Genomic DNA, 53,772 nt, shown 5'->3' on the forward strand with positions numbered 1-53,772 from the left:
GCAGAAAAGATATGATATGAAAAGAGTTTTGATCAATCAAAATTCATTCATGAATTTTGATAAATAACACCTTATTTGTTATCACATTTATGATTCTAATTTATTTGTTCGTTGTTTTTTTGGATATCATATCTTTTCAACATCATAGTTGAACATTTTTTTAAACAATGTTTTCTTTTGAAGGGTAATTTTGATATTTTCAATAGACCAGTGATGATCAGTTACCCTTAAGGACCAACTTGACACTTTTGAAAATTTAGGTACTGCAATAATACCTTTGAAAGTTTAGATATTAATTTGACACTACCCTCAAAATTCAGGGTACTAAAGTGAAATTCAAAAGATAATTTTAGAATTTCAAAATGTTATAAATTACATATGACATCGCGTGCATCAGTTAACCAAGGGATTACTAAGGAGAATAACCAATAATAAATTAACAGTTTTCAAAAGTTTGAATACTACAATGAGCCGTTTTTAAATTCGAGTACTAACTTGAAATTGTACCAAAGTTCAGGGTACTAAATTGATATCTTCCCATTGAGCTGGACTGTCTCGGCCCATGATTACCCCTAGTCCCATGGGAGGTTCAAAGTATCGATATGATATGAGTTTTGGCCATATGGTATTGGCACTTAGAAATGGCCGAAACTCTATTTTTTTTAGCTTTTGTTTCAAAGTTTGGTGTTTTTTGAAAAACTTATTACCTGTTTTTTATTATTAAAAAAAATTGGGGGTCCGAAACACCTGAAAATAGGCCTTTCAGACTGTATCATTTTCAAAAGATATGATACATGCCTGATACAAGGCATATCCTATCATACTTTGAACCATGAGCCCTGCAGCGACGCAACAATCAACAGCTCACAAAGGTGCACATTGTGAGAGATCAAATCAACCCCACAAAATTGCCCTTCACAATGTCCCACAGCACATCTTCATCATGTATTGGGAACATCTCCTGACATCATCATTTCTGATATTATCATCGAGCAATACACTGCGGAGATATGCTGTTGGAGATTGTGGGGGGGGCTGATTTTAACTCGCATTGTGATCGGATCTCAAGCCACAATTTGGATTGCTCAAGACTCTAAGTAACGATGGGCCAAAACGTAGCGTAGTAACGCCTTATTACGTTATCCTTTGTTCTTCTTCGTTGGGTTGGGACTTGGGAGAAATCAAAGACTCGATTCAACCCGAACCAAATCGATTGCTGCTGGTTAATCCTTACCCCTCTCCTCCTCAAAACTATAAAAAATTTCCCGCGAAAATACCCACTGAACAGCCATGGCGTTCGCTGCGTTGCTCCCTTATGCATCGCCATCTCTCCAACTTTCTTCTTCCCTTCTCGGGGAGTCCTTATCATCGCCTACTCTTTTCATGGGTGCCCCTTTGAGCTTCTCACCTTCTATTTCATCAGGTCTGACCACTATTCTCGATGTTCCATGTTTGCATGTTTAAGACTTATCATGGTCAGCACCATCAGTTCACTGTGACATAACGAATTCATCGTTACTTTTTGAATTTGTTAGTAGCCAACTTGAATATTTTATTTATCAATGCTTTTCGACCAATTGTTGCAACCAATTTTTTTTTTTCTGTTTGGCTGTTTTTTGGTAAATGCTTCATCGTTATCATGTAATTTAGGAAAACAAAGTCAACTTGTGCAAAAGCATATTGTAATTATTTCGAAGAAGATATCAGGGTTGGAAGAGGCTATGCGAATAAGGAGGTATGTTGTTGGGTTGCTACACAAGAGCCTTGGACATTAGTGTTTGTTAATAATTTATTTATTTTTCATTAAAATACAAGTTCCTTAGTTTCTTCCAAGCATAATGGTCTGTGTTCATTAATGTTTGTAATTTTCTACAAGGAAGTGAACCTGTGGAAGAACAATAGTTTTTTTTTTTTTTGATAAATGAATAATGATTTTATTAATAAGAAATTGACAAAAGTAGCAATTCCAAGATTGTTTGGTTGGATCAGATGGATATTGGCCGGACCTTTTGAGTCTCGATGCTCACTTAACTTACTTAAGACATTACGATCTGTTTGATGTGATGCCTATATCTTTAGACAGATGTTGTGAAAAATATCACATTTTGATACTTGTATGATATATGTCATGTTTAGAAAGGTGGGAGTAGGTTGATAGCCATAAGATCACCGTATAGAGGATAGGCAAGTCCATGTCAGTAATGGGAACCTATTTCTGGTTTTGGCTATTTTTAATTAGCCACAGCACATGGTATGATAATAATAATAATAATAGAGTATATAGAGGGAGCCACGTATTCCAAAAGAAGGGAGATTACATCATATATTACACCCACTAAGATAGCTAGCCGAGGCTAGCTTTCTTACAGTTATACTTTATAAGCCCTTAACTAGGTTTATAATTCCTCAGAATAACGCATTCTGCCTTCCTCTGCCTTGGCATTTCCATCCTCCAAATTGCTTGCTGACCTTGGGCTCCAAATTTATAAGCATCTCAGTTCAGCAGCTAACTTTCTTATTTCCCTTCTCATATGTCTTTGTTGCCATGCTCCCTTTTTGTGCCCATTTGGGAGGGCTTTCACATAGTGGATTTTGGCGTTACATGAGCTGAGAAACCCATAAAGATGTTAAGCCATGTTCCCAACGGGTCCTTCCTCATTCTTCATACATCATGTTACCATTTTTGAATCCTCTTCTATTAGAATATTTTTAAAGTTCACTGATTTGACCAGCCAAAGATATTCCCCTTAGAGTATACTGTCAAGATAATTCCCCAAATGGAATCCCCAGTCTCACCAGACCAGAGTATACTGCCAAGATATTTCCCTTAGAGTTTCTAATAACTCCCCCTACTCCAGACAGGCCTCAGTTCCCCAAAATTCTCCCATCAAAGTCCAATCTAATCCAGCTGTTGAGTGGTGGGGACCACAAAGGTGTAGCATTAGAGGAAGCCAGCTACTACCAATTCCTTAATAAGTCATCATTTGAGAAGTGTTGGAAGGTCTCTAGTATCTTGACCCAATAAATAACCTTTAGCTTTACATTTTCAATGATGTTATCTACTCCATGGGTAGTGTCTTTGGATATTCTTGCATTTCTTTTTTTTTTTTTTTTTGATCAATAACACTTTCATTAACTCATCAATAGAAGATTTACAATAGGAAGACAAACACGCTTATCTTCCAAGAGCAACAAAGAACCTCAAGAAAAGGAAAAAAAGAAAGAAAACACACTATAGTTACAGCTTAGCCCAAAACAGTGAATCCCTTTCTGCCCCTTGTTTAGCTAAACCGTCAGCTAGGGAATTAGCCGATCTTTTAACCCAATGTATCTTAACTTCCATCTCCCGCACTAGTCACTTGAATTTCTTCCTCTCATTATTGTACTTCCATAAGCCACAGTGATCTTTAATCAGCCACCCTATCACCACCTCTGAATCCCCTTCAATTAAGAGTTTCCTGATGTTCAACTCCTTAGCTTTCTGGACTCTTTCCATAACTGCAAAGATCTCAGCTCTAAGGGAGTCACCCATTCCAATTGGGCCTGAGAACATGGCAGAGATGACCCCATTTTCATCCCTAAAAACGCCCCCAATCCCCAATTTTCCCGGATTTCCCCCCTGCTACACCCATCAAAGTTTAGTTTCACGAATCCACCAAGTGGAGGGGTCCAAGCCACACTCATTACTGACTTAGTCTGTGTGCAATTTGCAATTTCACCCCTTTTCCTTAGCATGTCATCCACAGTGTAATCTGTGAAAAGCTCCAAAGATTTCATCCACTATACCGCCCTAATATGAATGATAGCCCTCAGATCTGCTGCTCCTCTCTGAGCTTCTAAGAAAATCCTAGAGTTTCTTTCTTCCCAAAGTGTCCAACATACTGTGGCCCTTAGTCCTCTCCACATTGTCCATCCCCTTTTCATCCGCCACCTGAAAAAAGAAGGGGAAAAAAGGCCTTGCAAGTCTGATGGAGGATTCCAACTACATCCAAAAAGGGACAAAGCCCATTCCCAAATTGACCTCGCAAAATTGTAAGATACCAAGGTGAAAACCAATCTCCCCATCCGCTTTACAAAGAACACACCACTGAGGTGACAAACAAGTATTGGGTCTCTTCTTTTGGAGTAGATCACCTGTGTTGGTTCTTTCCAGATAGGCTTCCCAACAAAAACTACCAACCCTAGGAGGTATTGCTCTGCACCAAACCTCATCAACAGGAAAAGGGGGAAAGGTAGGACTGGTGGGTTGACTTAAGACTTTGAAGAAAGAAGCACAAGAAAAGATGCCGTTGGGTGTAGGTGTCCAAATTCTAGAATCCGCCCTAGTGGGGTCTAAGACAACGTTATCAAGAAGTGCAATAAAGCTCAAAATATTGTCAAAGTTTGAGTCCCTCAAATCCCTTCTTAGATCCAAGTTTCACCCAATCCCAGAAGTGGAAGAGGACAGGGTGGTGAAGGACGAGATTGACTCATTTTTCAAATAAGAAAGAGCATACAAAGAAGGGAACTGATCCTTTAGAGGGGCACTCCCCACCCAGGTTTGTTCCCAAAATTTTATGGAGTTACCGGAATTCAAATCATACCTGATATTAGGGGAGAAAACTGGTAGCAGCTCATGAATGGCTTTCCAAGGAGAATTGCTTGTGGTCCTAGCTCTGATTCCAGCCCCCCATCCATTATGCTCTAGCCCGTGTATACTTGCCACTATTCTAGCCCATGTATTCTTGCATTTCTCTCCTCCCATACACCTTACAATGGCTGTTCTAACACACCTCCAAAGTGTTCAGCTTCTCATCTTCGGTGGAGAGAAGAATGCTACACTGAATAGATTAGGCAGATGGTGGATTCCAATTGCTACCAAACAAAGTGAAAAAGAAGTCCCAAACATGTGACACAAATTGGAAGGAGATTAGCAGGTGCAAATCTGTTTTCCTTTGTTCTTTGCAAAGGAAACATACACTAAGTGAGGCATGAATAAGGCCTTCTCCCTTTGATCATATCACAGGTATTACTTTTTCCATAAGTGATTTCCCAAGCAAAAACCTAATCTTAGGAGGGATCGGCCCAAGCCGCAGATCTTTTATAAAGGTTGCAAAAAAGATGCTTTGAAAGAAGAAGCACAAGAGAATAAGCCATAATGGGTTAAGGTTCAGATTCTTCCATTAGGGACAGGTTCATTAATAACAAACATCCTTGGACCTTGAGGAAAGCTAATAATGATAAAACTTTTGGAGGTTCAAAGTCCCTCAAACTCCTTCTAAACCCAAGTTCAATGAGAAACCAAAAGAGTAAGAGAAGCAATGGGAAATGACTTTGTTTTTGTTAAGAGGAGATAGAGAAGAGAACAAGGAGTCTATCATTAAGAGGGATGTCTCCCCACCAGATGTCTTCCCAAAATTTGATTTTATTCCTTGAGAATCATACCCAAGGAATTGGGGGGAAAGATGGTCAAATGGAAAAAATAGCTTTCCAAGGGGAAGATAAGGAAACTCTAGTATTCAAGCTGGCATCCTAGCCATTTTTTCGAAGAAGGTAAAGTATTGTATTGCAAAAAGAAAACCAAATACATCAGCTCATGTACAATGAGAACCTGTACACTGGGATCCTACCCAGTTGAGGACAGTCCATGAATGCTTTTAACGACTTTATGCCACAGTGTGTTCGTATCCAAAGGGAACCTCCTCCGCTACCTACAAAGGAGAGTGCTATTTTTCTTCACAATTCTCCCCAAACCTAGTCCACCCTCATTCTTTGTTATTTCCACAAATTGCTAATTAATCAAATGGTCTTTCTTTAATTCCCTGGGTTCCCACAAGAAATCCCTCATTATTTCCTCCATTATATTTGCTATCACTGAGGGGTCCCTAAAACCTGAGAGATAATAGATGGGTAAATTGGACAGAGCGGCCCTAATTTGGGTGATCCTATCTCCTAGGGATACATAATTTATCTCCTAAGTTGCTAGTCTTTTCGTGAACTTATCCAATATTGGACTCCAAAAGGTGATACTTTTTGGATTACCCCTTAAAGGAAGGACCAAATGTTTCATTGGCCACTCAGACCATAGAGCACACTATGGTTCTATCCTATCCTTCCACCACCTCTCTTTCTAAGTTAATTCTGGCTAAACTACTTTTGTTCAAATTAGAGATTTTTACAAAGCAATGTATAATGGCCTAAGTTTCCTAATATCCTCCTCTCCCCTATCTTCACAAAAAAAATTTAATGTTGTTAGCAAATTGTAAATTGGCAATTCACACTCTATTCCTCCCCACCCTCCAACCCTTAATGATGCCTAGAGAATCAACTAGGGGTATTAACTAGCTAAATACAACCACTATTAAGGTAAAACGAGAAGAGGGATAGTGTGTCTCCTTACCTGAGTCCTCTCTTTGCTAAAAAATTCCTTTCACTCTTCCATTTACCATCACTGAATGATGGCATGGTTGAATGCAGCCCCTAATCCATCTCCTCCATTTCTCACCAAATCCACAATTTTGCATTGCCCACTCCAAAAAATGTCCAATCTATGTAATCAACAACATATTCATTTACTGTGAAATGTGAAGATCCGATCAGTTATAGTGGGCTGCATCCAGGATTTTAGTGCATCTCTTTATAGTTTCAACCATATTTTTAACTTCTACGTTCAAGATTCTTTTCATTAGAAAACAACATGCACCACAAAAGCTCCTTATATCAATGTTTAATTTACTCATCCATAACCAATACAACCAAATAGTGCTCAAACATCCTTATATTAACGTGGACCTACTGCAATCAGAAACTCTTTTTTGCCTCTTGCTAAAACATTTTCATGTCTTGGAGAGCTAAGCTCTAATATTCTTTTTCTATGTTCAACTTGGTGTATCATCAACATACTACAAAAAGTGTCTGACCAAGTAAAGGCATAGGCTAAACACATGAGCTTTGCGGTGTCTTGGTCAATAGACATTCTCATTAAATCACTTCTTATGCTACTTTTTACTCATTGTCTGGTTCTCATTAGTTTGTTCTGTTTTTTTATGAAGGTCATGTTATCATTAAGTGATTTCTTATGTTTACTTTTGCCGTCATTGTCCAATCATTTACAGAGAACGTGAACTTCGAACAACAAAACCTTTTAGGAGAATACCACCTTTAAGGCGGGGAAAGGTCTCAGCACCTCTTCCAGTTCCAGATCACATTCCAAAGCCACCATATGTAACTACAACTTTGCTACCTGAACTGTCCAGTGAAGCTCAGATTCATGACTCTGGGGCCATTGCCCACATGAGGACTGCATGTGAGCTTGCTGCTCGTGTCCTAGACTATGCAGGCACATTGGTCAGGGTGAGATTTGAGAACTAATTATTTTTTATCAGATTACTGTTCTCTCTGCTTTACCTTTAAGTTTTGTAATCTTCATAAATAAAGTTCTTATTATTAAAATGTGTAATGATACAGTTAAATCATTTTCATTATCAAGATACACATTCAAGTGAATCCATTGCTATGATATTAAATATGGCAATCTCTAATTGATAAAAAATCCCGATCTCTTGATTATCTCTGCACTGTATCATCATACTTGTGTCACCCATAAGTTGTTCCTATGAATTCACAAACATCAGGGTAATGTGCATATTAATTGTAGAGTGGAGCATAGACTCCCACATCACTAGTGCGCTTGGATCTCCAAGTTGGGCATGGATGGGAATGGAATTGTTGACAGATGGAGATTGGGAACATCCACCGTGTATGTTTTTGGTTTGTTCAGCTATTTGCTGTCTTGTGTTCTAACTATTTATCTTCACTTCTATTAGATTCTCTTCATAGCAGGTGCATCTTCTTTCATTATTAAAGACACTTCTGATTGTTAATGATCAAAAACAAAGAAAGACAAAGCAGATGGAGATTGAGATAGTTTTTTGGTAACTTTACCTGGAGATTCTGTATTCTTTAGATTCTTTTTGATGAATTGTGTGGAAGGGCTCACTTGGAGTATATTGGAAGAAAATATTTGTGTTCAAGTTGGAAGAAATTAGAGCAGTATCAATACGACAAAAGGATTGATTCCTGGATATGGATTATTATTCTATGTTTTTTTTTTTTAGTTTCAGCTGTCATGAGACCTGAGAGCGGCCACTTGTGCCAAAGTAGCCAGAGGTTAGGAACTTAGGACTGGTTAAATCCAATAAATGAAGTCATTAAGGAGTTCCTTGATGGAGGTGATCAGCATTCTACATGAATAAAACCTTCATAGTATTCTAACTCATCAGCTAGGTAGGATGTTTCTACAAGATTATCACTAACTGGGTAACTTGGTTTTACAATTGATTGTTAGGATTTCCGTGTTTCATTGTAGGGTTGCAACAAAGTGTTGTCACCATGTTAATTCATCGAAACCAGATAATCCAGCCATGCACACATTAGGTAATTTGATTTTTTTACTTGAACCAATTGCTTAACATGTTTCATTGTAGGATTTCCGTGTTTCTAACTTTTCTTGGTATGATTGTAGACCATGTGAGCTCACACAAAACATATTAGGCTAGCTTAGCAGTTCTTAATTCTCATAGTAAGGTAGGAGACCTTGGAGGTAGCCTCTAGTTTTCCATTTGTTAGAGGGCTGTTTTTGTTAGGTTAGGAGAAAAGGCAATCACTCATTGGGTAATTTGGTATTACCCTGGATCATTAGAATTTCTGTCTTATATTTTGTAGGGTTGCAAGAAAGTGTTGTCACCATGTTAACTCATGGAAACCAAATCAACCAGGCATGCACTCATTGGGTGATTTGATTTTTCACCTGAACCAATCGCTTAACATGCCAGGCTAGCCTGATATTACTAACTTGTCTTGGTAAGATAGTACTAGTAGTCCATGTGAGCACACAGAACACACATTATGCCACCATAGCGGTTTTTGATTGTCATAGTAAGGTAGTAGACCTTGGAGGTAGCCTCTATTTCTCCATATGTTAGTGGGTTGTTTTTATGTCATTAGGGTTAGGAGAAAAGGCAGTCACTCCCTGGGTTGGTTTTACAATTGATTGTTAGAATTTCTGTGTTTTATTGTAGGGTTGCAAGAAAGTGCTGTCACCATATTAATTCATCAAAACCAAATCATCCAGAAATGCACGCATTGGGTGATTTTTTTTGCGAAAAGTAAAGTATAAACTTATTAACTGAGAAAAAATATACAAGTATGGTCCTCTGTACAATAGTGTTTTATACAAAAGTATTATGTTGATATTTCTAGCTTGAACCAATAGTCTTTGAATTTTTCACTTGAACCAATCGCTTAACATGTTAGGCTATGTTGATATTTCTAACTTGTCTTGGTATGATCGTAGACCATGTGAGCACACACAACATATTAGGCTAGCTTAGTAGTTCTTAATTCTCATAGTAAGGTAGGAGACCTTAGAGGTAGCCTTTACTTTTCCTTATGTTAGAGGACTGTTTTTATGTCATTTGGGTTGGGAGAAAAGGCAATCAGTCATTGGGTAATTTGGTTTTACCCTTGATTGTTAGAATTTCCCTATTATATTTTGTAGGATTGCAAGAAAGTGTTGTCACCATGTTAACTCATGGAAACCAAATCAACCAGGTATGCACTCATTGGGATTTGATTTTTCACCTGAACCAAACACTTAACATGTTAGGCTAGCTCGATATTACTAATTTGTCTAGGACTCTTGGTAAGATAATAGTCCATGTGAGCTAACACAACACACATTAGGCCACCTTAGCGATTTTTGATTGTCATAGTAGTAGGCCTTGGAGGTAGCTTCTATTTTTTCCATATGTTAGTGGGTTGTTTTTAACTTTTTATGTCATTTGGGTTTGGATAGAAGGCAATCACTCACTGGGTAATTTATTTTATAATCAATTGTTAGAATTTCTGTGTTTTATTGTAAGGTTGCAAGAAAGTGCTGTCACCATGTTAATTCATCAAAACCAAATCATCCAGGCATGCACACATTGGATGATTTGATTTTACACTTGAACCAATCGGTTAACATGTTAGGCTATGTTGATATTTCTAACTTGTCTTGGTATGATTGTAGACCATGTGAATGCACACAACACATATTAGGCTAGCTTAGCAGTTCTTAGTTCTCATAGTAAGCTAGGAGACCTTTATGGTAGCCTCTATTTTTCCATTTGTTAGAGGTTTTTTCTTTTTTTTTTTAATGTCATTTTGGTTAGGAGAAAAGGCAATCATTCATTGTGTAATTTGGTTTTACTCTTGATTGTTAGAATTTCCGTCTTACATTTTGTAGGGTTGCAAGAAAGTGTTGTCACTATGCTAACTCATGGAAACCAAATCAACCAGGTATGCACTCAGTGGGTGACTGAAAAGCAAATGCCTGTGCTGGCTATTTAGCCAATAGAGCTATATATCAAACTGAGAGAGGTACTTATGCTAATCCTCTAGTGGATATGTGTCAATTGATATGGGAGGATAGATTTGGGAGTAGTAGGATAAGACTATGTGATAGTTTAGTTTCTTAGTTTAATGTATATATCAATTTAGATTAAAAAAGATAAGGTACATTTGCATTATATGCTGTGTACAAGTGAAAATAGGGGTAGATCCCCTACACACAAAAAAAAAGGTATTTGGGGTCACTTTGCTCATCATGGAGATCCAAATCAACTGGGGTTTGATGTAATTCATAGTAAGAACAAGCTGGATGGATCCAGATACAAAATGAGCCGAATCCAGATGGATCCATATCCATTGTCTGCAATTTCTTTTACACACTTAAGAACAAAATAACTTCCAAGGATCTATAGTTCTAAAACTTCCTAAAATTAATAGATTAGGTTGGACCTCTGACCCAACTGCCTATAGTATTGCTGCTGTAATTGTAGTAATGATGAAAAGAATAGAAGGTTTGGATCTGGTAATATCTTGGCAAGCTTTTGGAGGGAATCATTGTTATGGCGTATTCAGGACCAGGAATCTATTGTAAATTTGTAACTACCCATAAACCATAATAAGATTCTATCACTAGGTTGGAGATTGAGGGTGATTCTCAAGTGCTGAATGGTCAAATAAGCAGTGGCCATTTGGACACATGACCACTGAGGGATAACATTATAGAGGCTTCTACTTTGGCTTCAAGGTGGATTGCTTGTTCAGGTGGATCCTGTGGTTGTCTAACTCATTAGCAGAGAACTTAGCCAGGATTAAGGTGGGAAGACCCGAGATGTATTGAAGCTTGTCCATGCCAGAATGATATATATATATATATATATTTTATGTATTTCTTTTGAGTTAAAGAAGGGAATGGATGGTTTAATATACACAATCTGTGATTTCCTTTTAGGTGCATCCTTAATCTGATTATATTCTTTTTATCCCTAGAAATCAGAGTATTTTCCCAACATGGTAGAAGTTTTTTGCATAAGAGACCTTAAATAATTTTCTGGGAACAGATATCTGGTCTAACATCAATGTTGAAAAAGTTTTAAGCATTCTGCACTCGTTTCTTTGTTAATCATTTTATTCTTTGAAGTGATAGGAAGTACAGATACATGTAGACATGCATAAGTATTTGGATCAAGCAGATTCCTTTAACTGAATGTTTTCTCAACTAAATATGATTTTGGTCTTCTTGTTTAAATTGTTTATTTCAATACTTTTTCCCTTACATGTCATTGATTGTCTTACATGACATGACTTTGCTTAAAAAGGATCTGTTACATTGCATCTGTATGTCTTTATCAGCCATCCGTAACAACAAACGAAATTGACAACGCAGTGCACAAGATGATCATTGATGCTGGTGCTTATCCTTCACCTCTTGGCTATGGAGGATTTCCAAAAAGTGTATGCACATCAGTTAATGAGTGCATGTGCCATGGGATACCTGATTCACGCCAGCTACAGGTTTTGTTTACTTAGTGCTGAATCTGCGATGCTTTATACAGCAAACCTTAGAGTTGAAGGTCTTGTTTTTTACACTGATGATAATCTCTTGTGCAGGATGGTGATATAATAAACATTGATGTTACTGTCTTCTTGAATGTATGTTCATAAATAGTTCCTTTGTTTCAGTTTAATCACATATGCTTCTACTGGTTTTTGTCTTTCATCATTCAGTTATTTACCAGTGTTCTATTATTTACTATAAAACACTTAATATGATATACATCATTACATCTATTTTGGCAACATCTATGATAATTTTATGTTTGATTCTCTGAGTTAGTTGAATGGATGCTCGCCTTTTTGTCTCTTCATGGCCTTAAATTTTGATTTTGATGGATGTTTTTATCACTTACAAGTTGGAATGATACTTTTGGAAACATATCAATATGGCACATATTAAGAAACTTAGCAGGGAAACTATATCAATTTATGATTGATATTTCATAAAATTATAAAAACATTGTTGATTGCAGACTGGTAACACTACTATAAATGACTTTTAGTTAAGCAAGTAGGCAGAAGCATATATATATGACATTCTAATGGCCAAAATTATATTTTTCTGTTTTCATTCTAATGTACTAACTCAGCTCAACTAAGACTTGTCCCAACCATATGGTGTTGGCTACACGAATCCTGTTCCACCATTCCTCTCTGTTCACTGCTATATCCAGTTTTAAGTTATGGGCCCTTAAATCATTTCTCACTACTTCAATCCGTGTCCTTTTTGGCCTGCCCCTATCTCTTCTAGACCCTTCAACTTGTAATAGATCATTTCTCACTTATGTTGTGAATGGTCTTCTCTGCATGTGACCAAACCAATTTAGACATGAAGAGGCCATCTTAATCTACTTTTCCTCATTTTATTTCCTATTGGAGCCACTCCTGGTTTCCTTTAAATAAATCATTTCTGATCTTATCCTTTCTAGTTTTCCACTAATCCATCTTAACATTTGCATTTCTTTCACACTGATCCTGCCCAACAATCAGCTCATACAACATTGAACATTTCTGACTTCCTAATTGCTTTACAAAATTTTCCTTTTAGCCTATGTGCATTAACTGTAATATACAATACATTTGCACCAACAAAAATGATATCTTTATTATCTTTTATAGGTAACAGAGATAAAATTGATTATATACAACATTTAAGAACACAGGGATGTGAGGCAAGGTGCTAGGACCTTTAAATCTTTCAGGCATAACCCTTGATCTACCACATTTTAAATAAAAATATCAAATTAAAATGATAAGTTCAGAAATATGCATAAGTATGTTTTTACATAGGAAAAACACCTAATAAATGATCACAGAAACAACAATTTAAGAATTTTAGGTGCTTTCTGAACCATTTAATAATTTTTAAGAAATCCTAAATGTTAAATAATACCTCAAAATGGCTTAAAATATGTTAAAAACATAGGTATAAGCACATACAGTGTCACATGTAGGTAGTATGCACATTTACATATACAAACACATAAAGAAGACATCTAAATGTGTGATGTAAGCCTCAGAGTTGGGTCTTGAGGTGTTTTCCTTGAGCCTTGCCTTGAGGCATAAGCTTCATATACTTTTTAAAACATTAATTCATCATCATGTAAGTTTTTAAAGTATTAATTATATAATAAATGCCAATTTTCCCAGCAATGGCCTCTACATAGTAAATAACAATAGACAAGAAATAACCTGACTCAAAAGAGTGCTTAATCTTTAGTACAAAAAATTCAACTTCCTAAACACCCTAGACCTATCCAGCCTGGGAGGATGGCATATACAATGCAGTGTTTTGGGGCCTGCATTATTATTATTTTTTTGATAAAATTCGGGGCCTGGATTATTCACAACCCCAGTAAGGCAACTGGGTTATGAGTCAAATGTTCGACCAATAGGTTGATCCAATGACATCTGTGCATGTCAGGGCTGGATGGCTACTCTCGTTTTCATGCATTAGTTGAGGTTTGAGTCTTGCAAATTGACTTTTTCTAATAAAGAATATGCATATCAATACAGATATTAGTTAAAACTTATAATATTACAGATATTAGATAAACAACACAAATAGTGTTGTAGATCAGTGATTATGTATATCATTTCTTTCAAGAAATATGATGCAAGTTCAAGTCTCTTCACTGTTATTTCTGGAACTACATTAAAGCAATGACCTGGATGGGTTACTGATAACTGCCTGTGTTGCTAAAACCCAGATTTTCAATGGTTCATCTGGGTTGATGGTGGTTTACTGAACCCACAAAGTCTAATGGATTCTGATTCAAATGGTTTGACTGGTTGAGCCAATTTAGGTCTGAAAAGATTATTAGCCTACAGAAATGCCAGAAAAATGCTTCTTAATCTTTTTGAGAAAGAACAAAGTATAATTGTATTTCTATGGAAAAATGAGGGAAAATTCCCTATACACTTATACGGTAAGTGACTATACATATCTCTATGCTTGCAAAAAGAAAAGATAAAGTATAGCAGTTACAAGAATTACATGTCTGAGTTATGTTATTTGAGCTGACCCAAGAAATGATCTTAGCAGACTTCATCAGGCTGGGATTATTTGTTCATGAAAATCCGGGTATTTCTTTCTATCTGCACTGTCAACATTACAGTAGCAGGAATCCACCGGCAGACCATTCTGCCTTTTCTACTTGTGCCCTCAATGTGCCAGCAGGTTGAAGCTTCCAAGATCAAGATGGTTTGAGGGAAGACCCAGTTCACCTGAAAGGTGGTTAAGTAATGGGCCTGGATTTTTTCTGTTAAGAATAGTAGTGCAGAAAGAATTGATCCAGCAGATTGGTGGTTGCAGAAAGAGTAGCTTGTAGAAGGAATAGAAAGACCTCTTCTGATGAGCTTATCCGTGGTTAGACACTTGCCAAGCAAAGCTATCCATACAAGAAATGCTGCCTTAGAAGTTATTTTAATGGCCAGGAAAATATTGTGGAGGAAGTTTGTAGAGTTGGATGATGTAAGTGATGGCCAATGGAATTGACTGAAAAAGGCCCAGATTTCTCCCATTTCCAAATTCTTCTATCTTCAGTGTATGGGTCAATATGGTGATTTTGGAGGCTGAGCATCTCTTTCAGGTGCCCAATCTCCCAATAATAGGGATTTCATCTGAATTTAGGTGACAATCCACCAAAGGAATTCTGCCAGGATGACATATCAACCATTTCCATGTTTTTGTTTTCTGCGTGCTAAATAGGGAGGGGAAAGAGGCACCCAAAGGCCTTTTCCCACACCAGCAGTTGTGCAAGAACCTTAACCTGACACGGTTTCCCGCCTTAAGGGAGATGCCTTCTAGGAAATGTGGCAGAACCTTGTAAGTGCTCTTCCAGATTGACTTGCTAGTGGCAGAGGCTGTTATATCTTGACTTGCAGCCCTACAGACCGCATTTATCAATGATAAGCTGTCTCTGTCTGCATTGAACCTTCAGTGCCCCTAGTTCTTAATCTTTCTCTTAATGAATTGGAGTTTCTTGGCCATGAGGTCCTGTACCCACAACCTCACAGGAATTCCACCAATCCCAGACCTTGTGAACGAAACCATTTTCTCTTAGTCATTAATTCTTGAAATAGGAAGAACCTAGGGGTGTGAAGAATACAACCTTTGACCAGGAGCAGAGGGGAGTGGACAAGTAGTCAGATAGAGGCCTGCACAGGTCTTCTTGATGAGTGGCTGGGGAGTGTTCTTCCCATTCTTTTTTTTTTTTTTTGGAAAAGGTAAAGTAATTTTATTCAGCTCAAAAAAACATACAAACTGGGTTCAGACCCAGAAGGGCAGCCTGAAAACCACAGCAGTTACACTCTCCACCAGAAATTAGAGCAAGAAAAAGAAGACAAATTTAGACTTTGAATTCCTCAGATACAGATATCCAAGAAATCAGCTTGCCACAGCTCTCTGAATGATATCTTCAGGACTTTTAGCTTTATTACAGAAAATTATACTATTCCTCTCAGCCCAAGTGTTCTTCCCATTCTGGCAAGATCAAATTTGACAAGTGTGGGATATGATTGGTTATTTGTCCAGGTGTATGCAGCCCCAGAAAGGGGAGATCATGAAGATCATGAAGATTGATTAACAAAGCAAAACCCCTTGTACCTGCAGTATGGAACCACCCTTCTTGTCATGAGAGAATCTGATGGCATTGAAATCTCCCCCTAATCCTTGTAACAGAGGATCCAAATACTGCACCTAGAATTAAAAAGAGGATATTTGTTCCAAAAGTACAACTTTTGAATTCTAAGAAGCAGCAAAGCACTTTTCTACAGCTTTGGTCATTAACCCATCCCTGTCCTTATGTTGACTCTTTTTTTTTTCTCCTTTTGTTTTTTGCACCTTGAAGTGTATAGATATGTGTGTTGTGTTTTGCGGGGGGGGGGTTGCACCTTGAATTGTATATATATAAAATAGGAAGAAAAGGCATAAGCTATATTGCCAATATCAAAACTAATGAAAGAATTCCATTGAGTCCACAAGCTGGAACAATTTTGACATGATTCAATAATATTGTTTTCATAATCAAAGAAAAACAAGAATCAAGGCAGACTGGTTTAACTAAATACGTATATTTTCTTTTGAATTTTTAGTGGACATAATGTAAATGCCTCACAGGCTGATGAGTTGCAAAATTTTGTAGTTCACTTCTTATCTTCGATGACTGATATTTCTCTTTATTATATGATTGGATTACTTTCAATTTTAGGGTTATCATGGTGATACTTCAAAGACATTTCTTTGTGGGAATGTTAATGATGCTACAAAACGCCTTGTGAAGGTATAATTGCATTGCTAACTTTAGGAACACTGCTGCTGCTGCTACTACTAGTCCTAGACTTGCACATGACACATACTGCTATTATTGTCAATCTATCATCATCATGATCGTTGTTTTCCTACCTGGGTCCCAATTCATTATTTTCTTGTATATTAGGTAACTGAAGAATGCTTGGAGAGGGCTATATCTGTATGCAAAGATGGTGCTAGCTTTAAGAAAATTGGAAAGAGGATCAGGTAAGTTGCTTAATCTTTTCTAATTTTTCTTTTCTAGCTACACTGACATCAAGAAATTTACTAGTATATCAGTTATGTTAATTGTATGTTAGATTTTTTTTTTTGATAAATAAGAAGGATAAATTTCATTAATAAAAAACTAATGCAGTTACAAGCTTCCCGTGGAGAGGCACGAGCTGTGTCCTCTTCTAACAGTAGGAAGAAAGACGAAAGATAGAAAACAGATTCAGTCTACTTTTGAGCCCAATACAAACTTTCCCTATTTACCCCTTGCTTTGCAAGACCATCAGCCATAGAGTTTGCTGATCTCCCCACCCATTGTATTCTCACTGTCAAGCTTCTTGTTATGCAGTTGAACTTTTTAATTTCATTCTTAAAACACCACACTATAGCTTCTAGATTTTGTAGCCAGCCCACTACCACCTTGGATTGGAGAATGCTCCATGTTCTTGTTTTATAAGATGTACATGAAAATATTGCTGGGAAGCATGTAGTATGTGCAAGATTTCCAATTAGAGGGGGAGAGTTTATTTTTTGAAATGTACTATGGATGTCTGTGATGTGGCTTGGCATCGTTCTCAGTCACTGAGTTAATTTATTTCGGGTCTGGCATTTAGACATTAGACTGTCCATGTGGCCATGGTGAGTTACATTTTTTAGTATTCAGTCACTTTAATAGTGTATATGCCTGACCAAAGAATTGTACCTTTATTACTACATGTAACTTTTCCTTTATGCGCAATTAGAAAAAGAAACGTTTCATTTGGTGAAAAAGAATCAGTGATTGGTCTTTAGAGTCTGAAGATGGGATTTGGTTCCAGCTGTAAGTTATGACATATGACCCCCACGAAATGTACCATTTGGCCTGCAATTATTACTTTCTGATATATTAAGTTGACTTCATACTGACATGCCCCTCATTTAATCATTAAATTGACTTCATGCCAACAGTTATTAGCCATTCTTTAGGATATAATGCCATCTATTAGGTAAAACCCTTGGACAGCTTTCAAGTCTTTTCCGTCGCAGACATTCTAAGAACATGGTCCGAAGTGGCACAATCTTTGAGAGTAAGAGATAAAGTAAGGCTGGAGTGGAAACCACTAGAAGGCAATAAAGTAAAACTGAATTTTGATGGCTCCTATGGAAATCCAGGCATCTCAAGAATTGGAAGAGTATTAAGAAACTCTGACAGGAGGATATTGGGTATGTTCTCAGGACGGATTGGCAACGGAAATTCGCTGAAGGCTGAACTATTGGCACTACTACAAGGGTTAAAGCTAGCCAAACAACTAGGATGCAGACATGTTGAAGTGGAAGGGGACTCAAAAGTAGTAATTTCATGGGCAACAAATAGCAGCCATACCCCATGGATGTTTAAACGTATGATTAGGGAGGTGGAGAAGATTGCAAAGAAGGTTGAGGCTGAATTTAAATGGGTCCGAAGAAGTGCAAATGGGCTAGCTGATGGATTAGCAAATCAGGGGGCATTGAGACAGCAACTATTTTGGGCTGCACTGTAATGAGGGGTAGAATAGAGTGATTAAAGGGGATCAACAATCCCATCACCAAGTTGTATAAACTCCTTACAATCTGAATTTTAATAAAATATATATTTAATGATAAAAATATATATAATGCAATCTATTGCTAACTCTTCCTGTTGTTTTGCATATTTAGTTTGGGTTGGAATATTTTTTGAGAATCCTGATTGACTTTGTTAACACCATACTATCTCAGTGAACATGCTGAAAAATTTGGATATAATGTGGTGGAGAGATTCGTTGGGCATGGCATAGGGGCAGTCTTTCACTCTGAACCAATTATATTACATTACCGTAAGTAATAGCTTATTTTCATTTCTTTTACATTATTCTCTTCACTTGGCATAACTTATTATATTTGTAGAAAATACATTTTGATCAATCTTTGAATTCTTCACGGTAGAATGTAACCTAATGAGCCAGTTTATATTATTTTAAATAAGGAAAGGAAAATAAATGGCCCTAAGATAAATGCTAAAGTATGCTATTTATTTTCTGGGCAAGCTAAGAAAAAGGTAATTATCTCACTAAGATTCCTAACAAATTTAATCAGTATTATTGTGAGTTGTGCATCTAAATCTTCTTCTTTGATTATATATTTATCATATAAACCAAATTTCCCATGATAATGTTTTTTTACAGTATGTGCTTATAATTTAACAATGGATATAGCATTTAATAGAATGGAATTGTGAAACATAATTTATGTAGTCGACCCCATATGGTTGGGATAAGGCTTAGATGGTGATTATGATGAATAATGCTTTTTACTGTACTGCACATCCCTGACTAAATTGGAGGGCTGCATCTATGAAGGAAAAAGTATATCAGTGAATTAGATTGCCCAATTTGATCCCCTAAAATGCTAAAATCATACTTGAAATTAAGATTAGTTTCTTTCATGTTTTTTTTTTCTTTTTTTGACAAGTTAGTTTCTTTCATGTTTTAAAGATTGCTAAAATAGAAGGATGTATTTTTCACAAAGATTGTCACAAAAATTGCTTTGGTTCATAAAGAATTGGTTGTTTTCTTCCTTTCTTTCAAGTAAGGGTGTCAATGGACTGGTTTTGGATTGGACCCCGTCTAGTCCAAAATCAATTTGGACGGATTGGACGGACCAACAAGACATTGGATTGGACCAATCCAGTCCAAAATATTTAATAGATTGGATTGGACCTGGTCCTTCCGTAACAAATTTATATTGGATTGGGTTGGATTAAGCCAATATCTGGTCCATTGATATAAGATAAGAATATGTGTCAATGGACCAGGTTTGAGTTGGAACCAATCTAAATCAAAATGAATTTTAACAGATTGGACTATACATTGAATTGGACCGGTCCAAATTGGTCCAGAACATTCATTGGATTGGATTGGACCTGGTTCATTTATAATGGACTCACATTGGACTGGATCGGATTGGACCAAATCCAGTCCAATTGAATGCCATGGCAATTTACATAATGGTGGATACACCAAGGGGTACATATCTATCTCCAAAAATGGGCCATTTGACTGAAAGATGATAACTTTACCAGATTATTTTGGTTTTGGTTGTGTCCAATAGTAGTGATGAAACTCCCAGTGCCCTTAGTGGTTGTAAAATAAATGAATATGTTCTTTACACTTGTCCCTTTTGATTTCCAGATTTAGTAGTTAGAATTCTTATTTGAATGTCCCTATAGGTTACCTACTGGTTTGTCTTGGTTCTAATGCAATTAGGAGTTGTTTTGGGTTAGTTTTTGAGTCTAATTTGGTCATTGTAAAGGGAGGCCTTTATTATTCTAAATGTAGTTAGTTTTTGTCCTGCATCGTATTGGACGTATTGGATAAGTTTCTAATTTTAAAATAACACTCATGAGTAGTAATATAAAGCTACTTTAGAAAGATTCCTTTACAAGACCAATGACTGACTAAATAATTGCCAAGTTAAAAACGAATATTTAGAGACAGGAAGTTTCCTGTTTTAGACAGATGAATTCCCTTGAATAGTTTAATTATAATGTTTCTTCTGTTTTTAATTTGGTCAGTGCCTTTCTTATCTTCTTAATTTGATTGTGAATTGCTTGACAGGCAATGAAAAACCTGGGTTCATGGTTGAAGGCCAAACATTTACTATTGGTGAGTACATTTTCAAGTTTATAATGACTGGAAACTTAATGATATGAGGTGAAGCAGAGCATTTATTTCTCTTCAAGTACAAGCATCTTCCAGCAATGACTGCAAAAGTATGCACACGCCCTTAGCATAATTGAATACTAGTAAATAATTTGTCTTTTATTGTTAAATGGTGTATAGGTACTAGTAAATAAATTGAATTAAGAGAACAGAAATTGCTACAATAATTTTCACCATTGGTTTTGTTGGAGGTGGTAAAGCCAACACCATATCCATGGAAGCCAATTAAAAGGTTGGAAGTGGAGAAAGAAAAGTAAACTCAAATCTCCGTCATGTAGCATGGGTAGGAGATTAGGGATGAAGATTGGCTCCAGCCATTTGGTCAACTTAATATGGAATAATATGCTGCCTGCAACTTCTGTACATATACATGGTAATGATGTTTGTATCTAGACATGTAGTGGGTATAGAAATATTATACCCTTGATAATGCAATTAAGAGGGGTCTACCTTATAAATTTTCCTTTGCAAGAAAATGCATTTTAACCCTAACAAGAAGATGAATGCTCATCGTATCAAGCCTTCCTTTCCTCCCTCGGCTCTATGTCTATGCCTAGGAGTGTTAGTGAGGCTCTCTCTAGACCTAAGTGAAGGGTAGCTATACAGGAGGAAATGAAAGCATTGATCAAAAATCAAACATGAGAGATTGTGGATTTACCTGATGCCTAGGAGACAATTGGGTGCAGATGAGTTTATACAGTGAAGTACAAGGCTGATGGAAGTATAAAAAGGTACAAGGCGAGGCTGGTTGCAAAAGGTTACACTCAGACTTATGGCATACATTAGTTGGAGACTTTTGCACCAATGGCAAAGACGAGCTCAGTCTTGATTCTTCTATCACTAGAAGCTATATACTCTTGGCCACTCTTCCAACTTGATGTGAAGAATACTTTTCTTAATGGCGACTTTGCAAGAGGTGTACATGGACCTTTCAACTGGATTTTACAATGATGTGTATAAAGGAAATGTATGTAGATTGAAGAAGTCTATATGGTTTGAAGCAATCACCCAGAGCTTGGTTTGATCAGTTTAGAAGTGCATTGGTTGTATTTGGCTATACTCAAACTCAACAATATATAGAAAGCTATCTTGGAAACAAGAGGTTTTAAAATAAGTACAACTATAACATAATATATGCTATGTAATTTTAATAATATAATAGGAGTGCAAATTAGGATACAATGTGATCTCTTTCGGTACCTTGGTTCAATAATTCATAATAAGGGAGAGGATGCCACTTGATTAGAGAAAGATTGGCAAAATGTAGGGGCACACTACACACCCAGAGTCTCATGTGATAGTTCAATACCACTTTGGTTAAAAGGAAAATTTTTTAGTTAATAAGGTCAGCAATTCTTTATAGAGCAAAGTGCTGGATAATCAAGAAACATGTCCATAAAAATGAGTGGCAGACATGCGTATGTTGAGAGGATGAGTGGAGAATCTAGAAAGGATAGAGTCAGGATTGAAGTCATTTGAAGGAATTTAAGAGTAACTCTCACAGGTGATAAAATGAGAGGGTAGACTAAGATGGTTTGGTCACATGCATAGAGGACCATCTACATCATCCATAAGAAGCGAACTATTGCAGGTTGAAGGGGTTAGAAGGGCTAGGGGCAGACCAAAAACAGGACATGGGTTGATGTAATAAGAAATTATTTTAAGCACTCATATTTTAACAATGGATATGACACTACACAGAATGGTGAAACAGGATTCATGTAGCTGGCCTCAAATAGTTGGGCAAGACTTGGATGATAATGATAATATAGCACTGTAGGGATGTTTGAATGGTTAAGACACGAGGGACTGGCCAAAATATGTTCCAGGGACTAGCCAAATATTTTCCATGTGTTTATTACTTTTTGAAATCTTAGGTTAACGTTGTAATTGCACCTTACCTAGTCTTATTCCACATTTATTTTCAACTTTTTTTTTCACTGCAGAACCTATTCTTACTGCTGGAAGTATTGAGTGCATAACATGGAGTGACAATTGGACAACTCTTACAGCTGATGGCAGCCTTGCCGCACAGTTTGAGCATACTATATTGATTACTAGGACTGGTGCTGAAATCTTGACAAAGTTCTGATATAAGAAATGGTAACTTTATTAGCAATTTTGGGGCGATGCATGCCTTTTAAGAGCTGTTCTTTTTCAATAGTATATTTCGTTGTCCCTCGAGAAGGCCCTTGTTTCTTGTACAAACTTCGAAAATAAAGGAAAATAAAAAAGTCCTTACCAAAATAGACCATTTGCCTGCCTGAGATAGCAGCACTTGTACCATGAACAGGAAGTCGGTAGAACAACTTTGCAACCTGTACAGACATTTATAGACTATCTGCATTCACAGCTAACTCAAAAGGTTTCCTCAAAATAAACCATTTTCCCTAGCATGGAAAAATAGATTGCTGGTGTGGTTATTGTTATTTACTATTTTGAGGAATTTTTTAGGGATATAGTTATTTTCATTGGGATACTATTCCCGTAAATTTCCTTGCCTGTGTGGATTGGGAAGTCCGTGTTTTCATACGGTACTGATTAACTGTTTTCTTAATCTCATATTGAGTTTTCATTAGCTGAGAAATGCCACAAAATTGTAATATGAATACCATTCAAGGGGGGGGGGGGATCAAAATCGTCACAAGTTATTGCATATTGGATATAAAAATTTCCAAGGATAGCGTTGTGAAAAACTGAAAAGAGAAATTGTAGCTGGAAGCCTTGAACTAAAGAGGTCCAGGTGTGGTGGGTGAGTGCAGTTATTGAAGCCAGTACAAGAGACATGTTGGTCCAAAAAAAAAATGTATGGGCTACAGATTTTGTTACATCTCTCTCTCTCCTGACAAGTATGTCGCTCATTGAAGTTCGAACTATTTTAGAGTCAATTTCCTTTTCGTTTAGCATCAGCAATCAGCATTTGGTATTTTGGTGTATTGTCATCTTCATCAAGGGTATGGTAGGGGGCACTACTAAGATTACTGGTTGGTCCTCCCCCAAATAATTTTTGATTGGACAACCCTAACTGTCCAATCTCCAAGCCATTTTCAATCACAGGATCATCCTTTTCTGGTTGATGTTTACAATGGAAAATTCAAGGCTAGAGAGTGGACAGAGAAGTTAATAAAGGACCCTGATTGAAAGAGGAGAATGAATCCGGTTTCAGGAGATTGAAGGTGGGAGAGCAATGTCGATGCTCAACTGTTTCAATCACTTGAATTTGATTAGCGCCAAACTTATGTCAGAGATGGGATAAAGTTGAAGCCGGGCCGAGACCTTAGTAGCTTTTGCTTATGGGGCTGAACAAGCTGTTCTTGTTGGAGTTTGGACGTTCTTCAGTCCTACGGTTACATTGCTCCTAGCACCCTTATTTACAGGCGAATTACTTTTTGGGTCCCAAAACTGCGAAAGCACTTCTCATAGTCAGGTGCTATCACAAAGAGGCTCCTTGGTGCTAAAGACCTGAAGTAATGTAAGAGTTTTCTAGAAAAGAGAAAACTTTTCGTCGTGTTACCGAGGGTTCTGAAATTTACCGTGACTAGGGGTTTCTGTCACGTAGAGAGCTGACATGGCAGACCCCTTTGTTCTTCTCATGGGGAGCATTCTCCTTTCTTCATTAGCTACTTATTTGATTTCTTTGACCGCATTAGCTACTTTCTTTGTCCACATTAGTCCATACCCGCCGTATATTACACCTTTTTTTCCCCATGAATAACAACACTTCAATTCTTGAATTTAATCAAATTGTAGACCGAGAAGAGTTACTCTTTCACATCTTAGGGGGTAAAACTTGCCACGTGGCACTATGGAAGAGCTCTGGTCTGGACCCAATATGGATTGGTAACTCAAAGTAGGGGTGTGGGTGGGGGTCAATTATTAAACCTCCACTTAGGAAGTAGGCAATCTTCTCTTCTCTACCAGAGTACATGCAACAAATGATCAAATTGGACTTCTGTTTTTTTTTTTATCACCCATTGAGTGATGCTTACCGTTTACCGTTTCATACATCCATTGACTACCAATTTTTTTTCTCGATTATACTTTGCTTAATATTTTTTTTCTCAACCAGTGTAGGATAGTCTTGTCATATGACGTAGAATTTAAAGTGTTTGGTTTCATTAAATGCTTGATATGAAATCAAAAAAAATGGTAGAGCAGAGGCTCTCTTTTATTACTCACATTCGCTTTAAACAAAAATGTTGAAGCAGATTGGACAAAACAAGCAGCAAGCTAAGCCTGGTCTGATACCGAGTTACTGACCACTGGATACTCGACTTACCTTCCCCCCCCCCCCCCCCCCCCCCCTCTCTCTCTCTCTCTCTCTCTCACTCGCTTTGTCTGGAACAGATGTAACAGTTGTTTATAAAACATAGAATTAAAATCAACCCATTTCAATAGTTGAACTCGAGAAAGACGCCCATAATTTCAAATGCAAAGACTAGATTATATTGCTCAAAGGAAAAAAGGAAAAAAAAAAAAAGAAATAGGATCGACCGATCGATCATCAAAAGATCAGAATTCAACCGGAAACAGTGGTGAGTTAATGCAAGTCCTTTGTAAGAGGGAAGCTGTGAATACCCAGTTGTTCTACAAGCTTAGCGAGTTTAACGTGCTTACTAGACCAGAGCTCTACCATCTTGGCTTCCTTCGCATCGGCATCCCTCTGGATAGCGTTCAGTTGCTCCCTACATTCGTTTTCAATCTTATCAAGATAGGCCGTCTCTTCCTCCCTCAGAGACCTAATCTTGGCCTCAACCTCTTCCATCTTTTCCCTCATCTTCCTCGCCTTTTCCGACTCCAACTGCTGCTCCAACCGAGTCAGCCTCCACGTAGCCTCCTTCTTATGCTGCAACCAGCTTTGCCTCCCTTCCTCGAGTTCCTTGCAATACTGAACAAGCGTGCCCATTTGATGAACCGTGAAGAACCGCTGGTGGGTCAGACCCATATCCTGCGACACCGAGTCCAGACCGGTCGGCTCCGAAGGAGAGAGCGAGAGACTCACAGACGGTGAAGGCGTGGCTGAAGAGGAGGAAGACAAGGACGAGGTTGACGAGACCATGTTGGGGTTATTCATCCACGCGGGAAGAACAGCGGTGGTGCTACTGGTGGTGGTAGCCAGTGATAGAATGGGATGAGCTTCGGGGAGTGGGAGATGACTAGGCATCAATAACGAGGAAGGGAGAAGCGATGGTTGTGGTTGCTGCTGGTGGAGCTTGAGGAGCTTGGGCTGAACGTACTTTTCTGCAAAGGTTTCCAGAATGTGGTCGTATTGGCCGTGTAGAGAGCGTTCAGGAGTGGTGGTGGGTGGTGGGGTTGGCGAGGGTGCAGATGGGTCAGGGTGGTCCGAGGGGAGGAGACGTTGCTGCTGTTGGGTTTTCTGTTGTTTCTGCTGTTGCAGCTTGAGCTGTTTCTCCTTGAAGACTTCCCACCACTTGCCGAGGCGCTTGGCGGTGCGACCGGGGACCTCGGAGGCGATTTTCTTCCACTTGTTTCCGTACTTGGCTTGGAGAGAGATGACGAGGTTTTGTTCTTCTGGGGTCAAGGAGCCTTTCTTGATACCAGGCTTGAGATAGTTCTTCCACCGCTCGAGGCAGGATTTGGCGTCTCGGTCCAGGGATTTGCCCATGCGTTGAGAGACGAGGTGCCATTCTTTTGGTCCATATTGTTTAACGTAGGCGCGGAGGAGTGCGTCTTCTTCGGGTTGCCAACGTTGCCTCTCCTTCATCTCCTAACCAACATATCTCCTGCTGCTGCAGCTTCTTCTTTTCTGAAGAAGACGAAGATAACAGTTCATCCATCTAAACCCACATTTTCTTTTTCTTTTTGTTTTTCGTTTCCCTTTAGCTGATGTAGTATTGGAAGTCTGGGCTTTAAACTTTGGAGTTAAATCGAGAGGGTCGGGATATGAGAGAGAAAGAGAGAAGTGGTGAGATAGTAGCCAGGGCAGCAGAGGGAGATGGGGCAGAGGAGGCGTCAGAAGGGATGGAAATGACGGGACGAGAGATGAATGATCAGATAGGAGAGAGAGAGACCAATGGTTTTGGGTTGGGTAAAAAAAAACTTTGGATGGTTTGATGAATAGGATGGCTTTCAGAGGGGAGTGAGAGGGGAGTAAAAACTAAAGAGGAGAGAGAGAGAGAGGGGGGGGGGTTTGTAGTAAGGGAGTAGAGTACAAGACGAAAAAAGGAGGAAGCAGAAGCAAAGGCGTTTCTGGGATCTGTAATGGGAAGTGGGGGGGGGAGCTAATAGGCCTGCTTGCCTATATGTCTCTACGTGGTGCTTTGTCCACTGTCCACTCCTACTGTTACTGGTGTCTATACATCTATTATCTCTGTGCTAACCTAATAAAAGGAGGTCAGTCAAGGAGAGTGAGAGAAGAGCTGCATATCTATTACGGTTTATGGTTCATGGGTTGATGATGAGTGGGAGTGGCCAGTGGCCATAGCCGAGAGTCTACAGCATTCTGGATTCATGGGAGATGATGGCAGTAGAGGGGGAGGGCGATTGCAGTCTGCAGAAATGTTTGTTTGTTTTATGGTGTGGTGGTGATGAGATGCACTGATGAATGATGATGCCCTGCCTATCTTCTTTTTCTTGATTGATTTTGATCTCCCTTGTTTCCCTCGCGCTTCCCAATAACAGGGATTTTTAGGAATTTGAGAGACAATGATGCAAGAGGATTATGAACCCCAAATTTAAAATAAAAATAAAAAAGAGAACATTATCTGATTTTGAGGCATCAAAATATACTCTAGGAGGGGGAGAGGCTAGGGGGATAGCAAACTGTTTCAATCCTTCCATACGTAGTTGTATGGTACAATCCACTACAACCACATCCAGGGAGATCCGACCCATCACTTCATGGGTCTCTTTTGCTCAACCATGATAATTTTGATAAGATGGGTTTTGCCTCGTTTCTTTGAAATTCTTGTTGCTCATATTGATTCTTCGTGGGTGAGAGTGTCGTAGGAAACAATGGTTTAATTACTTTCAGAAAGTGTTATTTATTGAGAAAATTTAGATTTTATTAGATGGGGCCCATCCCATTGAATTGTGATTGAATGGTGAGTTGGACCATCCTTTAGGGTCTATACATGTGATCCGTCTACCCTAGACCCTGCCCTTTGATGGGTACCCTCCCTAGTGGGAGAGAGGGGGAGGTACTCCTTTGGATGATGGAAGGAATGAGAGAGTGTCTTTTTTTACTTTCCTTTTTTTTTTTTTTCAGTCGGATCCCTTCGTACATAGATATCGTTTTTACTCTCTCTCTCTCTCTCTCTCCATCTCTTCCACTGCTCTACCACTGCATTGAATGGTGACTGTTGCTGCTGCTTTACTGCTGTTTTGGTGCTGGCCCTGTCAGAACCAGCGAAAAATCCCCACTACTACTGCTTCTACTACGTCCATTCATCAATCCATCTCGCTCTTTCCCCCTCACACAGAGAAGAGAGAAGTCTATGTGTGAAACTGTGAATGTCAACGTGGCCAATTCCAAATTCATGTAGAATCTAGCTGCAACTTTTGATGGGGATAAGTGAACTATTTATTCCAATCAGATGGTTGGAGGGGCGGCTTACTGTTGGACTATCTCACTCCCACTTTTGCTACTTTTGCTCTCCAAATTAAAAAAAAAGAAAAAGAAAAAACACTTTTTATCTTGTTGATTTTTTTTTAAACTTTTTGCCCTTGAAACTTGAAAGAGAATAGAACGAATGAATTGTCAAATCATAGTAGATTGGCATCTTTGCTATACACGTGGTGTACGGATCACAGTTCATGAAACGACCCGAAAGCCTTCCCAAGTCGGACCTATTATTCGGGCTCTGAACCCGATTGGGCCAACCAAATCCAGCCAGAATTGATCAATTGGTCTTATTCTTTGGATGCTTACATCACTAAATTGAATGGAGCATAAACAAAGGTAAGAGTTGGCAAAGAAGCCGCACAGGGTGCTCCCACCACCCACCACCACCCGTGCTGCCTTCTGACATGTGGAATTTGTGGTGTATTTTGCTGCAGTACTGTTGATGGATCCGACGCCTTTGTACCCTCGAATTGCTAGTGTGTCCAAATCCCAACTCAGCCATGACTCCAATAATTTCTACTAAAAGTCTAAAACAGGAAAAAACACAAACCCAAGTAACAAGAGAATTTCTCCATTGATTTTGTCACTTTCCGTTCCTCCCAAGTAAAAATAAAAAAACTAACTTTAATCCAATGTTTTAAAAATTGATCCGGAACTGAAACCACTTTGACAATTGGTTTTTAGGTTAATGGTTCAATCATTTAGTTTAAAGAAATGGTTCATTTTAATTTAAAAAATAAAAACGGCAAAAACCATTATGCAAATCAATCAGGTTGACAGTTTGACCACCCGGGTTGAGGAATCACTGGCCAAAATCTACAATTTTATTTTTGGCTAAAAAAATGGGTTAAAGGTGAATCAGAATTAATTGTTAACCGTTTCTGGGCTGAATGGTCCAACCATCTAAATTAACGATGGCTCAAAAACCAGGCTTTAATCTAGCAGATGGGTCTTTTGATGGTAGAAATTTGAAGTTTACTCCAAGCTTTGGGTCCCACGAAAGTGTCCTGAAATTCTGTTGATGATTTTTCCGATTTTCTTTTTCAAACCAGATGGGTCCATAGATGGTAGAATATTGAAGCTTATTCCAAGCTTTGGAGCCCAACAAGGTGACCTTGAATTTTAAGAAAATTCTGTTATCTTTTTTCTGAATTTTTTATTCAACTGTGTTGTATCATCTAAGCATGTTTTGGGTGCATTCCAAGGGTCACCCTACGGCAGGAGGAAAGGGACAGCATCGCCAATTCAGGCTTTCCTTCTATTATTGGGAGAGGCATTTTGGGTTGGGCCCATGGGGCATGGACAATTTTCAATTTTCTCATCCACCTGGCCCCAGAAGACCCTAATATGGATTAAAGCATATTCTTTTTTTTTCTTTTGGTTCCTTGAATGAATCAGCTGTCGACTATTATTGTCCTTAAAGATAAAGTAGGCTAGAAATGAAGTGAACAAGTCCAAGGGCTACTTCATACTTGGGCTCCAACTTGGGGCAGATCAGATAAGGTCATGGTAGACCAGTTGCTGCTAGATACCCACTAAAACAAAGTCCAAGCTAGCTTAGTCTAATCAATGTAGCCTATTCTAAGCCAGCCTACCTTGAAATGCCTGGTCAGGCCGTCCATTTGTGAGTGAATATATATATGGGCCTAGGCTCAGCCTGATCTAGGAATTAGACAACTTGGTAGAGAATAGGCTCATAATTGCCGAAGATCACATCGTCCATTGCTGCTCTTTGTGGCCCCCTTTCGCCACATCGATGCTCCACTTCCTACCTCTAACTAATGCATTCGTAACTCCTCTGCAGTCTGCATAGTCCCAGAGGGGAATACGGAATACCCCCACATGCATTATCCATATTTGGGTGGCGCTTATTTCAAGTATATCCTAAGGTCCATCATCCATGGACGGAGGACCCATTTGTTATCAGCAATTTTTTTGGTAAAACTAAGTGTCCGTTGGTACGTGGTCAAAATTGAAATTAGAATTGGAATGGTCTATTTTCATAATCTATTTAGTTCAGACAAAAATGGGAATAAAAAATAGAATCAATGGGAATAAGGTTTCATTCCTAAGAGAGGATAAGGAATGACCATCCTCTCAAATGAGGAAATGTTATTCTATCAAGAATAAGAATGTGATTCCAATTCCACCCAACCAAATAGTTAAAATCAGAATAACCCATTCCGATTTCAATTTCAAACCCCTATTTCCATGAACCAAATGGGGTCTAAATTAATTACTGAAAGCAGATGAAACATCTTTCAGAACTAGCTCCCGGATCCAGTCTGGGATAGCCTCAATATACAAACCAGATTCTTTCAATCCCCCAACAGTAAGGTTATGTGCCATAGAGTTTGCATTGTTATTTATAAAGACAACAGAAATGTTTCTGTCTTTCAAAAAATTCAGAATATCCTGCACCAGGAACCATGGTTTTTAAAACCATCCCAGAGACCGAACTGGTTAGGGGTCCGGTTACCGGGTCAAACGGTCCGACTGTTTGAATGATTAACCTCGAGTCAGCAGTTTGCTGACCAAAATCAAAGGTTTTTATGAAAAAATCGGTTTTGAAAACCATGCCTGAAACGTTGCATCGTTTAGCTAGAAGGATATTTCTTTTATCGATTGCAGAGAACAAGGAATATTGGAAATCACTTTCCAACAAAATCTTTCCTCCTTTATAATTGGCCAGCTTCAGACCTTGACAAAATGCTAGAGCTAGAGCTTCTGCTTGGATTGGGGAGTTCACCTTGCAATTCCCAAAAGATACTGTTAACACGTCCCCTTTATCATCTTACCTCTCTCTCTCTCTCTCCTCGTCTAGTTGGCTCGTAATTGGAAACATGAAGGAATTAGGTAATTGGAAACATAAGGCCAATAGGGAATTGCTTTGCTAGTTGAGACGTCCACATAGAGGTGTCAATTGGACTGGATTTGGTCCAATCTGATCCAGTCCAATGTGAATCTATTATAAATGGATCAGGTCCAATTCAATCCAATGAATGTTTTGGATCAATTTAGACTGATCCAGTTCAATGTCTGGACCGCTCAATCTGTTCAAATTCACTTTTGATTTAGATTGGTTTCAACTCAAATCCGGTCCATTCACTTATACTCTTATCTTATATCAATGGATCAGATATTGGCTTAATCCAACCCAATCCAATATAAATTTGTTACAGACGGATCAGGTCCAATCCAATCTAATAAATATTTTGGATCGGATTGGTTCAATCCAATATGTCTTATTGGTTCGTCCAATTCGTCCAAATTAATTTTGGACTGAATGGGGTCCAATCCAAAACCGGCTCATTGACACCCTTACGTCCAGAGAAGTCATCTAAAGGATATTATTTCATGTAGTAGCATGAGTGGGAAGTTCAAATGTGCTATGTCCGTGGTTGCGACACTCCCTTGCAACCCCAAATAAATCACTGCGATGTATCCGTGTTTGATTGGGGGTCACAAGGGACTGCTGCGACCATGGTTGCAGCGTGGATTGGTTGGCGCATGAAGCTTTATCTCATAGATGGGAATTTCTTCCTCTCAATCCCCTTGTTTTGCCTAGTGATTTAGCTCAAATTTGCTTATGTGATGTTTGGGGCCGAACTATTCCCCATCTTGTGTATCTCCTCATTTTTACAAAAAAAAAAAGTACTCTCCAATGGCCAATCATCTACAATCTACATTGCTGAAGAGATGAGAGATCCATCCCATGAACACCCAAAGATTGCGGAATAAGGGGGCGAATTTCAAAAATTTTTCTCTCCCTTCAACTGGGAATCACATTCCCTATTTAGAAAATCATATTTTCAAGGACCACTCTTGAACCTTAAACTGAAACAGATCTGAACCAAAAGGAATATGAGAGAATTATACATGATACGGAGAAGTAATATCTCCCAACGAAAGTGTTCACGCCCAAGGAAGGATCCAAAGACTGCTCCCACTGAAGATGGGACAGTGCAGGATGGAGCAGAATCAGCAATGTTCTTCCCCAAGAACTCTGTCATTCGCAAGAATCAGTAGAATGGTATGTGAGCACAGATTCCTTTCAATCCTTTCTCAAAGAACTGATGTCAAGATCCAATCTTGACTTCTCCCACAACTGGAGATCGAACTGGCAAACAGGGCGACAAGAACAGGGAGGCGGCAAGAGAGTATTCGCAGGGTGCAGAATTTTCTCTTCTTGATTTCAGCACTAAAGAGGATCTGATGTATCTCTTCTTCTAAAGGCTGCCGCCCCCTCCTTCTTTTTGTTAACTTAAAAGATCAGCTTCTAATCCCATTAGGAGCTGCTTATCCAAATCATATTTGGATCAGCCTTCTCTTCTAGTGATAAGGATAAACCCTTATCTTATTTGTAGATTAGATCAGCTTTCTCCTAATCCCATTAGGAGGTTTCTAGATCTGAATCACATTCAGATCTGGACTCTCTGAGTGGATAGGATTAAGACCCTATCCTATCTGCTAATCCATCTCAGAATTCTCCCCTTTAATTAATTAAATAAATAGCTCAATTCGAAATGGGCTTTAGGCCCATTAAGCTTATGTGCTCACTTAACCTTCCTAACTGCCGCCTAGTTGGGCTTCCTTGTATGGCGTGGGACCCAAGCATTGATCTACACATCAGCCACATGGGTTCGGCCCAGCCTTTGTTACAAGGCCTGGTCGAATACACTGTTAAAGACAGTGCACCCCCTGAAACCCATTGAATGGGCTCTATGGGCCCAACACTTACCCTAAGTGGTCCCTGGGCCAAGCCACCTTGTAACACCCAGGGACTGTGGGCAGACGCAAGATTATCCCATCGGGTATTATCCTCAATGGTCTTACACTTAACCTCTCAGCCCTTAATGATCATACACTGCCCGACAAGAGAGGACCTCTCCCTCGGCTACAAGGAACAGTGTTGCACTCTCTACTTATATGGATCCCGGGAATTAAAACCTTTTTGCAAACATTTTAGAAACCATAATATATATACTTTTATATCTCATATAAAATATACTTTGCAGAACAAATCTCAACGGTTGAAATCGGTTGCCGGCAGTCTTGGTTTCCAACAGTGAGAGTGCATCCCCGATCGTTACCTTTGTCCGACAAAGGGGCTGATCCTGTCACTATGATCACCCACTCAGATGAATTCTCGGATTGTCCCAACATACCCAGGTTTTGACCCCCGCTAAGGATCTCACTGATTGGTACATCAAAGACAGCTCGATCTGACACCTAGTGCAGTATCATAATCGAGTCTAGGGGTCGGGTGTAACTTTTCAGTTTTGCCCATCAATCTCCAAGGTCCAGGGCAATACTAGAAATCTGGTCCAGTTCAAAGATTCAATTAATCCCACACTGTATGTGCCTAGGGTCTCACCCCGGTAGCTGAGACAAACCACCCCAACCGACTTGGTGGCACCACAGTGTCAGCCTTGTCAAGATAGGTCTCCCCAGACCGACCCACTGGCTGTGAACATTCTAAACTAACACGAGTCTCAATAAGTGTCCAGTTTAAGGGTATTACACAGAAACATACCAAGGGAACATGAATCAAATATGCACTTTTATTCATTTACAATAAACTCATAAAGTACATCAATTTTGATTGAAGCTAAGGGCATACAAAACTTTCTAACAGCTCCCACTTGCACTTAGGTCCAATCAAGTACTAGCCGGAGTCCCATGCTTTCCACCTGTTTCTCAAACACTTTCTGTGTCAGTGGCTTAGTCAATGGGTCTGCCACATTCTCCGCTGATGCTACCTCTTACTATCATCCTCCCGTTGGTCCAGTGTTGTCATACAACAATGGAATGGGTGATGTGCTGAATTCCAAATTCATGAATGAACACCTTCATTCATAAGGTAGCCTCACTTACGGCAATGCGCTCGGCTTGGGTTGTGGACTATTAATTTGCAACTTAGGACCCTTGTTTGCTGACACTCAGGAAACAACACACGATTCTATGGTGAAAATATATCTAGATGTAGACTTTCTATCATCTAGGTCTGACTGGAAATCGGCATCTGTATACCCTTGGATCTGTAGTGAGCTACCGTCGAATACTAGACAAAACTCTTTTGTCCTTCGAAGGTACTTGAGTATGTTTTTCACAGCAGTCCAATGCTCCTGCCCTGGGTTGGCCTGAAATCTGCTTACTACACTCATTGCCTGAGCTATGTCAGGACGAGTGCACAGCATGGAAAACATGATGCTCCCTACGACAGAGGCATAGGGAACGTCTTTCATGCCATCAATCTCCTCAGAAGTCTTGGGAGATATCTTCTTGGAGAGAGTGACTCTGTGCTTGAAATGAACATTTCATTTCTTGGAGTTTTCCATGCTGTATCTTTTGACTATTTTGTCAATGTAGGCAGATTGGGATAATCCTATTATCTGCTTCGATCTATCTCTATAGAGTCGAAGACCCAGTATATAGGCTTCTCCAAGATCTTTCATGCAGAATTGTTGTGATAGCCATACTTTCACCGTAGTTAACATACCTACATCATTCCCAATGAGTAGAATGTCATCTACATACAGAACCAAGAAGGTAACCTTATGTCCACTGTACTTCCTGTAGACACAGGGTTCATCCGGATTCTGCTCGAAGTCAAACGATTTGACGGCAGAGTTAAAACGGATGTTCCAACTTCTAGAAGCTTGCTTAAGTCCATAAATGGATCTATTAAGTTTACATACCATGTTTTCCTGACCTGCAACAATGAAGCCTTGCGGCTACTGCATATAGATATCTTCAGTAAGATCTCCATTCAGGAATGCAGTTTTGACATCCATTTGCCAAATCTCATAATCATGGTATGCTGCTACAGCTAGTAGGATCCTAATGGATTTAAGCATGGCCACAGGCGAAAAAGTTTCCTCATAATCGATGCCCTCTTTTTACGTGTACCCTTTTGCCACCAGACGAACCTTAAAGGTCTCAACCTTACCATCGGGGTCCTTCTTCCTCTTGTAAATCCATTTGCAACCGATTGCTTTTACCTCGGAGGGCAGATCTACTAAAGTCCAGACTCCACTGGTCTCCATTGAGTCCATCTCTACTCTCATGGCCTCCACCCACTTCTGGAAATCTATGTCCAACATAGCTTCCGTGTAAGTCACGGGATCCTCCTCACTAGTCAAAGTTTCCACCAGGTAACTATCCTGGTCACAACCATAACGGACTGGTGGCCTGGATACCCGAGTGGATCTTCTAGGTTGGTCACTACCTGGAACTTGTGGGACATCTCCCACTGCTCCTGAGCTCTCCTCATCAAGAACAACTTCCTGACGATGGGTGTCCAGGATATAGTCGGTTTCCAAGAATTGCGCATTACGACTGCAGAACACTTTCTGCTCACTTGGGTCATAGAATAGGTAACCTACAGAGCCTTTTGGGTAGCCTACAAATAGGCAACGACTGGTCTTGGATTCCAACTTGTCTACACTCGTTCTTTTAACGTGTGCTGGACAACCCCAAATCTTCAAGTGTCTGACACTTGGTTTCTTTCCGGTCCAAAGTTCATATGGAGTATTAGGAACCGATTTGGTTGGAACTCAATTCAGCACATAAATCGCAGTATCTAATGCATAACCCCAAAAGGATGTGGGTAACTCTGAGTGTATGAGAAGCGACCGGACCATATCCAATAAGGTCCTATTCCTCCTCTCCGAAACACCGTTAAGTTGTGGTGTAGCAGGAGGAGCTAATTGTGATACTATCCCATTGTCCTTTAAGTAGTCCCTGAATTTGTCAGAGAGATACTCGCCACCTCGATCTGATCGAAGGGCCTTAATTTCTCTCCCTAACTGTTTCTCGACCTCTTGTCTAAAATCTTTGAACTTTTCAAAGGATTCAGACTTGCGTCTCATTAGGTACACGTAACCGTATCGTGAAAAATCATCTGTGAAGGTGATGAAATACACGTGAAAAATCATCTCAGGGGACCACATACATCAGTATGTATTAGGTCAAGTGTGCCTGTACATCTTTCAGGCTTACCGTTAAATAACTGTTTCGTCATCTTGCCTTGTAGGCAAGGCTCACAAATGGGAAGATCTTCTACAGTTAGAAAATCCAAAGGACCATCCTTTACCAACCTTGTGATTCGGTCAACACCGATGTGGCCAAGTCGATAATGCCACAGACACATGGGATTAACTGTATCACAGGCTCTCTTCTTGGGGATTTCAGCCGATGAAGTTTCGGTTATGTTAGTTTCTAGAGAAGGATGTAGAACATAGAGACCGTTCTCTAGTTCCCCGTATGCGATGAATCTGTTGTTTCTTTTAATAGTAATCGTATTACTAAAGAAGACAGAATAACCATCTGCACACAGTTTTGAGACAGAAATCAAATTTCTCCTTAAATTTTTCACATAAAGACAGTCTTTCAGTACAATTGTTCATTCTCTAAAAATTAACTCCATGGTTCTTATGGCCACGGCTGCAACAGTTGCAGAAGTCCCCAAGTAGAGTGTGACTTCTCCTTCACTTAGCCTTCTGCTTACCTTGAACCCCTGCAGTGAGTTACAAGCATGAGTTGAAGCCCCGGAGTCAATACACCAGGACGCAGAAGCTACCAACAAATTGGTTTCTATAACACAAGTTTTGAAGTTACCTTTCTTGGATTCCAGGTAGGCAGGACAGTTCCTTTTCCAGTGGTCGGTCTTCTTGCAGAAGTGATAGGCATCTGATGCTTTGTCTTTCTTCTGCTTCTTGCTCTTAGTGGCTTTCTTCTGAGGCTTCTTTGCCTTCCTCTTTCTCTTGCTTGTCTTGCCAGCTTCAACAAGCATGGCTACAGGCTCATCCTTTCTAATCAGTTCTTCAGCTCTTTGCAACATATTGCTGAGCTCTTGTAAGCTGTCATTCAGCTTGTTCATGTTATAGTTCATGATGAACGGATTAAAGGAAGGAGGCAAAGAGTTAAGGATAGCATCTATCTAGGTTGCAAGGTCCTACCCGGATCCAAGAGCCTCCAGTTCGTTGATGTAACCCATCATCCGAAGACAATGGTCGTGAACTTGTTGACCCTTGGACATTTGTGCGGTCATGAACTGTTTCAAGACCTTTTGTCGAGTAGAATGATTCAGCTCTTCATACATTGTCCTGAGACTGTCCAATATGTCTTTGGAAAGTTCGATCTGATCGAACTGCCTCTGTATCGGGTTGTCCAAGGAGGTAATGATGTAACACCTGGCAAGGGAGTTTTTCTCCTCCCATTCTTGATAGTCTCTCCTTCGGGCCTCAGAAGCCCTATCACCCGGATGCTCCGGGGCAGGATTCTTTGCCACTTTGTCCAGCTTTTCAGAAGCTAGGACCAGCATAAGGTTCATGTACCAGTCAGCATAGTTTGGGCCCTTCAACTTGTTGTCATCAAGCAGTTTTGCAAAAGATCCGTTTGCCATTTTCTGATAAAAGAGCAAACATCTGTCCACAACCTAATTTGATTCATGTTCATTTTATAGATATGGATTTTAATCTACGATCCATTTCCATTTATTCGTCTCTGAGATTTCCCTCCTTTCTCAGTGACGGAGACTACGGGTTGTCTCTGGAAATGTGGGAAATCACATAGGGTGCATGGAGCCAACTGTTTCAGCTGCATAACCCCACCACCTTTCTGTGAAGGATCATATCCACTCATCATATGAGTTCTCCCTATCACATGCACTCATATTAGCTGGAGGGAACAAAATTACGCCCTAGTTTGATTTTGGTCAAACCAAAGTGGCTCCCACTAACTTTCATAAAGCCAGATTTCGGTGGTCCTTGAATCGGCTAGGGTTCCGCACGAAACCTCTTGATGAGGTGTGGGGCCCACCACTGAGGGAAGTCATCCAATGACCAAAAGGGACACCATGGCAATGATGTGCATTCAGCCATGGTGTGCGCAAGAGCCACTGTCGAATGAGCATGGGCCAAGTACTTATGGCCCATGTACGCAACACATCACACATCCATACATCTCATGCAGGGATAAATTGATCCAATCAATTAATTATCTGTAAGGCCCGCTGGAAGCCCGTTAAAATTCCATAATATTAACCATTAATATTATCTAGGTATATGGGCTGAATTAGAGTTACCCAGTTCGGCCCATATAGCTTTATCCTTTAAAATGGGCTTTTGCAGTTTTAACTATTTAAAACTGGGCCTTTACAGGCTGGGCCGAATTAACCATTTAATTAAATATCAATCCTTAGGCCCATTAGTGGGAAAATAGGGCTGATTTTCAGCCTTGATTAAACCCTAGAATTGGTCCAAACAGTTTGAACCAATCTCGGTTCGAATGGGTCTAGGGTTTGATTTTTAATTAAATCTTTAATTCAAGAAAATAATATGAAATTAAATACTGATAAAAGGAAAAACAAAAATCAGTCAATCAGGGCTGTTCGCACAATCCTTCCTGCAAAATAGAGGTTAGATCACAGAATGCAATTTCACAAACTGCAAATCGCAGATAGCGCTTCTCTCATCTACGAAATCTCCTTCTCTGCGAAATCTCCTTTTTTGTGCCGCCATCTTCGATCCAAAATAAAAATAAATAGAAATCCTATTTCTATTAATAATTACATCAGATCGAATACCTATACATCAAGTCTAGAAAATAAAAAAAAATTATTTACAGACCTAAAAATAATTCAAGAACTACAAATCGCAGGTTCCCTGCGCAAACCAAGAATTCGATCTCCTCTTGTACGAACAACCCATAAATCAAGAAAATTATAAAGAACAATTCTAAATAATAATCAAATTTATTTAAAATTAATTTCAGATTATTTGCCCATCTGTTTTGGGAACAAATTTCCCAAAACCCATATCTGCGCAAATTGGGTAGAACGCCTTCTCCCTAATTGCGTAGGTTCAGATTTGAAACAGAATGGTTCAAGATTTGAACCATAGCTCTGATACCACTGAAGGGATGAGAGATCCATCCTATGGACGCCCAAAGATTGCGGAATAAGGGGGCGAATTTCAAAAATTTTTCTCTCCCTTCAACTGGGAATCACATTCCCTATTTAGAAAGTCATATTTTCAAGGATCATTCTTGAACCTTAAACTGAAACAGATCTGAACCAAAAGGAATATGAGAGAATTATACCTGATACGGAGAAGTAATATCTCCCAACGAAGGTGTTCACGCCCAAGGAAGGATCCAAAGACTGCTCCGACTGAAGATGGCGCAATGCAGGATGGAGCAGAATCAGCAGTGTTCTTCCCCAAGAACTCTGTCCTTCGCAAGAATCAGTAGAATGGTACGTGAGCACAACTTCCTTTCAATCCTTTCTTAAAGAACTGATGTCAAGATCCAATCTTGACTTCTCCCACAACTGGAGATCGAACTGGCAAACAGGGCGACAAGAACAGGGAGGCGGCAAGAGAGTATTCACAGGGTGCAGAATTCTCTCTTCTTGATTTCAGCACTAAAGATGATCTGGTGTATCTCTTCTTCTAAAGGCTGCCACCCCCTCCTTCTTTTTGTTAACTTAAAAGATCAGCTTCTAATCCCATTAGGAACTGCTTATCCAAATCATATTTGGATCAGCCTTCTCTTCTAGTGATAAGGATAAACCCTTATCTTATTTGCAGATTAAGTGGCTATCCCAGGAGGTATACCGAACATTACAATTGTAAAGTTTATGCCTATTACAGGGACCATTGTTCAATGGGTGAAAGGGAATTATTAAGCCATACCCCTCTCTCCCTTTCTCCCTCTTCCTAAAGGAAAGAATGCATTCCCCTATCCATGATTCCATGGATGGTTAGAAGAATAAATACAGCAGGCACGTTGAATTTATCAACCTCAAGGGCTTACGAGTTCCCACCTTGGGGTTGTAGTTAGGCTGCTGCACCATGCAGCTCCCCATGGGTTACACCACTCTCATCTCTTACAAAATAAATGTCTAAAAGTTAATCCAGCTTGGTCCAAATGAAATTATAACAAGTAGCCAATATGACAAATAGTTGGGAGTAGGTTCTTGAAAATTGAAGACCCTCATCAAATCTAGCAACATATTAAGTAACCAAAAATAGATAAAATAATATCAAGAATATGGGAAATTTGTGAATAAACATTTTGCAACTTCTTATCTCACCCTTCAAACATATGCAGTACACAAAAAACTGTTGGACTGAAGATGATAAAACAATACCTAAAACATTTACAACTTAGTAAGTAAAAGCACTTTCATATCTCTCCCAAATCTTTCACAATGATTCAAAGTCTTCAATACACCCTTAGATCTGCCACAAGTGAAATATTTCAAGAATGTGTCAGATATGTATTCAAATTTTGTACATCAACTGGGAAGTAATAGCTGCTGATAAAAAAAAAAAAAAAAACTGGGAAGTAATAGAAACTTAACAATAGTAAACTCATTTTTCACCAATCATAAAAATGGTAAAATATATTAACATTTATAAATCCTTGGACTATTTGTTTTTCATGGGTTTATTGATAAATGAGATGTTAAAAAGTTAACTAGTAATATATTAACATTTATCAAGAAAAAAAGAATAACAGTAATATATTAGCAGCTAATTATATTATAACAGTTATTTGGTAGATAACAAAAACTTTGTTGATTATCAGTTTCACTATGCAGTTTTTTATATGCAGTATGAATGCACACACAACCATACACAGGCGGGCATATGATATAAAAGCTTGATGAGGGAGCCACTCACAGTGAAGATTTCCTTGACTAATTGCACTCATTGAGTTTCTCATTTACAACAACTAAACCATCTCTATGATTTGAAACCCCTGCATCTGCAATTAACAGCTTGTCCTTACTAAAGTGATAGAAATTGATTTCACAAGAAGAATCAAACAATATGGTGAGCAGTGTGGTGTTCATTGTTTATTGAAAAGTTTCTGTTATTTATTAAAAAATCACAAAAAGAACCAAACAGTATAAACCTTACAATACATCCAGAGACATGGAAGTTTTTGGGAGAAAACTAAGAATTCAGGCAAAAAATATTCATGAATATGTCTATATACCTCTTCTGTCCTTATATTCTCTTTTCTCTTTCTTGATTATCTACATTACAAATCAAGGTATAACCTTGGCTAACAGTAGAACTCTGGATACTCCATGAGATTATACCAAAGCTTGCAGACTGGCCTCAAATCATAGAGTGTGCGGGCCGGGATGTTCATTAGGATGTTGTAGATGATTTCTGGTGCTGCACAATTTGGGCACTCCTAAATGGTTGTGACTTGGTTTCTAGCTCGGACGGGCGGCACCTGAGAGGAAGAAGAAGGTGAAGGATTCCCAAGGAGCTCTCCCAGTGGGAACACTCAGATGGCTAAGTTAGAACTGGATAAATCTCAAAGGAAGAACAGAGAGTAAGAGTGCTGAAAGTGCTTAAGCTTCAATACATTTGCTTTGTGAGGGTCGGGGTCCTTTTATACCGGAGCTCGATCACATCAGGTGTAACCGTCATTGCCGTAGCCGTTACTGACTAGGCATAGGTGGCAGGTGCAAGCTGCCGCCATAGGTTGCTACTGCAGGGCACGAACGTTAGGCGGGCCATGCCTTTCAGAGATGGTAGGGAGAACGCCGCCTGGCAAGGGATCCGAGCACTGCCACCGGATCTGGCAAGTACAGATGTCAGGCAGATCTCCCTGCAGTCTGCTGAGCTACCGTGCACCGAACCACTTGGGGCAGATTTGCCTTGCACCGAGGCACAGAGTACACCGAGCTGCCCGTACTGGAGGTGAGCCTTAAGCAAGTACGAGCAGGAGTCTTGATGGTGTTGTCCCAAGGTGTTTCTCCCTCAGGACACTTAGCCCAAAGTTGGGGTGCTTCCTTCTTAGGAAGGGAGAGCTTGGAGTCCCTTAAGAGGAACTCGGGTCCCACGAGGAGCTCAGGTCCCAGGAGGAGCTCGGGTCCCTTTGCACAGGGGAGCTCGGGGGCTACAGCCTTAGGTTTGGGGCGAGTGGGGCCTAGCTTCTCGATAAGCTGTCACACCCGACGAGTTGTTTGGCCGGGCCTTGGCGAGCTTGCTACGCCAAGTAGTGGTCAGGATGTCATGCTGAGTTGTCACTTATGCCAGGTCATGTCCACGTGTCCCCGTGCTACGAGGTCGGGCCAAATCACCCTACATCAATTGCCCCCCACTGCGCGGGGAGTCCGCAGTCTGCCGGGTGGATTTGGCTCCGAGTCCAAACTTTCTCGTCTGCCAGCTCATAGGTTGGACCAGTCTTCTGTTCGCTTCTGCCAGGAGCAGCTCGGGTTGTGTACAGTCTACGCGTGGATGTCATGCGACTTATAAACTCCACGGACGTCAAAAAATGTGCTAAATTGATTTCGCCTCGAGGGTCACACAACTGGTTTTCATGAGAGCCGTCAGATTGCTTTGATCTCAACCGTTGATGCCCATGGATAGTGGCTATAAGTAGTGGGGATCTTGGTCATTTTCCTTCACCACAAACATTCAGCTGTAGTCTTGAGCTCGCGTCCAAAGCTTTCAGCTCGGGTTAGTTCCTTTCTAGTCCGGCCTTATTTTTCTTTGGTGAGTCACCCTAGCTCTTCCTTAGTTTCAATTATGTCTTCTTTCGATAGCCTTTTAGATGGGCCCGAGGTGCCCGAGGTGGGTACCTTGACTCAGGGAAACCCTGCCAAAGTCCAGTCTCTCGAGGCATGGGAGGCCTCGGGTCACCAAGCATCCACATCTCACCGAGTTCGGATGCCAAATAGGTTCAGGCCCTCCACCATGACCTTGGAGAGGCTTCGCCAAGTTATTCAGCAATATAACTTGCCAAGGGAGTACACCTACGGTTTACCTACGAGGAACTTCCCGTGGGAGCACGACCCTGATGAGGTCGTGATCTTCCGAGAGCAGCTCATAGCCGGGCTGCTCCTTCCCTTCCACCCACTCTTAGTGGAGGTCCTAAAACACTTCAACGTTACGATAGACCAGCTTCACCCGAACTCGGTCCGTAACATGGTCAGACCATCTGTCTTTGTTATGAGTATGTCATGCCCCTTAACTTGGACATACTCTACTCCATCCTCACCATCAAGGAGAGCACTTCATGTGTTCTCCCCCGAGCACAGGAGGGCTTACTACTTGTCCCCCGCCCGGGCTTTAAGCTAATGCACAAGCTTCCTAGTAAGTTCCCAACCTGGAAGCAGGACTACTTCGTAGTCCGGAATCCCGCTGGGTGGCCCTTCCCTACTCACTGGAGGGCAGCTATCCAAGACCCTGGTGTTATACTCGGTAGGAAGACCAAGGAGGCATTCCAATCATGGGCTAAGGTCGGCTGCGATTTTAGAGATTATATCAAAGAGGGTATGCTTTTCCAGGCTAGCTTGAGCTCGGGTAGGTAGTTAGTACCTTAGTTGTTTGGCCTACTCTTCTTTTCCTTATTTTACTCGAGTACTAATGTCGAAGTCTCTTTTGCAGGTCCTATGGAGGCAGACAAACTCAAGGGAGACCGGCTCTTTAAGCCCATGAAGGGGAGGAAGAAGCGGGTTTCCAAGAGAGCTCGTATCGAGTCACCGCCTGCTCCCACTCCCGAGCCCCAGCTTCCACTGGCTCCAATTTCTGAGCACGAGTTCCCTGGGACCCCTCCGATCATCGACTTGGAGGAGTCCCTACTGCCAAGGGAGCCTGAGGCCTCGGTTGAGGCCGTTGTGAGATCGGCAGTCGAGGCCGAGGTTGCCACCGGAGCTGCTAACGTTGCAGCTGAAGTCTCCGCCGAGCCCATTCACACAGCCGAGACGGTTGTCTATAGTTCGGGGAGCCCGAATGGGGGCCGAAGCATCCTGCTCCCCCAATGCGGTCTTCGGAAGAGCAAGGGAGCCACTTACTATGAGGAGATTTTGGTTTGGGCCGATATGCTCAACCCTACATAGCTTGGAGCCCGGGCTGCCACCCACACTATGGTGGTAGGTTTTCTTCCCTTCCTTTTATTTTCCTTTAGTATTTGCGCTTCTTTGGTACTAACTAACCTCTATGTCAGGCGAACTCCATCGTGCATGCCCTTACCCTTTAGTCCAAGAGGTACCTGAAGCGGGCTTTGACTGCCGAGGAGTCTTCCCGCTCTGCCCATACCGAACTGAGGATAGCTCGTGAGCAGATCCCTCGGTTGGAGAGCGGTGCCATGGCCCAGAGGGGCATCATCATAGTGCTTACGGCAGAGAAGGATGAGCTGGCCCGTGAGAATAACGAGCTGAGGGGCGAGCTGGATGCTCTTAGAGCAGAGGTGGAAGGGCTTAAGGAAAATAAGAAGACTCTTCTGCACTAGGTGGAGTACCTCAAGGCGGACATCGAGAAGACTAAGATCTTCACTCGGGCGATAGAGGAGACGAAGGCCAAAGTCGTCGCTGACTACATCTAGTCTGCTAAGTTTGATGCCATTCTGGGGGAGGCCTACCGCAAGGGGTTCAAGCTCAACAGGTGGATGATAAGGCATATGTACCCTGAGCTCGATACAAGCGCCATCACCACTTCGTGAATCACGGGTGAGATAGCTCATCAAGCAATGGAGGACCCGGACTCAGAGGAGGAGGGTGGTGATGAAGAAACCCCTGACCAACCCGAAGCTCCTGAGGAGGTCTCACGCAGGGGTGGAGAGCCCCTGAAGTAATTACCTTTGTACTCTGAGCTAGCGAGCTCAGTCCTTGTACTTTGTTGTTTTTCTTTCTTGTTGAACTCGTTGTATGAACTTTATCTGTTAATGAAATTGACCCTTTTCCAAGTGATCTTTCTAAGTACCGCTTTATCCGAGCTTATCATGGTTGAGTGTGCGGAGTGGTTTGATGTAGTAGGGCATAGTAGGGCGCATGCCCGAACTGCCTTATGCCGTATACTGAGGTGATTATCATAGTAAGGCATATGCCCGAACTGCCTTGTGACATGCACTGAGGTGATTAACATAGTAAGGAATAGTAAGACGTATGCCCGAACTGCCTTGTGACGTACACCGAGGTGGGCTTAGCGTCGTAGGGTCTACTGGTCTGCTCATGCCCTCGGCGCAGTGTGCTATGGTGTTGAGCTCCTTGGTCAGCTCGGCGTTTCAACCCTTTAAATTCATTCGTGCCATAGAGGTGGCTACTTGAGCCTAAACTACCCGAACTACCTTTTGGCCCTTGAGCCCTGAGAGTGACCCGCGGTTTACTCCGTTACTCATAGATAATACTATCTTAGGTTGACAATATTCCATGCCCGAGGTACATGTTTTCCTTCTAGGGTTTCGAGCTCGTATGTTCCTTCCCTAAGTAATCGCTTTACTCGGTAGGGTCCTTCCCAGTTTGGACTAAGCTTGCCAACACCGGGCTCAGGCACCATAACCTTACGGAGAACCAGGTCGCCAATGCGGAGAGTCCGCTTTTTGACCCTAGCGTTATAATACCGAGCTACCCTTTGTGGGTAGGTCGCGGCCCTGATGTATGCGAGGTCCCGTACTTCGTCAAGCAGGTTGAGTTGGTACATAGCTCGTCTTCGTTTGCTCTGTCCTCGTAAGCTTCTAATCGCAGCGAAGAGACTTCAATCTTGGTTGGAATGACTGCTTCGGTGTCGTATGTAAGGTTAAAGGGGGTTTCTCCTGTGGTAGTCTTTTCTGTGGTACGGTAGGCCCATAGTACACTGGGCAGCTCATCCGTCCACAGTCCCTTAGCTCGGTCCAAGCGCGCTTTTAGTCCTCGAAGGATAGCCCTGTTCGTAACTTCCGTTTGGCCATTTGCCTGAGGGTGTGCCACCGAGGTGAAGTTCTGCTGAATTCCCATGTCTTGGCACCAGTTTTGGAACTTGATGTCTTCGAACTGCTTACCATTGTCGGAGATCAGTACCTGAGGTATTCTGAAGTGACACACTACGTTCTTTCAAAAGAAGTTCTGCACATTCCGAGTCGTAATTGTTGTGAGAGGTTCAGCTTCGACCCACTTTGTGAAATAGTCCACTACCACCACTAGGAACCTCCTCTGTCCTGTTGCTATTGGGAATGGCCCGAGTAGGTCAATCCCCCATTGTGCAAATGGCCATGGGCTAGTGAGGTATTTTAGGTCAACAGCAAGCCAGTGGTGGATGTTGGCGTGCTTCTGACACTTGTCGCATTTTTTGACAAACTCGGTTGCATATGCTTTCATCGTTGGCCAGTAATACCCCTGTTGTAGTGCTTTCTGAGCAAGGGCCCTGCTCCCCAAGTGTCCATCACATAGACCTTCATGAGTATCGTGGAGGACGAGCTCAGTTTCCGAGGGTTACAGGCAGTGCAGGTAGGGGAGCATGTAGGGTCTTCGGTACAGCCATCCGTCTATCATGACGTATTTGGTTGCCTGACGTTTTACCCTCCTGGCGGCATTAGGATCTGCAGGAAGGGTCCCGTGTAGCAGGAAGCTCGTGAGCGGATCAATCCAACTCGGCTCTGCTTGAACGACGGGAGCTACCTCCTCTGCCCCCCCTGAGAATGCTAGGCTGAGGCAAGTCCTCTAGGTACACGGTCCTCGTGGTGTTATTGCCAGTGCTGGCTAAACGGGATAGGGCATTAGCCTCGACTTTCTCTGATCTTGGGATTTGTTGGATGTAGTATGACCGGAAGTTGAGCAGAGACCCTCTTACTTTGGCTAAGTATGCTACCATGGATGGCTCGCGGGATTCGTACTCACCCATAACCTGATTTACCACGAGCTGGGAGTCATTGCAGACGATGACATGGTTGACTTTCACTTCCCTTGCCAGGTCCAGCCCGGCTATCAGTGCCTCGTACTCTGTTTCGTTTGTCGGATGTCGCGAATTCAATGCGAAGTGCGTACTCCAGTTTCACACCGCTTGGCCCACACAGAACGATCCCAGCTCCGCTGCCCTGGCGGTTTGACGAGCCATCTACGTGAAAGATCCAGGGTTCTTCATCCCAGTTCGGGCTTGTCCTAACTAGGAGAGATACAGAGCAGGTTGCTACTTCACAAGGCTCAAGTTCAATCGGCCTGGGAACCCCGGGCTCGCCCGCATTGAAGGTACACTTTGCGATGAATTCTGCTAAGACTTGGGCCTTGATAACAGTTCACGATTTATAATGGAGTTCGTACTTGCCGAACTCGATGGCCCACTTCATTAGCCTTCCTGAGAGCTCGAGCTTGAGCAAGACTTGCCTTAGAGGTTTGTTGGTAAGGACAACGATGGTGTGAGCTTGGAAGTACGGGTGGAGCTTTCGGGCTACTATCACCAATGCATAAGCTAACTTCTCTATATCGGGATACATAGTTTCTGCTCCCTACAACAATTTACTAACATAATAGGTGGGCCGTTGGACCCGATCTACTTCTCTTATTAGCACCAAGCTAACCACCTCGTCACTCGTTGAGAGGTACAGCTCTAAAACATCACCCTCTTCGGGTCGGGTTAAGATTGGGATGCTGGTCAGGTGCCTTTTGAGCTCGTCAAACCCGAGCTAGCATTCTTTAGTCCAGTCAAAACCTTTGTTTTTTATGGCCTTAAAGAAGGGCAAGCAGCAGTCTGCTGACTTGGACATGAAGCGGCTCAGGTCGGCTAGCTGGCCGTTCAACTTCTGAACCTCCTTTAACTTTTGGGGTGTTCTCGTTTCTAGGATGGCTTTGATTTTGTTCGGGTTGGCCTCAATGCCTTGTCGGTTAACGATGTACCCTAGGAATTTACCCGAGGTGACACCGAAGACACACTTATTCAGATTTAACTTCATATTAAATCTACGCAAGATTTCAAAGATAGTGTAATTCTTGTATTAATTCATGTGAAAATTGGGTTTTCACGACCATGTCGTCTACATAACACTCTACTTTTTTGCCAACAAGTGGCTTAAACAGCTTATTTACAAGTATTTGGAAAGTAGCCCCAGCATTCTTCAGCCCGAAGGGCATGATCTTGTAGCAGTACAGGTCGAACTCGGTTATGAAGGTAGTTTTCTCCTCATTAGTTGGGTCCATTTTGATTTGGTTATAGCCCGAGTAGGTGTCCAGGAAGCTTAGCAACTCGTGTCCCGATGTTGCATCCACTAAACAGTCGATCTTGGGAAGGGGGAAACAGTCCTTTGGGCAAGCTCGGTTCAGGTTGGTGTAGTCGACGCACATGCGCCACTTACCGTTAGCCTTTTTCAGCAGAACGGGGTTGGCCACCCAGCTCGGGTAATGGACTTCCCTGATAAAATCGGCTACAAGGAGTTTCCCGACCTCCTCGTAGACTGCCCTCCATCGCTCCGGGGCTAGGTTGCATTTCTTTTATCTAACGAGCCTAACTACAGGATCAGTATTAAGCCTATGAGTGATAATGTTGCGGTCTATGCCGGGCATTTCTGCCACTGACCATGCAAAAACATCTAAATTTTCGAGTAAGAAGCTTACCAGTTGAGACCGCAGGGGCTCCTCAATGGAAGCGTCGATTTGAAGTACCCGAGCTGGGTCTTCTGTTGAAGCCAGGATGGGAATGGTCTCCTCGGTAGGTGTAGCTTGCTCCGCGAACTGCTCTGCAGGTCGTCAGCTACCTTGGCCTTTCCTTTGAGGGCGGCTACGTAGCACTTGCGGGACTCGAGCTGATCACCTCGTGCCACTCCCACTCCAAAGTCTGTAGGGAACTTCATCACCAGGTGGTAGGTGGAGACTACCGCTCGTAGGACATAGGTGATGAGCTGACCTACTATCGTGTTGTACGGAGAGGGGGGGTGATTGAGCCTTACCACATTGGGCCAGACACCGATCTCCACTAGTACAGTGACCTTCCCCAAAGGCCTGACCTCTTCGCCGCTGAATACTATCAATGGAGTGCTTGCGGGCTTCAGGTCGCTTTCTGGGAGCTAAAGCTGATCGAAGGCTGCCTTGAAGAGGATATCCGTCGAGCCGCCCGAGTCTACTAGGATGCGCCTGACCTCGAAGTCGTTGATTTTGATCTTGACAATGAGCGCGTCATCGTGGGGGTAACGGACCCCTCGCGCATCATCTATAGTGAAGAAGATCGGTTCCTCCACCCTTGGCCGCTTTGGGGGGTTTAATTCTTCTCTGGCAGCTTTGCAGGCTGATGACCGAGCTGCTGCCGAAGTGCAGCCCGCGATAATCGATCCTCCGATGATTACATGAATGGTCCCTCGAGCTGGTCTCTCATCTGGAGGCTACCTCCGCGGCTGCTCTGCCTGTCTGCTGGACTCGGGGACTTCTTTATTCTGTTCCCCGTGCTGACCTACTTTATTATTATTATTGCTATGCTGTACAAAATTTCTCAAATATCCGCGACGGACGAGTTCTTCTATCTCATCTTAAAGATTCTTACAATTTTCGGTACTATGACCGTGATCTCTATGTAAATTACAATACAAGCTTTTGTTCCTAACATTAGGATCAACCTTGAGCCAAGGTGGCCATTTTACATACGGGGCGTCCTTGATTGCCATGAGGATCTCGACCCATTTTGTGTTGAGGGGTGTAAACACCCTTTCTACTACTGGAGCTCGGAAAGGCTGGACTAGCTTTGCCCCCCGAGCTTGGTCCTTCTTCTCGTAGTCACTTGGAGTTGGGGTTCCGGTTCCCTTTTTCCTTTTTCGAGGACGTGCTCGCCCTTCTGGTCTTGGGTTGGTTGATGACCACGTGTCATTTAAACTCTTTGTGGGTGATGCCCCGTTTGGCCGTAGTGAGTCGAACTATAGGGTCTAGGTCGGCTATCAATAGGCAAGCGCCATTGAACCGCTTGATGTAGTTCTAGATAGACTCTCCATCCCTCTGGACTATGCTGAGGAGGCTTTCCTGACTCTTCGGGCACCTCTTACTAGTGACGAAGTGGGAGGTGAAGACCTGCACGAACTGCGCCCAACTCCCTTTTAAACACAGCACGAGGTTTCGGTACCAAGTGCGAGCTACTCCCTTGAATGTAGTGAAGGCCACACACATGCAAGACTCACTCGCCCTAGCCAAATGCATCTAGGACTGGAAGGCATCGACGTGGTCGTTGGGGTCGAAGGACCTGTCGTACTTGTCCAACGTGGGGAGCTTGAAGTCCCTAGGCATGGGGACAGCAAGGAGCTCCGAAGACTGAAGAGAGGGGACTGAGAGAAATGGTGCAGCTCTTACCTCTCCCAAACTTATTTCTATTTTGCCCTTGAGCTCGGGCAAATTGTGGGTGGTGGCAGTTTGGCAAGCCCGGGGCGTCTCCACAGCTTCTTGGCCGACTAGGCGTTGGTGCTGCTGGCCTCAGTATTGCTGAGCTTGATGGGCCCAAGGGGAGGCAGGGATGACTGTCGATAGCTGCGGACAGAAGGACCTTGTTCCAGGTCATCGGCTAGCACTTCGAACTTGTTCTCCGCAAGCAGAGGCTCAAATTGCGGATGCTGAGGTGACGCCAGCCTAACCGGCTGGGAAGCCCCCGACCTGACTGTGGGCCGCGAGGAGGGCATAGGGAGTCTTCCCTTCCTTCCATGAGATGATGCCGAAGTCTCTCCCCGGCAGGAAGGAAGTTCACTGCGGCGATGAAGGCTTACTTGGCTGTGTAGTTGGATGCCGGGGAGGGAGTGATGGGAATTGTTGCTAGTACTGATACTGGGACACTTGGTGCAACACTTGTTGCCGGTGGAACTGAAGTTGTTGAAACTGTTGCATCTAGGCATGCATGTCCCGCATGCACTGCGTAAGGTCTTCAAGTTGACATTGGCTGGCCACCAGAGGGAGGATGGTGGGTTCAACGAAGGTCGTCCTGACTGTAGTGGGCAACAAAACAGTCACGGGTGCCACCGTCGTAGGTACGTTCAGGCTAGGAACACCGTCCACAGATAGGGGGATGGTGAACTTCCCGATGCAGACGGTGGGCTGTTGGAGTTGCTCCTCTGGGGTGTTCCGGCATCCGGAGTTGCTGGAAGAAGCCATGGGTGTCGGTGATGCCGATGAGTTAAAGAGAGGGAAGTTTCATAGAAGTTAAGGGAGGCTTTTTGAAGTGGTTTCCCGCAAACGACGCCAAATGATGCTGCACAATCTGGGCACTCTTACATGGCTGTGACTTGGCTTCTAGCTCGGACGGGCGACACCTGAGAGGAAGAAGAAGGTGAAGGATTCCCGGGGAGCTCTCCCAGTGGGAACACTCCGATGGATAAGTTAGAACTGGAGAAATCTCAAAGGAAGAACAGAGAGTAAGAGTGTTGAATACCTTTGCTTTGTGAGGGTCGGGGTCCTTTTATACCGGAGCTCGATCACATCAGGCGTAATCGTCACTGCCCTAGCCGTTACTGACTGGGCAGAGGTGGCAGGTGCAGGCTGCCGCCACAAGCTGCTACTGCACGGCACGAACGTTAGGTAGGCCATGCCTTTTAGAGACGGTAGACAGAATGCCGCCTGGCAAGGGATCCAAGCACTGCCACCGGATCCGGCAGATACAGATGTCAGGCAGATCTCCCTGCAGTCTGCCGAGCTACCGTGCACCGAACCACCTGGGGCAGGTTTGCCTTGCACCGAGGCATCGAGGTACACTAAGGTGCCCATACTGGAGGCGAGCCTTGAGCAAGTACGAGCAGGAGTCTTGATGGTGTTGTCTTGAGGTGTTTCTCCCTCAGGACACTTAGCCCAAAGTTGGGGTGCTTCATTCTTAGGAAGGGAGAGCTCGGGTCCCAGGAGGAGCTCGGGTCCCTTTGCACGGGGGAGCTCGGGGGCTCCAGCCTCAGGTTCAGGGCGAGCGGGGCCTGGCTTGTCGACGAGCTGTCACACCCGACGAGTTGTTTGACCAAGCCTCGGCGAGCTTACTGCGTCGAATAGTGGCCATGCTATCATGCTGAGTTGTCACTTATGCCAGGTCATGTCCACGTGTCCTCGTACTACGAGGTCGGGCCAAATCACCCTATATCAATTTTCTCTGCTACATTTTCCAAATCCACTCTGCACTTCTTCCTACTCCTCTTTTCGCCGTTTTTAATCTTAGGATGCCATCGCCCTGCTTTCGTCCACCTTCCTTACCTTTCGAAATTATAATCTGTTACATTTAGTTTTAATCAGAAAAGGAAATTCACAAACCATTACGAAAATGGCATGTCATTAAGAAAATAGTAACAAAAACGAAGAATGAAGGAATCAAGTTATGAAGATGCAGACTTGCAGAAGAAGGAATCAAGAAGGAATAAGAGGAGGGATCTGGAAATGGCTGCATTCCATTTCACATAATTGATGAACACAGTGCAAATGTGAACCGAAGGAAGATTCAAGAAAACCCATAGGACGAAGAAATATCAGACATACTTCTCAGGAAAAGGCAAATCGATGGATTTGGAGTTCAGATCTCTCTTCCGATGAGGGAAGTGACCTAAAAACGAAAAGAAAATCAAAATGAGAGTTCAGATCTCTCATTATCTCGGCAGATGGATGGATTTGGAGTTCAAATCTATCTTACCTCTATCGCAAACGCATAACCGAAGACAGAACAGTTGCTTCAGGGAAACCTGCTTATTTACTTCGATCAAAATCGTGGCAAAATTAAAACAATATTTTCACCTATTTTTTATGCAAACCTTGTTTTATGCACATTTTTACATCGAAAATAGACGTATTTTTTAATTCTTACTGAACGAATGCACATCTAAACCGGAATACAAATTTGCAACGGTTTAAATTTGCACTATAAACAAAGGCAACCTTAAATAAGATAATGTTCTGAATGCACCGCACCTGACCATGGGTGAAGGACCCAACCCACATCCAAAACACGTGGTCCTGCCTATGAGAGTCATAGAAATAAGCAGTGTATAATATTTTGATCATTTTTTAATATAATTTATTAATAGAAATTCATGTGACATAAATCTGATGGGTAAAATTTTGACCTAAAACGGAATGTTTACAACCTAAGTATATCCCAATTTGTTGTGATCCGTTTGCAGTCCTTTTCATTGCCTCTTATATTCTCTCCCATTTTAAGAATATCGAAGCCACAGAGAGAGATCCATCAAACTAGGTTAATTATTGGCATTTCAATTTGAACGTAATTAGTCGCTGCATCCATCTATACAACAACATATTTTCATAATTCTCCAAATTCCAACCCCTGATGGCAATGGGATTTGATCCACATGTCTGGTGAAACGAGCCAACGACCTTGGTGGGAATTCGCATCCTCTGCATTCACCAATCGTAGAATTCTACGACATCAGATCATTAAATGTATTAAATTAGTCTTAGAGTTAACGGGCATCTATATTTTTCAAAAAAATTTTGAACATTATCCTAAACTTTGAGGGTTGTGTGTAGTCAGTCCCTCGACATCCAAATGTGTTTTTGCAGTATCTTGAATTTTCAATTTGTATCCAATAGGTATTTGCCATTAGTTGACGGTCAGTCAATGAGCTCCATGTTCAAGCTCTCCATCAACAAGCTCCCATCTTCAATCTCTCTGTCAACGAGCTCCCCATCTTCAAGCTCTCCGTCCAATGAGCCGTTGTTGAAGTTCTTCGTTCAGGCTCCACTGTCCATCGTGAGCCACAATTGAAGCTCCCCAGTCCACCGTTGTGATATGTAGCTTTTGAATGAACAGCTCCAGTCGATGAAAAGGCCAAAATCAGCAAATATTTTGATG

At 41.6% G+C, this 53,772-nt stretch overlaps 2 protein-coding genes across 7 annotated transcripts; one reads left to right on the top strand and one right to left on the bottom strand.

Moving 5' to 3' along the window:
- Positions 1-963: 963 nt before the first annotated feature.
- Positions 964-23,048, top strand: LOC148854745 (methionine aminopeptidase 1B, chloroplastic-like). 6 transcript variants are annotated; one of them, XM_088985184.1, is made up of 10 exons: positions 964-1,423; positions 1,651-1,735; positions 7,095-7,332; positions 11,722-11,883; positions 11,980-12,021; positions 16,638-16,709; positions 16,866-16,945; positions 18,686-18,783; positions 20,563-20,610; positions 22,614-23,048. In XM_088985184.1, the coding sequence occupies exons 1-10, from the start codon at positions 1,291-1,293 to the stop codon at positions 22,757-22,759; spliced, it is 1,104 nt and encodes a 367-aa protein (XP_088841310.1). In that variant the 5' UTR covers positions 964-1,290; the 3' UTR covers positions 22,760-23,048. The 6 variants fall into 6 exon arrangements, 4 of the variants coding, with proteins under 4 accessions (XP_088841310.1, XP_088841312.1, XP_088841311.1 ...); XR_016113044.1 differs by having other exon boundaries at positions 1,152-1,423; positions 20,563-20,717; XM_088985187.1 differs by having other exon boundaries at positions 1,394-1,530.
- Positions 23,049-25,090: 2,042 nt separating this feature from the next.
- On the bottom strand, positions 25,091-27,442 carry LOC148854746 (protein rough sheath 2-like). The gene has a single exon (XM_088985188.1). The coding sequence runs from the start codon at positions 26,390-26,392 to the stop codon at positions 25,208-25,210; it is 1,185 nt and encodes a 394-aa protein (XP_088841314.1). The 5' UTR covers positions 26,393-27,442; the 3' UTR covers positions 25,091-25,207.
- Positions 27,443-53,772: the final 26,330 nt, after the last annotated feature.

Source organism: Nelumbo lutea, chromosome 4 (genome assembly GCF_056320005.1).
Source record: "Nelumbo lutea isolate HS-2025 chromosome 4, American lotus-T2T, whole genome shotgun sequence".
NCBI lineage: Eukaryota > Viridiplantae > Streptophyta > Magnoliopsida > Proteales > Nelumbonaceae > Nelumbo > Nelumbo lutea.

Excerpts from the sequence above, each read along its gene's own strand:
- LOC148854745 (XM_088985184.1), top strand. The coding sequence starts at position 1,291 with ATGGCGTTCGCTGCGTTGCTCCCTTATGCATCGCCATCTCTCCAACTT. Across the intron at positions 11,884-11,979 it reads CTGATTCACGCCAGCTACAG|GATGGTGATATAATAAACAT; the intron begins GTTTTGTTTACT and ends TCTCTTGTGCAG. Across the intron at positions 20,611-22,613 it reads AGGCCAAACATTTACTATTG|AACCTATTCTTACTGCTGGA; the intron begins GTGAGTACATTT and ends TTTTCACTGCAG.
- LOC148854746 (XM_088985188.1), bottom strand. The coding sequence starts at position 26,392 with ATGAAGGAGAGGCAACGTTGGCAACCCGAAGAAGACGCACTCCTCCGC.